Source organism: Pinus tabuliformis, chromosome 8 (assembly GCF_031772625.1).
Source record: "Pinus tabuliformis cultivar Carrire ecotype Pingquan chromosome 8, CPIR1, whole genome shotgun sequence".
Lineage (NCBI taxonomy): Eukaryota > Viridiplantae > Streptophyta > Pinopsida > Pinales > Pinaceae > Pinus > Pinus tabuliformis.
In genome coordinates, this window is record NC_142294.1 from 877,296,049 (window position 1) to 877,368,137 (window position 72,089).

Genomic DNA, 72,089 nt, shown 5'->3' on the forward strand with positions numbered 1-72,089 from the left:
TAACAATTTCTCAACTTCTGCCTTAATAGCAGCAACCTTTCAAGGATGCACAGGATGAAGTCATTGGCGAACAAGATTTGAACTAGGATAGGTAGGTATTTCATGCACCAAAATTGTTGGATCAATACCATGAATTTCCTCATATGACCATGCGAAGACATATCGAAATTATTTGAAAAGTTCAGTGTAAACTTTGATCTCATTGGGAGAACAGGAAACCCCAACATGAACGTTCTCGACAATTCCATGTTTAATGGAAATGTCAAGAGTCATGGTTGCAGTAATGTTTCCCATATTACCCCTAGACAGGACTTCATGCACCAAAACAAGTGTTTGAAGTGGATGCATTGGGTTATGAGAAACGAACGCTTCAAGACACAAAGACATCTCACTAAGGCTGGGAAGAAATGAAGAATCATGATGGAGATCGCTCCAAGGAGTTTCGTCCAGAGACATAACCTCAGATACTCTCGTCTATGGGTAATGTCTCGTTCAAAGGATCTGTATAATCCCATGAACCAAGCCAAGGAGATGGCACATAAGTATATGGGTTCATACTGAAAACAACATGACTTTCTGAAGCAACTATTGAAGCCAAGAGAATTTATTGATAATCTTGTTCTAATGGACTTAATGACATAGAATCACCAAATGAATCAATTTGATCTGAAGTAGGAATAATCCAAGGATCTGTAGAAACGAAGACCATATTGATCGAAGTGATATTCAAAGGTGGGAGAGAAAAAGTTCCCATTAAAGAAGAGTCTTTGAAAAGTCCTACCCCCACACACTCATAAGGAATTTATGTATTTCCCACATATGGGACATTGTCATTTGATGTATCGAAGAGAAATAAGACAGTTGGTCAACGATGAAAATATTTTCCTTCGTGAGGAAAAAAAAGCACCCAGAACAAATATGAAACCACACAAAACATAGCGTGGGTCCAACTTCGCTTGAGAATAAGGTTGTAATTGAGATTCATGTCTACAACTTCCACTTCTAGCTCAACGGTCTTTCCTTCCAATGTGATAGGAAAACTTGGGAGACTACCATATGGATGGAAGCCTCTGCCATCGAAGGCCTCCAAAGTGTTCGAGGACTGATTGAGAGGAGGAGAGTGAATGGCCTTCCAACACGAAACAGAAATGATGTAGGTGGAAGCACCTTCATCAATAACAGTCTGATGGATTGTCTTTCCTTTAATTATAACTTGAATAAAAAAACAATATGATGAGGAAGACGAGGAATGTGATTTTCACAATCAAAGGTAATTAGAGTCACATTTATGAATAGACATAATACAATCTTTAAAGATGAAAGGCCAGAAATAACTAGCGCAGAGGATTTTCTAAGCAGTGGCATAGCCTGACATATGACCACCACATGCCCCAAAGTGGCAGTCATTCAAGACCTATTCAGCCTCTTCAAACGTTAGACATTTGTGAATAATAGAGTCAACACCAACTCAGTACAATGTATCACCAAGAATCTGATAGGGTAGGGACTGATGTCGGATTTGGTGTCAGCTGGATCGAGACAACTCGAATTGCAAGGTTTGGATTTTAAGATAAATGATAATATCACCATACCATGGGTCAAGAGTGCTGATGAGAAACAAAGTTTCATTAGGAATATGCTCAGTAAAATAAGTAGAAGTGCTTGCAGACAGAAGGGCACATATCAACTCGGCAAAGACAAGTGATTTCTTTGATTTGGCGGTAGTAAACTCCAAATAAAACTCATGCGGGATAAAAATCCATTTGGAGTATTTACCCCCAAGTAATTGATGAGTCAAAATATAGGTCATGGTGTTGCAATCGGAAATCCCCATGGTTTTCCGTAAAAGGATATAATGATGAACTCTTTGGACAACATGGACTGCTACCAAGGCAAGTTTCTCGACATGCACATATCGAGATTCAGTGTCAAGGAGATTTCAGCTTAAATAATAAACCACATGTTCATTTCCATTGGCATCATCCTGAACCAACACAATAGCAATGGTACTGTCAGTTGCATCCAAGTATAGGAAATAATCGCGTCAATAATCAGGGGGATGTAGTAAAGGAGATTGATAAGTGTGTTTTTCAAGGCATCAAAGGATTTATGGGAAACTTCATCACAAAATGAAAGGGATTCCATTTTTAAGCGAGTAAAACCCTTGGCAAATTCAGCATAGTTAGGAATGAATCGAAGAAGAAATTTAGCCTTTCCTTGCAAAATTTACAATTGAAGCAATGGGGTGGGGGGGGGGGGGGGGGGGGGGTAAGTTTACAATAGCCTCAACTTTTAAAGGATCGATTCAGATACCTTCGCGAGACACAACAAAACCCAATTCGACCAGATTCAATGAAAAAACACACTTATGTAGATTGAGGTAGATGTTATAGTGTCGACATCACAAAAAGATGGATCTTAAGTGGTCGGGATGGTCATGACACTTAGCAGAATTAGCTAGTAAGTCGTCAAGGTAAGGTTGAACAATGTGTCAAATATTATGAAATGCATAATACATTTCTCTCTGAAAGGTAGTGCAAACATTTCTTAAGCCAAAAGGAAGCTACTTATAGGCAAAAGTGCCCCATGGATAGATAAAGGTCATCTTATGTTGATCAGTAGTTAAGATGTTCATCTAGTTGTAACCAGAAAATCCATCCATAAATGAGAAAATCTCGCTACTAACACACTTGTCGATGATATGATCGATAAACAGAGTGGGATAGTTGTATTTTGGACATGCTCAATTGATGTCACAGTAATCAACACATACGCAGATCGTGCCCTACTTTTTGGCAATAGGGACAATATTAGAGACCCAATCTATCAACGGGATCGGATAAATAAATCCAGCTTTTAAAAGTTTCCCAACTTCTGCCTTAATAGAAGTAGCCTTCCGAGGATGCACAGGATGAAGTCGTTGGTGAACAGGCTTTGCACTAGTATAGGTAGGTATTTCATGCACCAAAATTGTTGGATTAATACCAGGCATTTCCTCATATGACCACGTGAAGACATATCGAAATTCTTTGAAAAGTTCAGTGTAAACCCTGATCTCATTGGGAGAATATGCAACCCCAATATGAACGTTCTCAACAATTCCAAGTTTAATGGAAATGTCAAGAGGCATGGTTGCAGTAATGTTTCCCATATTACCCTCAGACAAGACTTCATCCTCCAAAATAGGTGTTCGAATTGGATGCGTTAGGCTATGAGAAATGAACACTTAAAGACATGAAGGCATCTAACTAAGGTTGGGAAGAAATGAAGAAAGATGATGGATATCGTTCCAAGGAGTTTTGTCCAGAGAAATAATCTCAACGATACTCTCGTCGTTGGGGAATGTCTCATTCAAAGGATCTGTATAATTCCATGAACCAAGCCAAGGATATGGCACATAAGTATCTAGGTTCATACTGAAAAAAAACATGACTTTCTGAAGCAGTCGTTGAAGCTAAGACAATTTCTTGATAACCTTGTTATAATGGGCTTAACAACATAGAATCACCAAATGAATCAATTTGATCTGGAGTAGGAATAATCCAAGGATCTATAGAAATAGAGATCATATTGATCGAAGTGATATTCAGAGGTGGGAGAGAAAAAGTACCCATTAAAGCAGAGTCTTTGAAAAGACCTTCCCCCACACTCTCATAAGGAATTTCAGTATTTCCCACATATGGGACATTTTCATTTGATGTATCGAAAGAGAAAAAAGCTAGTTGGTTGATGGTGACAATTTTTCCTTCGTGAGGAAAACGAAGCACCCGAAACAAAGAAGAAACCACACAAAACATAGCATGGGTCCAACTCCACCTGAAAAGAAGGTTGTAATTGAGATTCACACCTACAAATTCCACTTCTAGCTCAATGGTCTTTCCTTCCAACGTGATAGGCAAATTTGGGAGAATACCATATAGATGAAAGCCTCTGCCATCAAAAGCCTCCAAAGTGTTCAGGGACTGATTGAGAGGAGGAGAGCCAATGGCCTTCCAACACGAAACAAACATGATGCAGGTGGAAGCACCTTCATCAATAACAGTCTGATGGATTGTCTTTCATTTAATGATAACTTGAATCAGAAAAGCAATCTGATGAGGAAGACAAGGAATGTGGTTTTCAAGATCAAAGTTAATTAAACTCGAATTAATAGGATCAATGGTGCCTATAGTAGATAACAATGATTTCCATTGTGTTGGGCATGTTTGGGGAACTTCCAAAACAGACATCGTTGAAGGCGCTTGAGCTAAATCTTAACAATATTATAATGTTGTGAAGCTCTAGCATTCGAATTATAAGATGATTTATGAAGCACACCTTTGGGAGGTGATCGGATTACAGATTCATTGTTACGACGTGTAATATGGAGTAGACTAGAACTATATGGAGTGGAAGTAGAAGTTATATCAGTGACTTCTTTGTCCACCGTCTGCTTTGTGGGGTTTGATAGTCCTTTGTTCAAGTAGCGATTGAAATAGAGGATGAACCTTGCATCATGAAAACTTGGGAACCAGAGCAGGTAGAGGAGCAGTTGGTCTACCAAATGCATCTGCAAAGATTGAAATCGTTCTTTCAAAATAGTCGAAGTCCCTTTCAATAAATGGTTAACTTCAGCATGTTTGGGACAATCCTTGGTATAATGGTCTTCCTCACAGATGAGGCAATGATATTTCTGCTTTCTCTTGGAAGCATGATCATTAGATGATTTGGGTGGATCTGTAAGAATTTACAGGGTAAGTTCCACAGAAAGAATACCAAAAGGACACCGCTCACAACCAGATCTCAAATCAATACACCAGTATTTTTGACGTGGTTAAAACCCTCAGAGTGCAAGGAGGGAAACAGTCCACGGCCTATCCCAACGTGGGTACTACAGGCAATTTATTAATCAAAGAATGAAAATTTACATAAGCTTCTCTCATGCACGGATTACCCGAACAATGACCCTCCATGCGCTTTAAATAGAACTCATGGACCAATCGGGTGTCAAGCCACGGATCAAGTGTCGGTAATACCGAGGTGAGAGTGAACCGTCGGATCACTACATATCGTGACCGTCAGATTGTAAGTTACAAAATGTACAACGGTAAAGAAACACACTTTACCTAACTCTAACCTAACTCTATACTAGACCAAGTTGAACTTAACTATATCCTATGTGTCGGAATATCCTAACATCCCCCCTTAAGAACAACTTGGGATAGGATTGAAGGATTTACAAATATGACACAATAGGAGAAGGAAGGAGGCACTAGAGCCTATCCCCCCTTAGTGACAACTTCCTGAACTCCAAGCATATATCGAAGTTTAGTGAACTTCGCCTCTGTGAGAGCCTTTGTGAAGATGTCTGCAACCTGATCATCTGTTGGACACTATTGCACTTCAAGAACATGGTCATGAATGAGCTTTCTGATGAAGTGCATGTGTAGTTCAATGTGTTTGCTGCGCTGATGCTGGACTGGATCTTTGCATAGCTGAATGGCACTTTGATTATCACACCAAAGTGTGGTTGGACGCTGCTGCTCAAAGCCAAACTCTGATAGGATCTGACGAAGCCACAAGGCTTCCTTACTAGCTTCCACGGCACCACGATACTCTGCTTCTGCTGACGAAAGAGAGATGGTGGCCTGTTTCTTACAAGCCCATGTAATAGGTCCTGAACCAAGAGTGAAGACATAACCGGCAGTAGACTTCCGATCATCAGGGTCACCAGCCCAATCAGAATCAGTGAAACCAACTAACAGAGGAGCTACTTTGGCACTGTAATGAATCCCAAACTGTACTGTACCTCGAACATAATGAAGTATTCTTTTAGCTACTTTCCAATGACTTTCACGGGGGTTTTGCATAAAATGAGCAACAAGGCCAACAGCAAAGGAAAGATCAGGACGAGTATGGGTTAAATACAAGAGTTTTCCGACAAGTTGACGGTATAAGGTAGCATCAACTTCAGGAGAAGTACAAGAGACTGAAAGTTTGACTCCAGACTGAAAGGGAGAAGGGGCTGGCTTACAGTCTTCCATGTGAAAATGACGAAGAATATCACAAGCATACTTGGACTGGGAAAGGGAAATACCCTCCTTGGATTGCAAGACTTGAAGACCGAGAAAGTAGTGTAAGTGTCCTAAGTCTGTCATTTCAAATTTCCTTTTAAGGATAGACTTCACATGGTTTATAAGATTGGGATCACTACCAGTAAGGATAAGATCATCAACATAAAGAACAAGGATGATAAGAGAGTTGCCCACTTTCTTGGTGTAGACAGTATTGTCAGAATGACACCTAGAAAAGCCAGATTCTAGAAGAAAGCTATCCATTTTGGCATACCAAGCCCGAGGAGCTTGCTTGAGACCATAAAGGGATTTCTTAAGTCGACACACAAGGCTGGAGTCTGTTTGTATGAAGCCAAAGGGTTGTTCCATATAGATTTCTTCCTGCAAGTCCCCATGCAAGAAGGCAGATTTAACATCCATTTGATGGACTTCCCATTTTAAAGAGGCAGCAAGGGAAAGAACAAGGCGGATAGAGTTCATTTTGGCAACAGGGGCGAAGGATTCAGTGTAGTCAATGCCTTCAACCTGTGAAAAGCCCTTAGCAACAAGACGAGCTTTATGTTTATCAACTTTGCCATCTGGTCCATACTTAGTTCTGTAAACCCATTTACATCTTACAAGTTTTCGTCCCTTTGGTAGAGGAACAAGATCCCATGTATCATTTGTCATCAATGAATGATATTCTTCATTCATAGCTGCTTCCCAATGTGGATGGCCTGAAGCTTCTGCAAAAGTGTCAGGATCATGATTTACTGGAGCTTGAGCCAGTAAAGAAGAGGCTCTTTCAAACTGAGAACATGTACATCGCTGATCTGTAGGATCACCAGCAAGATCACCTGCTGCATCCCGAGTAGCACGGACCCATCTTGGAAGTTGAGGATCCTGAGAAGGCGGGGGAGGATTATCATCCTCGCTTTCATCATCTGAAGAAGAAATGTTTTCAAAAGTAGAAGAGATAGGAAGAGGTGGCACATCCGCCAGACTAGGCTCGCAGGCCGATTTATTTTCATCAAATTTTACATCTCTTCTAATGATAACATTTTTGGACTTAAATGGAATAAGTCTATAACCTTTTACATCTTCAGAATATCCAACAAAAGTACATTTCTCACTCTTAGGTTCTAAAGCTTTATGCTTTTCATCTGGAATATGGGCCCATGCTTCACTTCCAAACACACGAAAGTGACTTACATCTGGTTTAATGGAACTCCAAGCTTCTTCTGGAGTGATATTCTCTAGAACCTTAGTAGGAGTGCGATTGATTATATAATTTGCACAATTAATTGCTTCGGCCCAAAAACTAAGACTGAGTCCTTTAGATTGCAGCATACAATTAGCCATTTCCTTTAAGGTGCGATTTTTCCTTTCAGCTACACCATTTTGTTGTGGAGTGTATGGAACAGTATGTTGCATTTGAATTCCATTTTCGGTGCAAAAGTTGATGAATGTGTTTTTAACATATTCTCCACCATTATCAGTTCTTAGCTTAAGAATTTGATGTCCAGATTGTTTTTCAACAAAGGCTTTGAAGGCCAAAAATGTGTTAAATACTTCGCTCTTGAGTTTTAAGAAGTATACCCAAGTGCGTCTGGAGAAATCATCAATGAAAGTTAAGAAGTACTTGCAGCCAGAGAATGAAGCAACAGGAAGAGGACCACATAAATCACTGTGCACAAGCTGTAAAGGGGCTGAGGCGTGCCAAGAGGCACGTTTGTCAAAACTGTCCCGATGATGTTTTCCGAATACACATCCGGAATAAACACCATCTCTGCAAGATACCATAGGAAGACCTGTCACCATATTTTCTTTACATAGATGCTGAAGGGAGCGATAGTTTAAGTGACCAAATCGCTCATGCCAAAGCTTGCTCACTTCATCATTATGAGCAACAAATACTGAGGGAAGATGTGATGACCCAAAGTTGTGAAACTTATACAACCTTGTGGAATCATCAGCAAGACCAGTAGCTAGAATCTGTTTAGGATCTTTTAGATCCTTGATTACAACATCATGAGGTGAAAATTCAACAATTTTACCTTCACCTGAATGAGTTATCTGATAGACAGATAGAAGGTTGCAGGATAAGGTTGGAACACATAATACATCATTAAACCGACCATTGTCTAGATGAACAGTTCCAGTCCCTACAACATTAAGAGATCTATCATCACCAACATATATATTTTTGGTGTTACAATCATTTAAAGAAGAAAACATGGCTTGGTTTTTGGCCATGTGATAAGAGGCTCCAGAATCAATGAGCCACTCATGAGAATGAGAAGAAGAAGAAGATACATTTAATGCATAACCAGACTGAGATGATTGACACCGACATGCAGAAAGTGCCATTCCGGAAGTTGAAGTTGAAGTAGGCTCCACATGGATGTTATGTTTCTTCATTGCGGCTTCCAAGGCTTCCATCTTCTTAAAGCATTTAGATTCTAAGTGGCCATCTCGATTACAAAAGTTACAATGTCTATCAGTCTTCTTCCATTTGTTTTTATTGGTCTTATCATTTTGCTGAAATGGTTTAGGACCATTCTTTTGAGGATATGACTTCTTAGGATTCTTTGAATTTGGTTGCTGTTGGGCGGCTAATGCTTTCGTGGAAGAGTTTCCAAGATTAAGAAGACCAAGGTGTAAGAGTTTTTCTTGTTCTCTTATTAAGGAATCACAAAAGGAGTCAAAGGAAGGGGCCTTGTAGTCTTGTCCTTGACAAATGAAAGCTTCCCTTGTAGAATGGAAAGTGGAAACAAATACAGAGTAAGCTGGTCCCAACTTAGTAAGGATGGAATAAATAAGGTTACCATCTTCTTTCTTAACTTTAACACCTTCCAAGAGATATCTAAGGGTCTTGAATTTGGACAAGAAATCTTCAATGCAAGAAAAATTATTAGGATCCAAAGTAAGCAGCTCATTTTCAAGTTGATGGGCTCTAATTACATTTTTAATCCCAAAAACTTTAGCAAGTTTTTCTAATGCTTCATGAGGAGTCTCAAGTCCTGCAATGTGGAATCTAAGATCAGGAGAAATAGACATCCCTATCAAACCTCGTGCTTGATCTTGTCTATTTTCCCATTTTTCCACCTTGTCTTCATCTTTTGGTTTCTTCTCTTGGTCTGTGGCTATTCTGAAGAGACCTTTACTTCTAAGTAAATCTTCCATGTAGTCTACCCATTGGAAGTAGTTAGTGCTGTCAAGAATGACTTGGCATGGACTTTCCATTTTTTTTTAAAAAAACTGAAGCTGAAGATGCTGAAAGTAAGTGTTCCAACGGATAGATCTCGAAAAAATAGGCGGTTTTAAAAAAAACGGCTCTGAAAAAGGCTTCCGGATGGAGAAATTATGGCTTTTTGAAAAAAAATTGTTGACGTTGCCGGCAAAGTGCGCGAATGTGCGGGAATGAAAAAATCCGCCCCCACAAAATGGAGACTTGAACCCAAGACCTCTACTCTCTTAAAATAGCTTTGAACCAATTGATCTATACAAAAAATTTGAGAGAGAGAGAGAGAGTGGGGGGGGGGGGGGGGGGCCTTGGTTTGCGTGCTTGCCTTGAGAAAGCTCTTTTTCCCTACAAAACACAAAACACAAAACCCAACACGAACATGCAAAGAAAAACGAACCTTGCGGCTCGAAGTTAGCTTTAGCCAAAAAACTAGAAATTTTAAAAAAAAATCTCAAAGTTAGCTTTAGGCAAAAAACTAAATATTTTTCTCAATGTTTCTGATTTTCCGAGATCACACTAAGGTGCAGGGAAAAGAGCATACGCATGAGAAAAATCCTTCCTTTCTGTTTCTGATTTGCCCAGATCGCACAGAGTCGCAGGGCAAAGAGCATATGCAGAAATGAAAGGTATAGATCCAGTTAAAAAAAAAAAAGGCTAAATAAACTGAGACCGAAATAAGCAAAGAGAAAATAACAGTAAACTGCAAAAAAAAACACTGTATACCTCCCGATCTGAAAAATGACGCAACTAGGGCTACCGGAAACCTTTTCGCGTGAAACGAAAGGGGTTCCTCACTGGAACAGATGCTCCGAACGCAACAGAGCAGTCCTCTCGGCCCGAAAGCAGTCAGAAACAACAGATCTAGGAAACGACAGCCGCATGCAGTTCTACCGGCTTCAGATTTGGATCACCAACGGACGCGGCCCTCAAATAGCTCTGATACCATGTGAGAATTTACAGGGTAAGTTCCACAGAAAGAATACCAAAAGGACACCGCTCACAACCAGATCTCAAATCAATACACCAGTATTTTTGACGTGGTTAAAACCCTCAGAGTGCAAGGAGGGAAACAGTCCACGGCCTGTCCCAACGTGGGTACTACAGGCAATTTATTAATCAAAGAATGAAAATTTACATAAGCTTCTCTCATGCACGGATTACCCGAACAATGACCCTCCATGCGCTTTAAATAGAACTCATGGACCAATCGGGTGTCAAGCCACGGATCAAGTGTCGGTAATACCGAGGTGAGAGTGAACCGTCGGATCACTACATATCGTGACCGTCGGATTGTAAGTTACAAAATGTACAACGGTAAAGAAACACACTTTACCTAACTCTAACCTAACTCTATACTAGACCAAGTTGAAATTAACTATATCCTATGTGTCGGAATATCCTAACAGGATCCTATTTCAGGGTATCATTTTTGGCTTTACCTTTACCCTTTTTCTTACCTTTTGAGGCTTTATCTACTACAGTAGATTGAATAACATGAACCTCAAAGGTTTTACCAAGATTTGATGGTTTTTCCAAAGGATAGTTGGAACTAGTATCTGAAACAAATTTTTGCTTTGAAGAAGCCTTAGTGGAGGTCTAGGACATTGATCCAATTATATCATCAATAGGTGGTACATAAGGAGACTTTGAAGTTGCCAAATCCAAAGATGGTCTTGGTGCATCTTTAAACATCTCATATAATGTGCCAAATTGGGAATAGAATAAGTCTAGATACTGGGTACAAGCAATATCTTGGTCTCCTAGGTAACATAGCCACCCATTGTTATATCTATAGCAATATTGTTTACGAATAATTTTGTGAACCATTCGGTCAATAACTCATCAGGAATCTCGAATTTAATGAGGTGACACCTACGTCTCCATTCATGGATATCATCAGAAATGTGTGTCACGATATCTTACTGAGGAGATGTTCGCAAATGAGTGCCAGTTTCATAACGAACTAGAAACTGGAAGTGGGTGAGGAAAGCCATAGCTAAAGAGTTAAATTCAGTGGAGTCACCATTTTGTTGTCTAGGTAAATCCTCTCTACGAACATAGATGATCCCTCTAGCCCAACGAGTGGGACTAGCAACCTACCTGACAATCTACTAGACACTTTCCTAAGTTACAATTGAAAAGAGAAACGAAGAAGATGGCCAACCTCATCCTGATGCTATCAAGTCATCCTTTGTTGAAGATCTTGAATCACTTGTTTCACGAGATTTTTCCTACTTCTCACAACGTTTATGCACCTACACAAGAGATCAAGACATAAGGCATGCAAATACCAATAGCATATTAAAAAGAAACCTACTTAACTGATCAAGGAATGTTAAGATAGATGATACATAAGCATACACATCAATGGAAAATGAACCAGTAGTTGTATATTAATAGAAAATAAGGGGAAGCATACAACTAAGCCTTGATGTTGATAGGATCTCCTTGAATGAATGCCCAAGTCCAAGCTAAGCTCTCCAAGCGCTCCTTCTCCAAGCCAAATGAGTAGCATATAGGCACAATCTTAGCATAAGGGTGCAAATACACATAGAAAAACCCTTTGGAAATGGGAGAGGATGAATATATAGGCTGGGAAAGGGAGTTAGGATCTCTCCAAAGATAGGAGTAGGCCCTCATCTCAAGGAGGTAGCTCATAGGGATAAGACCAAGAGGCCAAGTTGGGAGAACTTGACCTCATCTACATCGAACAACCTCCATCTCGCCACTCTGGAAGCTTCTATATCATGAAGCTTCTCATCCTCTTTGGAAAAATTTCCTTTTTGGGATCATCACAGGTATACAAGTAAACAAAGCGATGCCATTGCGGGTCAAGTATAATACAATAGGCGACCATTGCGGTTTTTAGTCTCATAAGAGCGATGATTCTCAAATTAGGGTTTAAGAGCTATTTCCTTTAGGGGAAGCCAAGGAGTTTTCCAATCAATGTCTTAGGGAGGATCTGAGCTACATATATGAATGAGTACACTACATAATGGTCATGTTTCGAGAATGTTGGGGTATGTCACAGGGAAGTGCAAGAGGTGTGAAAAAATACTATGTAACATGGTCTTTGTCAAAGAACTACCTCGATGTGAAAATGGCTTGTTGACATTATTGGACGTCACCAACATGTAAGGGCACGTCCCTAATGTGATGTCCCAATTAGGCCTCACACCATTTGGTGTAGGAGTCCCATCCAACTGTATGATTTGACCACCATTGGAAAGGTTTCAAATATATGCCTTGGTTATAAAACACACACAAGAGATCACAACACCTCTTTCGGACAACAAGTGTGTAAGCTTTGTGAGACATCAAATGTAAGGTGCACAAGGAACTTCCACGGTTTGTAAAGGAGAACAAGCCTCTGATTAGGGAAGTAATAGTACTATCCTAAATGGGGGCCTAGGAATGAAGATAGAGGCTTATTGATTACCCATAGATTATTCCACATAATAAACAACAATCATGAAAACATAAAAACACTTATTCAACAATAACCATAGCTAAGCGATGAAATAGTTCTTTAAACTTGGTATGTAATTAAACCAACATATACCACATACATAATAACAATAGTCGTACTACATTTACGGTACATGTATGAAAAAGTTATGACTCATTGAGCTTCTGATTATCAATAAAATATCCCAAGTCCAATGTTACATAGATGAAACACTAGATCCAGTAGTGGAACATGAAGCCACAACTTGTTTCTTCAAAGAATGATCTATCTCCTATGTACTACAATATAAGCCAAGGCAAGACTCCTAGAATCCAAGCCCTTAGCATGAGTTATGAGGAGCTTTTTATAACAAGTGACAATGACCTTTGGGCTTCCTCATGTCTCTTCGACTCCTATGACTTTTCATATACATGACTGTTTACATTCCATTTGTGGCTTTTCACATTCCACATGTTTCCCTTGGACTACATTACATACAACTTATAACAAAAGACAAATTACATATGAGATGGTGGATATGTGAGACAAAATAGATAATAGGACAAAGTCTTATCAAATTGAAAAGTCATTTTATTCCTCATGGAGCTCATTGGTGATGTATATGTACCATGCTATGAACTATGTATAGATGACTTTGACCCGAACCGACAAATCTGCTGCATATCACATATTCACCTTTCGTGCCTCTGTCAATATGATTTTGGAGCTTGATTGTACATTAATCCACAACCATGATAATTTCATGAGGGCTTTGTCTGACATGATGGCATATTGTTGAATTGAGGCTTCTGTGATCCATAGCAATTTTATGAGAAATTTTTTGGCGTAAATCACATGAAATTTCATTTGTCGACGCGTTTCGTATCAACTTGTCCTGATGATGAACCACACTTGTTGGTTCGAAATGTGTCAACAAATGAAATTTCATGTGATTTACGATGGCATATTGTAGAATAATTTCTTTGGTGATCTTCAAGCCATCCTATTATGATGCTTTCTTGATATGTTCTATGTATTGCATCCTCTCCTGGAATATGATTTCCCTATGTATTCTTTATTTAAGTGATCCTACTAAAGGAATCCCATTTTTCTATGCTAGAGACTCAAAACCATTGTGCAGATGACCATAAGAAAAAATGGTGTTAGTCGCTTGTTCTCCAAGATGGTTGTAATTCTGATGATGGAGTCTCAATTGCATTCAGCCCATTTTAGCAGAAATCCTATCCTTTCTAACCAACTGTGATAAAGCATTCGGGTCTTTGGAAACCCATTCATAATGTTGATCAACCACTCTGATTTCCACTTTTAGGGGCTTAAACGATTCATGTTCTTTCCTCTAAATTCCAACGAGAGGATCCACTACCTACTATAGAAGTATCATCTCAGCATATAATCATGCCATGGTGTATGCTATTGGCCCAATTCCTCCTGCATGGCTGACTTCCATTCTACTATATTAAATGTATGTGAAGATAATCGTTGATTTTCTGTATCAAGGTGTTCCATCTATTGATTCACTGCAACTAGCTCTCTCCTTAATCATGCACTCTCATTCAATAGATATTCAAAGTTGTCTTGCATTGTTGTAGCGAAAGCAACATTTTATGCCATGGTTTCCTTGGGATTCCTTTTGGTATTAGCAGTTATCACCTTCTTTGTAGATACTTAGACTAGGTTTTAAGGATCATTTGGGAAGTATCTCCACATTTGTTGCATGATCCTCTTCTTGAGCTGCTCAACTGTGACATTGCACTCATCCATGACTTTGTATTCAGGTGGAGGTGTGATTCTGATTTCACCAAATGGGATATGACCACCCATTAGAGGATTTTCTTCTTGAGAACTTGGTTCATCATATATGGGCTAGATGCTATCCTCTTCCTCCATCTCTTCCTATATCTCTAGAGTTAAACCATTCTTCCTCCAATCTCTATGCTAATTATTCCTCTTGGGACTTCCTTTGTTATTCCTCTTCTTGTCTCCTTCTTTCCTCTTCTTCTTCATGTTGCTTCCTGAGAAACTCATATTTCTCCCTCTTCTCCTCTTCTTCTACTTTTATCCTTTCTTGTTGAGCTTGAATAAATCCTCTGTTCAAAGGATCAAATTTTCATTTCCTGTTACTTTCTATCATTGAATCATGTTTGATCCTACTCCTAGCAACTACACTCTTTGTGTGAGGGGTTATCTGTGTCTCCTCCTGTATCTGCACATCTTAAGATGTTGGATCTTGGTGTGAACAGACCTCCATTTTTGGGTGTTTATTTCTAACCACATTATACCTATTCTTCACTTTCTCATCTTCTACACTAGACACTAATGAATATCCCTAATTAAAACCCATCCTTTCACAATGTCTCCTACACACTATCCTAGGATCATATCCATGAAAGTCCTTAGCTGTGAAGTGAAAGCGATATAACTCTTATATTTCAGTACTTTCTACCTCATGGTTCTTCAGCTCAGCTAATATGATCCTTAAAGGGAAAGGGGCCCAAGGGGATTTCTTCCTTCTATGAAGAACTCCTAATAGCCCCTTTTCCAACTAATATGATACTTCTTGCAAGAACACCTTATTGGTCACATATCTTGACATGAGGTGAGGGGAGATCTGACATCCAAAGCATATGATATATGTACACTCAAGCATTAGAAACCAATCCATGATATCATGTAGTGACTCCTTCACTTGATTGGTCATGCAAGGAGGATAAATCTCATATATCATATGGAATATGACTGCAAAGAAGATCTCTACCAACCTATTGTATGTGCCTCTGAATCTTGATTCTAACAACACCATGCAGTGGAAGTAGACTGTAAAATTATTATGAGGGGTCCAATTCCAATACATTCCTCAGAAAGCATATCGTGCATAGATTCCATCTAACAGAAATGAAGACATATAGAAATTCGATGTCTGGTTTTCCCTCAAAGATGCCTTTGCCTACCCCACATGACATTGCAACTCATATGACAATGTATCTGCCCAATTGTATATCTTACACCAGGTAACTACCATGTTGAGCATGTATATCTAGTTTTATTCAAACACCTCAATGTTCTTTCTCCCATGCAGTCGAAAACACATAGCAATGAGATATTTATATACATAATTAAGAATCTTGTTTGGTTAAACTACAGACGGGCAATGATGAAACTTAGTAGGCTATCGATACCAAGATTTAATTATGTCACTTGTGTCGAGATCGACCCATTTGGTGTAAAATCTATGATTGGAATATTATATGGGCCTAAGAATATTATAGTATGTTTTCATCTATTCTCCATAATAAATGGTGACATAACCACCACTTTCACTATGAAGCATGAGATGAGAACCATCCATGTGTGTAAGAATCCACTCAATCACTTCTACACAAGGGATAACTGGGAATCTGCATGCAATCCTATGTGCCCTAGACCTCTTGATATTGATATATACTTCTAGATCCTCCAAGTTTTTTGCGAATTGTTTTTGCATGAATGTGTCTTTTATGTCATTCCATGTGACCTCATTAGACTTATCTATGAAGCATTGTGTATCTACATAAATGGGAATGGTAGGATGTGTAAATTCAAATACTTCCTTAGCACTCACCTTTGAAGCTTCTTTGTAGGCCACTTTACATGTAACGAGAGGCATGGTTCCAACAAATGATGAAAGAGTAACATTAATTGTGGCTTAAGCACCTGTTTCTGGAAGAACACTCATGGTGACAATTATTATCTTTGTAAAATATCTTATCTATTACAAGCAAAACCTCATCAAATCATATACAAAGAACCATTAAATGTAACTGAGAATGCTATCCTATCAATGACGGCACATAGTTACGTGCATGGGTAATAATTATGCATGCAAACAAGGATGAAACACTTCCAAAGCCCGAAGGGAGTTCAAAGGTTATTTAGGGATTTGGAGTGCACTTGTGCACTCAAGAAAGAGAGGGAAAACATCAAGGGCATAGGGTGCACTAACAAAGCATGAAGGAGAAAAATTCAGGCCTTCAAGGTCTGCTCATGCACTTAAGGAGGCTAAGAGGGCACAAGGGAACACTCTGAAGAGACGAAGGAGTGAAGCTTTGAGCCTTCAGGCCTTCAAGGTGTGTGTTGGTGCACTAAGATGACTATTAAAAGCAACCTTAATACCTACATTAATTATCAAACCAAGGTAAGTGTTGGGTGTGGTTTTTGACCTATTTTCTACACATTCTTTCCCTAGTTTTGATCCTTCTTTTATCTAGGCCTATGACTTTACATGATCAATTTCCTTGTTTTCTCACCTTTATAACATATTCTACTATCATGTTACTTTTCCATACTTCACTGAATAATATGATGCTTTATTCTTTTTTGTGGCTAACTGGGAGAGTATTGAAGAAGTATTTTGGGAAGATCTTCTTCCTTTCAGGTGTTACGCGCGAGAACAAAGCTATGGAGAAAATAGGCAGCGTGGATTAAATACAGATAAGGGAAGAACAATTCATTGTTACACCCTGGATGCTATCACAGGTTGTTGTTACAGTCTATTGTTACAAATTGGATGCTGTTACAAGATGTTGTTACACTAGGCTAATAAAAAAGTTCGTTGTTACACCAAGGGTGTTGTCGCCAGTGATGCTGTAACATCCTGAACCACTATTCACTTGTAGGATGTTGTTGCACTGAAGCTGGAAATTGTGGGTACTATTCCACATAACAATTGTCGGCAGTAGGAATTGTATATTTTGGAAGAAAAAGACCCAAGCGGTTGCAATCCTAACTAATGTATATTTGTATTTAGAAATAGGTTGTAACTATTTTTATTTTTAATCAGCATGAGAATCGTGAGATTCTCATGACTGATCTATTTCTAATTTCGAGTATGTAATAACTATAAAGGAACTCGATTTTTCATGTACAAGGACACAACATATAGAAAGTACTGTTACTCTGCTTTTGTAACTTTGAGTTTATTTTTAATATTTATCATCATGGTGATGTTGTTACTGCTCTTCAGCTTATTCGTTAATTACTTTTTTGTTTTTCCTACACCCTGCTGAGGAGGAAGGGCCCTCCTCTTTGGTAGGGACTGTAGTGATAGAGGTAGTGTACATTCTAGTTTAGCTAATTGATTTATGGTTTCTTGCTATTGATGTACAAATTGTGGGTTACACTCGCTGCTATTTCAATTTAAATTATGTCGTTACACTGAGTTAATCAAAAGAATGGTGGTAACTAGCTAGAGTAGATATTAGTTCCTGTGTGGTGCACATTTACTTTGATAGTTGTGAAGCATGATTTAATTTTGTAGAGTGTTTTTTTATGTCAACATGAATGGTTTGATTCAACAATTTGTTTCAGCGACATCTTTTACTATTTTCTGCATTTTCTCATTCTTGGTTGTAGTGTATCGACACAGAAAATGCGAACTCCATTGAAACAGCAAGACCTACCCTAGGTTGAGAATTAAATGTTGTACTTTCGGTCAATTAGGATTGATTAAAACAACACTACATTTTGGCAATGTTGTCGAGGATGGAAGTTAATGATATAGTCAGCCAAGTGGTTTGTTTGATGTAGAGTGTTCCTAATCCACAATTGTTGGGTGGTAAGACAAAAGGTAAGAACCTACGCATCGCTCTAACATACCTAGGCGAGCTCACCATTGTGATCACTAGGGCACTTCGGGAATTTTGGTGTTTTTCTTAGCATGTCTTCAGCTCTTCAGTCACTGGGCAGTAAGATGAGAGATAAGAACCTGTGCATCGCTCTAACATACCTGGGCAAACTCACCATTGTGATCACTAGGGCACTTAGGGAATTTTGGTGTTTTGCTTAATGTGTCTTTAGCTCTTTAGTTGCTGGGTGGTAAGATGAGAGGTATGAACCTGCGCATCACTCTAACACACTTGGGCGGGCTCACCACTGTTAAATATTGAGACACTTAGGGTTTGAATTAATACACGTAGGGTCCATGTGTGCAACTATAGGAATTATAGAGATACCAAAACTACCCCCACTCTAATTAGTCACAGGAAAAACGGGTCATAAAAAGGAAAGGAAGAGTGTAGATTTGGGAAGGAAAACATTTATGCAAGAACTAATCTCTAAGGCAGAAAAAGAACAGTCCAGCTCTCAAATGGATGTAAGGAAAATAGGGCCGCAGAAATTTGTTACTCCCATAGCAAAAGTAGAAACCCCTGATTCCTCTATCTCGGGACCATATCATTCTAAAGCTAGCACCCATACCCCGAAGACCAAGAATCTAATTCAGGGCAGGAGGGGGAAGCTAACAGCCAGAAATTGAGGACTGAGAGGCAAGGGGAAACTGAGGGGGAACATTGAACACCTATTGGTTTATCAATACCTAGATACAGGTAGTGCGATGAAACAACCAGCCCCAAGGACATCTGAGCCACTAATAACACCTACAATATCATTAAAAGACCATTTTTAAGGATGCCTAATACAACAAGGATTAGAAGGATTAGTCATGGGGGAAAAAATAACAACAATGCTAAAACGGATGCTACTATCACCACTTTTGAGTTCTCAATCAGGGATATTAGAGGTGAAGCTCCTATGAAACAGATTCCTTTATCATCCTTACCATCCTTCCAGGGGATGACTATGGAAGATCTAGATACCTTTCTATTTGAGTTCGATGTCTTATGTAGAAGTTATGATTATACCTCAGTTTCACAGAAATTAAAATTATTTCCTACTAATTTAAAAGGGGCAGCCTTGAGATGGCTCATGGGATTGGGCTTCACTTCTATTCGAATATGGAATGATATGAAGGAGACGTTCTTATCAAAGTACCAAGACTATTGCATAACCAAGGACTTAAGGGATGAGATGTTTAGAATGACAGAGAAGGAGGATGAAAGCCTAGAAGATTATGTGGAGAGATTCCACTATAATCTGCAGAGGTCTAAACATAGCGATTTAGACTAGGAAATCTTGAAGACCATATTTATTAGAGGAATGAGGGATGACTACCTTGACACCCTAAACCTATTAGGGAAGGGGGATATATTGCAAGAATCATTTGCTAAGATTGTAAAGCTCTGTCTAATATGCTCCAGAGGATTGTCTAAGGGGAGGAGCACAGTTCGAGATGCCTCTGCCTGGATACAAAAATCCGTAGGAGGGGGTGTAACCAGAGCAAAGATTAGGAATTTGTTTGAAAATCTCAAGACTGATATCCTCAGTACTCTCTCTGCCCAGATAATGACAACATAGATCAAGAAGACACAAGTTGAAACTGACACACCTTTGGTTTTGTTCTATCCGAATTGCCGGAAGAAACATCCTTTGAGGGAATGCGAATTCAACAACATCAGCTTGTGTAATATTTGTGAACTAGAAAAATTGATAGGGAAATGTCCGAAGCTTCCTAGACTGAAGGAAGTACTTAGAGAATCAAGTGAGGAAGTACAGTCCTCTTATTTCATCGCACCAAGGAGACCATGGAAACCACAACCTCCAGGTACGTGTCAAGATTTTCCTCTTTCAATTCATGGAAAAATGCATATAATACTCAGCAATATCCATGGCAATATCCTACTCCTCCTTTAGCATAGTTTCCTTCACCCTGGAACCAGTGGTCTCCATCTTCCTCTGTCTAATATCCTCAATCTCAACCATATCCTTGGAACTAGAATTGGAGGGGAAATGCCATAATTCAACTTTACCTGGATTACCCATGCAACAACAACTGCAATTACCTCCTTTCCAAACTCCTGCTCCTCCGTTGCCTGTGCGACCCCAACTACCTGTGCAACCTAACCCAAACCCAAACAATAAAGTAGATCAGGGCATAGAGGTTCTGACTACCTTCTAGACCTACCTTATTACCCCCGTGGGGCTTAATGTATAAGAATTGTGATCAGGCAAGGTAATTAAATCAAGTCACTACCCTATCATTATAGAGGATGAATGTGAACCATCTAGAAGATATATCGGAGGATCTAAGGCAGCTATTTTTCCTACAACAACCAATATAGAGGAAGTTATTACATATGTAATAGCCAACCCATGAAGGACTGTTACTACTGTAACAACCAACTCGGGAAAGGATGATACACCTATAACAACCGATTCGATTGTCGTAACTCACGACCCTATATATCCTTAGAGATTAGCTGAACCTGGGATGACCTCACAACCCGAATCTAATTTTCTTAGGGAGTTGAAAAATCCGCATGTATGAATTCCTGTGCTGCAAGCCCTTACGGAAGTACCTACTTATGCTAAAGCAGTGAGATATTTGTACATCAAGAAACGTGGGAGGAATCCTAAAGACCCTGCCACCATACATGTGATGGGGAAATTATCCAAATTAATGTCTGCTCAGCCTCTCCTAACTAAATATAATGATCCAGGAAATCCTACGGTCACTATCTACATTAATGATCAGCCCATAGCTAACACGTTGACCAATCTCGGGGCTGCCATTAATGTAATGAGAAAGGGCCTCTTTACCTCTCTTGGGCTATAGGGACTTAGATATACTCCTACTTTACTTGAATTGGTGGACAGGTCCTGTGTCAAACTAAGCGGGTGTTAGAGGAAATTGTGATTACAATAGCTTCCTGGAGGTATCTGGCTGACTTTCTTATCTTGTAGCCCAAATCCAATTTAGGGGGACATACTTTGATCCTAGGGAAATTTTGGCTGGCCACTGCAGATGCATTTATAGGCTACAGATTTGGATCTATGGTGATATCGGATGGCCAGGAAACAAAGAACCTTAGCCCTTACCCCCCAAAACAAAATCTGGATGTATACAACCCTTGGTGGGATGTGTTTGAGCCTAAGTTAGATATTTCCCTGCCACTCTTCACTCTATGGAAAGCCCAGTATTTCAAGGATGAGACAGAAGATGATGTCATTAATGGTTTTACTAGTAACTCTCTTTCTGTCACTTCTGTACAAAATGCGAATGAGGAAGAAGAGGTGGAAGATATAGATTTTGAACAAATGAGAACTGCTCTGAATATAAAAAGCAGTCTAATTGAGATAGAACCTAGAAAGTTTTTGAATATTAACCCCAATTTGACTGTTGAGAAAAACCAACTGCTATTACAGCTATTACAAAATACAAAAAGGCATTTGCATGGGAATATACAGATATGAAAGGGATCCATCCTAACCTATACACACACTAGATTTATTTGAAGGATGGTTGCAAACTAGTCAGACAACCACAACGTTGCATGAGCCCTGCAATGAAGGAGGTGGTAAAGGAAGAACTATAGAAACTCCTCAGTGCTAATTTTATTTATCCGATATCTGACAGTCAGTGGGTGTCACTGCTTTGCATCATTCCTAAACAGAATGACAGGTGGAGATTCTATGTAGATTACAGTGAACTCAATAAATCCACTCAAAAGGACCATTTTCCCCTACCATTTATAGATCAGGTCCTTGATACCCTTTCCAGAAAGAAATTATTTTCATTCTTCAATGGATTCAATGGCTACAATTGAATACAGATTACACTGGAGGATCAGGATAAACAACCTTCACTTGCCCTTGGGGAACCTTCACATATAGAGTGCTCCCTTTTGGACTCTGTAATGTGCCAACAACCTTTCAAAGGGAAATCCTAGGAATTGTTTTTGACTTGTTGAATGACTACCTTGAAATCTTCATGGACAATTTTACACCTTATGGAGATGCTTTTGAAACAACATTAGTTAATCTGGAAAAAATTCTGGAACACTATGTTAGTGTCAGTGTCTTCACACTACCATCAGTGATCAAAATTTAATCTTTTTCATTCATGTTAGGAGTCCCACTTTCAATCAAATGCATTCCATTAGGTCATGGATCAACTGATGGTAGATGTTAGTCCAGTTTTTACTCCTCATCACATGATATCTGCTGACCTCTTTCAGTCATCATTCAGTCAAATGGTTTAAGTTAATTTTCATCTTTGCTCCATTTGATTTAAAGAAGTCTTAGGTCTTAGGGTTTTCAAGGACATTAGGTATTAGGGTTTCATTGAAGTCAAATTTTCAGAAAATAAGGGTCATGCAGACATGTGAAGGATATATGAATCTTCAGATAACTTTGAATTTTCACCATATGTAAATTTAATAAGTTTTTCACCTCAAACTCAGTTTGAGGTGAAAATAGAGTATTGTTCTATTTTGGTAAATTTCATGTAATTTAATTCTTTCTATATGTAATAAGCACTCAGCAGCTGTTCCTAGTCACCTTGCCAACTCTTGCCACTGCTAAAGCAAAAGCATCAAGACATTAGTCCATCAAATTGCCTAGAAAAAAGCTCAAACTTCAAACTAAAAAACAAAGTTTTTGAAAAAGTTACCAAGAATTTAGAAAATTGATTTTGAAATGAAGAAAAATCAAAGTGTAAGCTATATAAAGAAAAATCATGATAGAAAGCCATTATATTGTGAAAAAAGTCAAGTGGAGAGCTAAAATCACGTTTTGAAGGAAGAGTGAGCAAAAACGGAAGAAAAATCCAAATTTGGTGCAAGTTTGCCTGGCATTGCGCATTGGGAGCTCGGTGCTGCACTTCAGAAGGGCGTTGTACATCAGACCTAGTTCTCCTTCATTAATTTACACTGGCGCTGCGCATCAGAGAGGCGTTGCGCATTGGGATCAGCGTGCTTTGCATTGGCCAGTGAGGCTTCAAAACCATCAAACTTCACCTCAAATCATTCTAATTGTTTTGTTTCTCTTCTAATCAAGTAAGTAAACTCACTTTTCATCTCAGATAAGGTTTTATGCTTAAATTATGGTTTTAGCCTCCTAAAACTCAAAACCCTAGTTTTCTTCTACCTAAATTTCTCACCATTGCAAGCTCTTGTCACTTGTCTCCATTTTTGCATTATCATTTGCCCTAAATTTACCTTTAAATTCCATCTCACTTAACCCATATTACCTTCCCCTATTTCCCTAAGAGGCTAATCCCCTTTATCAAACCCTAATTCCCTCATCCATCAAAACCCTAGCTCCCCAATCCTTCCCTTCATTCCCTTACCTCATCTCATTACTATTGTTCCATTTACAAAATCTCTTCATACTCATCTTTTTGTTCCCACCTATTATCCATTATTCACCATATCATCACCACATTATCTCATAGAGACAAGCATGGAAAGAGGCAGTGAATCAGATTTTGAAGAGGACACTCTTAGTGATAGCTCAAGAGAAAGAAATTTGCAGCAAAGGAAGCCTCACAAAGGTGGCAGAATTATCAGGGAGGAACCTATCAGCATGAGTGAACTTCTTGCTTGCCCACTAGCCACCACATGTTTTAGATATCAATCCTTTTTTGAGTTTTGTGAGATGGTTGAGAGGCTTAAATTTCACCATGAACTAGCAAGATAGTTTGTGACAAACATGGATAACAATATGGTACATCTTGTTGGGGTAAACTTCACTCTTTCACCCACTATCATTGCAGAGGCCATAGGAATTCTAGATGTATGGGAAAAATGGAACAAAAGGCAAAATATCAGCAAGCAGCATTATGAGCCTTACATCAAGGCTAAGTACCATGGCAAACTTAGTAGGGTATTTCCTTTTAGATTCCTGGAGGACAGGTATGTTCCACTCATGAAACTTATCAACAAATACTTTACATGTGACAGTAGGTTTTCCAGAATTTATGCCTACCACATTAGATTGCTCATGCACTTCTCTAGGGTCAGAATGATGAGCATCCCTTATTTCATATGCAAAAACATAGAGAGGATGACATTGATTTCAAAGAGAAAACCATATCCACAGCAACTCAATAGTATTTACCATTTCTCTGTCATCAAAATTATTGTTTTGCATTAGCTTACTCAGTTGGGAATGTCATGGGAAACTTTCATTGCCCATGAGAGCTTCAAGGGGCCTCAAATATTTTCATCAGATCCCCAAGAGGAAGGTGAGCCTTCTAGACAACAAAAGGTGCTTGAAACTAAAACAGAGGAGGTTCCTGTATTTTTCACCTATGAAAGAGGCACTAGATTGATTTTTGCAGCTGCCAAGCGAGTACTATCTCCACAAGGAGTGGAAGGGGTCTCACCTTCATCTACAGATCATAGGCAAATGTTATCTCCACCTAGAGTGGAAGGGGCTTTGCCTTCTTCTCCAGCTAAGCAGGTACAGGTTGGTCAGCAACAGAAGGGCAGAGATAAAGGAAAGAAAAAGGTGCATGAGGATGATCCTAGTGAGGGGCAAGAGAGAGATTTTGTCCTAGTGGACCATGAGGTGGCTCAAGAGGAGAATGTCATGGACTTGGATGCTCAAAATCCAAGGAGTGTCAAGGATTTGATCATCAAGGAAAAAGAGGCTGACATTCAAGCCCTATCAGTCAATTTAGAAAGAGAAAAGTGGATAATCAAATACCTTGAGTAGGAAAATAAGCAATTAACTAATAAACAAGCTATTATGGAATTGCAAATGATTAGGGAATTGAGGCAAAAGGCAAAGAAGTCAAAGGTCAAGATGACCTCCATTGAGAAAGAAATTGAGAATGACCGACAAGCTTGGTTAGAGAGGGTGAACATTCACCTTGAGAAGCTGCTTGAGAAGGCCAATAAAGAGAAGAAAATTCTTCTCCACATGGCTTATCACTATTTGACCCGGAACAAGATATGCAATATGAGAATGAGAAAGCTTAAGGCAAGACTAAGGAGGGCCTTAAAAGGAAAAAAGAAGGATGAAAAGCTCAAAATTTTGGCTGATGTTACTTTAGCCCAAAAAAGTAACCCATGATGCAGCTTTGAGCCAAAATTGGGAAAATTTTGAGACAATTTTGTCATTTTCCAAATTTTGAATTAGAAACACAGAAAATTATGGCTGATGCGCAACGCCACCGGAACTGCACATTGAATTGGTACATCCTCTTGAAAAATGGTTTATAGATTTGGATTTAGCATAAAAAAATAAGTAAACCCAAAACGTTTCATCAATTTTGGAGAATATCTTTGCCACCAAAAGGGAAAAAACACTCAAAAAATGCCCTCTCTGCCACTTTTTAGACCCACAGGAAGCAGTCTTGGGAGAATTGATTTTTGAAGGGGAAAATAAACTCCAAATCAGAAAATTCAAAGTGTTCCAAAAACTAGATAGGTAGAGCTTTCCAACAAGCTATCTTGGGCCTAATTGGGATGAGTGGAAGGCCTCCAAAATCAGCCTTGAAGCGGCACTGCGCATCAGGCAAATTTTTGTCAATTTTGCCTAAAAGTCAAATTTCACCTAGTTTCTTCAGCAGTTGACTTCTTCTTCTTGTCTTGGTAAATTTTTGCATGGTAAATTATGTAACATGATGTAAATGTTGATGTAAAACACTTGATGGGGTAGATACATCAAAGCAAAGGTGATTTTAAACTGAATGTATCAGTTTCCTTAGTTTTAGAGGCAAGCTGTTCCACTGCCTATTTTCTTGTTCCTAGTTTAGATGTTGTTCAAACAGTTCCTTGACTCATGGATTCGACCCCTGATGGATAGCTCAGATGGTTTTGAGGTATATATGATGTCTTTTCTTAGTCATTTGTAAGGGTTGGACTCTTGTGGAAGTGGTAGCACTCATCGTACATTTGTATCTGCAGCTTGGGAAGGAATAAAACCAGGTTTTACAGCTATTTTTGTGGGATTCTTGTGACATTGAGTTTATGTATTTTTTCTTCTTTGTAATGAGTTTTTCTTATGTTTTATATGTATCCAAATCTCTCTTTCTCTTCTCAACTAAATGAATCAAGGTGCATAGGCAAAATACACTAAGTTACAGTGCTTTGTCTTGGGAATGCATTTGGTTTTCTATGTTTTAAACAATTTGAAGAGGATTCATGGTTTCTACATGCCCTCCTCAACTCCTCAACAGTCTTAAATCTACCATCTCATCCCATTTCTAGTACATAAACCCTTGTCTACCTCGCCCCACAGAACATGTCTGCATCCTTGATATGATTTCCTGGACCCAAAGCTGCCTACTCCATTTGATCCAGCAACCAATTATCAAAATCAACCAAAAACCCTTGAGCTACTATACCTAGCCTAAAATATAATTTCAATTCAGTGATCTCAAGCTGTAAATGCAATCATCTTAATTGAGATTGACAAGGAGAGAGCCCTCTCCCGACCTAGTAGGGCTAGCTACCAGGTTAAGCGTGGTTTGTGGTTATCCTAAGATTGCCTCCCTTCAGCCTGAGGTTGATCTAGGCTCTAGACACTGTGTATAGACTAATGTTGCTTTGAGTACTGAAAAATGTCACATGATGATGACTGAAGGGATTGTGCTTGGAAACTACATTTCTGTTGAAGGAATCAAGGTAGACCCTACAAAAATAGAGGTAATTTTGAAAATCCCAACCCCAAAAATGCAAAAAGAGGTACATAGTTTCTTGGGTCATGTAGGGTATTACAGGAGATTTATAGAAATATTTTCAAAAATTGCATCGCCATTATTTTCCTTACTCATGAAGGATGTTGAATTTTTGTGGATAGGGAAGTGTGAGCAGGCCTTTTTAAAATTGAAATATTGTCTATCAGTAGCTCCGGTCGTGCGAGGACCTAATTGGGAACTGTTGTTTCACATAGCTACAAATGCATCTGACATTGTTGTAGGTGATGTTTTGGGCCAACTGGAGGATAATAAATTTTATGCTATTTACTACATAAGCAAAAATCTAACCCCGGATGAGCTCAAATACACAGTGACTGAGAAGGAGTTCTTAGCAGTCATGCACACCATCAATAAATTCCAACATTATATCACTAGGTATCAAGTATTTGTACACATTGACCATTTTTCCATTCATTTTTTAATGAATAAGCCGATTACCAATGGTAGGATTACACGCTGGTTATTGCGGTTACAAGAATTTGATATCACAATTGTAGTAGCTGATTTTATTTCTAGGTTAACTATTGATGATAATTGCATTCCTGCTGAGGATTATTTCCTAGACAAATATCTTTTGCTATTTCTACTTGCTCACCTTGGTATGCAGATATAACCAATTATCTTGTTGTAGGGAAGTTTCCACAGTATTTGTCCTCCAAGGAGAAAAGAAAGATCATACAACAAAGTGCTACATATACTTGGATAGATGGGAATCTCTATCACAATAGACCATATTTCTAGATCATACGTTGTGTTAGAGAAGATGAGGTCTTTGACATCTTAAGGACTGTCACAAAGAACCTTGTGGAGGGCACTTCGCAGACAAACGAATAGGATAAAAAGTCCTTTCAATAGGGTATTATTGGCCAACAATATTTCAGGATGCCAAGAAGTTTGTGAAGGTATGTGATAGTTGTCAAAGGATGGGCCAACCACTGTAATCAAATGATATGTCATTACAACCCCAAATCGTCTTAGAACATTTTGAGAAATGGGCCATAGATATTGTGGGACCAATTAATCCATCATCTAGACATAAGTCTTACATCTTGGTCTATACTGACTATGTCACAAAATTGTTTGAGGCAAAGGCACTAACCAGAGCCACGAAGTAGGCTGTCTCAAACTTTCTGTTTGAAGACATCTTTGTCCGGTTTGGCATACCCAGGGAGATAGTCACAGATGGAGGGCCTCAGTTCACATCTCATAAGATCCAGGAGTTGGTTGAAAAATATAAAATCCATCATAGAATCACAACACCTTATCATCCACAAGAAAATGGCCAAGTGGAAAGCACTAACAAGGTCATTGAGGGGATCCTTACTAAGACTATGGCCAGTCACCAAAGAAATTGGGCTAATAAACTTCCAAAAGTGTTGTGGGCATACAGGACTACATGGAGGAATACCACTGGATTCTCACGATATGAACTTATGTATGGTAAAAACCCTTTATTTTCCATTGAATTTGAAATAAAGACACTAAGAGCAACATTGCAGGTCAATTTGGATTTGGCTACAGCACAAAATCAGAGATTGAACCAACTCAATGAATTGGATGAGAAACAGTTAGCTGTTATCCAACAAACAGAGTTATCCAATAGCAGAGAGCTAAATGGCATGACAGTTTCATCAAGAAGAATAAGTTCCAGAAAGGAGATTGGGCTCTCTTATATGACTCAAGATTTAAAGTCTTCAAGGGTAATCTCTGCACCAGATGGCTAGGTCCCTATGAGGTAGATGCAGTCTTTGACAATGGGACTATAAATTTGGTAACCATTGACAATGTGAGTACACCATTACTTGCAAATGGGCACCGTCTTCGGTTATATCACAAACTTGGTTTAAGGGATTCATTTGTTAACATTGTCACAAATTCAGATCTTCAGATTACAGAAACAAGGGAAAGCCCCCCTATGCTGAAAAAATTCTAATTTTTCCAATAAGTGTAATAGCTGAAAATCAACTACAGTTGGTGGCTGTTACACCCTCCAAAAAATAATAATAATAATAACAATCTAGCTGTGAAAACCTTTCCCGGGCATAGGAAAACACTTTTTGTAGCAGTTGAAAACCACCTTGTGACGTTTGTTACACACTCTATAACAACATCTGTTATTTCAAAGAATACCTTACGATAAGTGTTGTTACATGATCTTTTCTTCTTTGTAAAAATCAAAGTAATATATAATAGTCGTCTTGGTTGTTACACCTGTAATAGCTGACGACTTTTAAGAAATAAATGAGATATTTTATTGTAATAAATAGCAGGCATCATCATGATCGTTGTCATTAGAATTAAGTTCGTGTGTCTTGCCACCGGAGCTTGGTTCGCGCATCATGCCACCCACGAATTCTCCCCACGTCACCTAGGTAAGTCATCGAAAAGGTAATATTGTATTCGCTTTATTTGGTAATTATGGAAATTAACATGACTTTTGATGGCCAAGGACGGCTGTCACATTTAAGCCAGGGGGGAATGAATCATATTGCAACATGACCGTCACATGACTTGTTATTATTCAAAAAACCCTGTAATTAAGCAATGGTGACCTAGTAGTTATTGTTACTTAATGCGCGATAATACCAAAAAGGGGAAGTGTACCATCGATGAGACCTCCCATAACCCAGCATTAATAAGGCAAATTTTCTGTGTGGTATGAACCATGATTGAAAAATCCTAATTCGAAATCCTCACCTACGCCACCCTACCACCCTACCATTTACCCCTGCTGGAGCACTGCATCCCCATTCAGAGTGCTCAGAGAAGTGGGAATATAATAGTGTAGGCTGAAACAACTAAGTTGTGTGCTGACTACCCAAAAGCGTCTAAAGGAAAGGAGGAGGAGAAACAACATTGAATTTGCATAAGAAATGGGTGGAGCAGCAATTCAGCATGAGATAGGGTCCACAAAAGCCTTGGCGAATTACCCCAAAGCATGCCATATTTTCAAGGACGTGAGCTGGTTTGAATTCTTCCAAAGGTTGGAGGGATCAGATGATGGTGTTGCCATGGAATTTGCAAAGAATTTGGAGAGAAACTAGATGAAGGTCAGAGGGTTGAAGCTGGAGGTCACGGAAGAGATGATTGCTAGAGTGATGGGATTACTATTGGAAGGAAAGAGGTGGTTTAACAGGAAGGTTAATGACCCCTTCCTGAAGGGGGATTTCCTCCAAGAAGAAGAGTTGCTGGTAAAGAAAGGAAGTGGAATTGACAAATTGTCACTCCCCCAACTATGGGATGATGTTTCCCTCTTCCTCATCAATTACCACTTTCCATTTCTAAACCACCTCCGACATCAGTAGCTAATCAATCTTACCTACTTATTGCTAGGAAACATTAGGCATATGGCTGCAGCCGTGAAAACAGTTGCGCATCCATAAACATGTGTCACAAATGATGGACTTATCAAGCTCATTGTGATGGACGCCTTGATCCGCCAGGGAAGGAATTAGGAGGAATTCATGAAAAATTCATGAGGAAGCTCCAATGGTGACAAAGGAGCAACCCCAACCTTTGACAGTAAGGGTTGGTGAGAGTCTAGTTGACAAACCAATTGGTGACAGGCAGCTAAAGTAGAGGATAAGGGTTAACAGGCACCCAGAGTCCCCATCCATGTCAAGGAAGAAAAAAGAAGCAGTAGAGCAGAAGGACGAGGAGTAGGCTCAGCGAGAGGAACCTTCTTCACTTGGTAAGAGCAAAATTCAATTCTCGTTGTTAAGAGTTGAAAATTTATAAAAAGAAAATAGAGATCTAAGGGAACAACTAGCAGAGGGAAAGGCATAGACAAGAGCCTGAGGGCTAGATACTTTGGATGAGGCCATGTAAAGGGCCAAAAGGGGAGATGCCCCGGGCACTGTGTGCACGACCTGTGATGAGAAGCTAGTGGCAATAGGGTTTAGAGTCTATGCAGAATACACCACCTCGAGGGAAACACAAACTAAAATCTAGGAAGCTAACACACAAGAACCCATTGAAGACATTGTTTTTACATAAGAACTAGCAACTGAGACAACATAGTCCACAGGAAGTGATCGGGTAGCAGATATAGAGGAGCCCTTGGTTGACACTATTGTTTCACCAAAAACAATAGTAGAGGCAGAAGTTAGCCAAGGAAAGGAAGGAGAAGCTAACATCCATGAACCCGTGGTCGACACTGCTGTTACACAAGAACTAGCAGTGAAGACAGAAGCCTACGTGGGGAAAAACGATACACAGAAGTCTACGGATGACACTGTTGTTACACAAGAACCAGCAGTGGGGATGGAAGTTGATTAGGGAGAAAAGGAAACTGTAACAAAATCCATTGACAAAGTTGTTGTTACACAAGAACCAATAGTTGAGGTGGAGCAGTTTCACCCTCAAGAGGCTGTTACACCCTCAATTGATAGTGCATGTGGGAGAACACCAGGTTCTAATGAAGGATGGTATTATGAAAAGATGTTTTTGTTACTAGAGCTATAGAAATGGAAACATCAGGTGCTCTCTCTATAAGAGGGGGTGATCTCGCTTAAGGCACACAAGGAAATGATGGATTCCCTTAGGGAGAAATGGCTAAAGGAAGAATGGGAAACACGGAGGCATAAGGAAGCTATGAAGAAGAAGGATGAATAGTTGTATCAGCTAAATTGATAGGTCTTGGACCTAACAGATGATAAGACAAAGCTCTGTGACCTTGCCCTAAACTTGCTAGCATGCAGGCATCCGCCCCCGTCATATCCAGTGTTCCTTTGGGAACGTTATTATTTATTTCAATTAAAAGTAGTTTTTGAAAATAGGTCCTATTTGGGTTCCTCAAACCGTACTTTTCTTGGGATTTTTTGCTCCTGCAACTTTGATGACTAGAGCTTGATGTGCGAGCTATTTTTTCATAATATCATGTGTGAATATGTTAGCACGAAGATGGTAGCAAGTGTCTTCTCCTATATGGGAGATTTTTGGTTGTGGGCCTTCCTTTCATTTATGAGGAATCAGATTGAGTGGCATCTGGCCATGAAATTAGAAGAAGCTAACGAGGAGAGAACAACATTGTGGGTCAGAGCCGAACCAAGGATGGTTTATGAACTCGGGTGTGAGTTTAAGATGTTCCTAAGCACTCCAGAGATCAAGGAACAATCGACCATCTATAGGAAAAGGATTGTGAGGATCTGCCTCAACCTGTATGCACAAATGAAAAGTTGAGTGCTAACAGGATGTATTAAGCGCACTGTTACACAGTAATTTGTCACTGTCTCCATGTCAGTCTCCCTACTATGTCATGAGTTCAAATTAATCATGCTCATGCTCTCTAATGTTGCCAAATGACCCACTTTGCCAAAGTTTTTCCCATCATCGCGACTGTTATTAAAATAACCGCGCTGACTCGTGCCTCATAATACAACGAATGCGCTGCCAGCGCGGAAGCACACGTGTTTCCCGCGCTGGTCGAATTTCATGAACCAGCGCATCTTCTATTCATATTGGGTCACGCTGACATAACCTTCCCTGTTATTCAGATGCGATGTCAGCGCTCCAGTGCAGTTATACACCCACGCTGATCTTGTTTGGGCGAGTTTGTTCTAACAGCCGGCCTTCCAGATGACTCCAGACCTGGTTGTTGGCCTTGTAAATGTCGCCCTCCCTTCTCTGGCATGTCTGTTTCGTCATTTGAGCCACCTTCCTTTGAGATAAGCTCATCCTCCCACCATTCATGGAGACTCCTTCTCCTATTTAAGCCTCTACCATTGCCATGAGCAGCTAGTTTTGGATAGTGTGGAGTTGATAGTGCGTAGAGTACTGCTGCTAGTAGGTAGTTGGTGTGACAAGTGTGGGATTGCTATAGTTTAAGGAAGGTTGTGAAGTGTTTCTTGTGTGAGAGAGAGTTCTTGCCTTGGGAGATCTACCCCCAAGGGTGAATGCTTAAGAGACTTGCTGGCTGGACCCTCTTGGGAAGGATTCGACGTCAGAACATTTGGTTGTACTCTTCTCTGTTATTTGATTAATAATAGATGACTACTATTATGGTTCCACTCTCATTTGTCTTTGCAATGGTCAATGTGAGTTACGTCCTTTCTGACTGATGTATAATTGCTTTTATTAGATTTCACATTTGTGTTTGTCTTTCTCTTCGTGTGTGCAGGTATCTATTCACAGAGATCGTGGAGGATCATGACCGGCCAAAGCGAAGGAGTGAAAGTGGCATCTCTTCATCAAATGACAGCGTTGGAATCCAAGTAGGTGTTCATTGCCTACCTTTATTTGCAATTAGGAACTTGCATAGTAGCATTGACTGATTGTTGCTAGACCCGTTCTGGGCTAGTAGGGATCGCCTCTATCCATAGAGGGGATTTACCTCTCCAACACGCACCAAGGCCTATAGTGCTGAGTTACAAGAAGGGGATCCTTTTGAGTACAGGAACTTTTTGGCTGCTGCTACATGAGTTCCTGAGTATGCCCAGATCATGCAGACATTGGGGGCATTCTGTATTGGGCTCATATTCAAATTTCCTTTGATTTGGTTGCCAGTAGAGGAGTATCAACCGAACTACCACCTATGTGACTATGAAGAGGAATATTGGCCACGTCAGTTGATGGACATTCAAGGGTATAGAGCTTTGGGTGAAGACACTATTGGCGCCTATAATTTCACAGACATGCATCGGGGGTAAAGTAGGAGGAGCTGAGATTCTGCATGGGGACATGCAGTTGCTTCAGTCGGGGGGAGATGTTGGGTGTGGTTTTTTACCTATTTTCTTAATATTTTTTCCCCAATTTTGATCCTTCTATCCTCCAAGCCTATGACTTTACATGATCAATTTCCCTATTTTCTTGCCTTTATAACCTAGTCTATTGTCATGTTACTTTGTCGTATTTTACTGAATACTATGATGCTTTATTCCTTTTTGTGGCTAACTGGGAGAGTATTGAAGAATTATTTTGGGAATCTCTTCTTCTTCTCAAGTGTTTCTCACAAGAACAAAGCTATGGAGCAGATAGGCAGCATGGATTAACTACAGAGAAGGGCAGAACAGTTCATTGTTATGCCCTAGATGATGTCACAGGTTGTTGTTACACATTGGATGTTGTTACATTCTGCTGTTGCACATTGGATGCTATTACAGGATGTTGTTACACTACACGCTGATACAAAAGTCTATTGTTACACCAAGGGTATTGTCGCCAGTGATGTCATAACATCCTGAACCTCTATTCACTCGCAGGATGTTGTTGCACTGGAGCTGGAAAATGTGGGTACTATTCCACATAAGAGTTGTCGCCAGTAGGAATTGTTTATTTTGGAAGAAACAAACCCAAGCAGTTGCAATCCTAACTAATGTATATTTATATTTAGAAATAGGTCGTAACTACTTTTATTTTTTATCAACATGACAATCATGAGATTCTCATGACTGATCTGTTTCTCGGGTATGTAATAACTATAAAGGAACTCAATTTTTCATGTACAAGGACACGTCATATAGAAAAGCATTGTTACTCTGCTTTTGTAAACTTGAGCTTATTTCTAATATTAATCAGCACGGTGATGTTGTTACTGCTCTTCAGTTGATTCATTAATTACTTTTGTGTTATTCCTGCGCCCTGCTAAGGAGGAAGGGCCCTCCTCTTTGGTAGGGACTGCAATGCTAGAGGTAGTGTACATTCTAGTTTAGCTCATTTATTTATGGTTTCTTGTTGTTGTTGTACAAATTGTGGGTTACATTTGCTACCATTTCAAATTACATTATGATGTTACGCTGAGTTAATCAACAGAATTCTAGTAACCAGCTGGAGTAGATATTAGTTCTTGTGTGGCGCTCCTTTACTTTCATATTTGTGAAGCGTGATTTAATTTTTTATAGTGTTTTTTTATGTCTACATGAATGGTTTGATTCATCAATTTTGTTCAATGACATCTTTTATTGTTTTCTGAATTTTCTCATTCTTGGCTGTAGTGTATCGGCATAGATAGTGAGAACTCCATTGAAACAACAAGACCTACCATGGGTTGACAATTAAATGTTGCAGTCTTGGTCAATTAGGAATTATTTAAACAACACTACAGGAAGTCTATTTATTTCAAGAGTGTTCAACATTGTCTATGCAAGTGAATTCAGAATAAAATGATTTAGACTCATTGCAATAATTAATATCTAATTCTCGAAGTTCAATCCAAAAAAAACCTGAAAACAAACCTTAAAGCATTTGTAAATATATTTTAATCTATTGTGTGAAAAACTTAATCTGAATGCAAGTAAGAGGAATCACTCTTAGTAGATTGATTAACTAACATCAACAATAACTCATTCAACAAGAAAGGGAAACTACAACAAATGAACAACAAGTAATTATTCCAACATTTAACTAAAGGCAATCAACTGTAAACTTGATATTTATGATAACACTACTTCAGAATGAACAACAATCGAATACTTAAACTAATCTAATGAATTCATTAAATATTAACATACAGAGGTAAACACAACAAGATCTAGAGTCTAGTTTGAATGGCAATGGTAAATTGTAACAATCAATACTCACAACAATTAGAATAATTCTAATTTAATGATAACATGAATAACAATTTCTAGAGTAAACAGAAATGAGTATAGCACAATTGAAGCAGTAAATATCCCATCAACTAGACCCAGAGTCTCCAAAAGTCACTGTTGAAAGACACTCAGAATATGATTACATGTAAAACACAGTCTTCTTCATTAAACTCAATAAATATACATCATCACAGTAGTGAGAATACTTTGTGTGAAAAATGAATAGTTACAATCTCCAAATTTCTAGCTAGTTGTTCTATTTTGCCTGTCGAATTTATATAACTTATGAAGGAAAAACAGATAGAAGCGAATCCTTGGGATCAGGAGATCCTAAGGATTTCGAAACCAACAATTTGATTTCATTGCAAAATAAACTTGATTCTCTTGGTCTTCTGCTAATCTTCATAATCAAGACGTTGTCCTTTTTCCTTTTCTCAGTAGCTGTTGTCCCATTGTTTGAACAACAATCATCCAATTCATATTCTTGCATATAAAAATAGCAAAAGTTAGCTTTAACGCCCAAAATTACCCAATTCATTAATGATCAATTTTATCCATCTTCTACAATCGTTCCTTCTAAATTATTTTCTAAAATGTAGATAAAATGAATGATTCATTAAGCTAAGATGAGGTTAAAACATTCCTTTTCCATGGCCAAACATACTCCCCTGCTTACCTTTTTGCATGTCCTCATGCAATCAAATGATTCAAGTGCAGTTGTGTCAAAGAATAGGGAGGATAAACTTCTTCCTTATATAGCCTAAAACCATTTTTTTGTTTAAGTATTGCAAAATCCTGGTTTACACGGTAATCTGGTAGATCATAATCAATGTAATACCTATCAGGGGTGTACCAGATTATAGGACATCTGTAACGAAATCTTATCCAATCAGGACCCATGCTTAGGACCATATTGTTGTACTTGTGTAGGTGAGTAGCAACAACTTTAAAGTTTTTGTACCCAAATGGCTCCCTGTTCTTGACATTGTTAGTGGAAGCTTCCCATCTTTTCCTTGCTGCCAACAAAGCTTCCTCCTTAATTTCATGAAAGTATTATTTTCCTACCTATATGATATTTGTATGGAGTGGTCCTAATTGAGCCACAACTCATTTTCATTGCATGAACTATTTATGTTGGATAGAAAGATGTAAGGGTTTTGTGAGTTCTCCTCTAATCCATAAATCTATACCATATTCCCTTTTCTGAAAAGTGTTATAGGCTTTAGCCCATTTAACTTGATTGGTAGCAAAAGAGAGGAAAGCTTGAAATTGAATGTCCCCAATGAAGGGGCCAGGATTACTATTTAGTTCATCCTCCAAGAAGAAGTTGTGCATGTATAATTCGCATAGAAGGCATTGTACCTACTCATTTTGTTCCTTAAAACATTTGACAATGTCTGGAGTGGTCTTGAATTATATTGACTTACCAGCCCTGACAACTTTAACTTTCTGTTGCCATTATGGCACAGGATTGGAGCTATGGCACAGGTGTTGTCCTTGATGGCAACTCTCTTTGGTAACAGATCTCAGTTCAGGCTTTCAGAATGAAAGAAAAGTCATATACGCAGGTTCATCTAGATGAAGGCGCGTATACACGCGGGTTATAAGTTTCAAAGGCGCGTATGCGTATACACGCACTTTCATGCAAGGAAAAGCACGTATATGTTGGAGAACTTACCTTTGGTCTGTGGTAGTTAGTCCTTGGTATTTGAACCTATGGTTTTGGACCATGGTACCTCGTCAGACGTGTTGATCCCAAGTATTGGGTCCATGGTATTAGTTTATTATGGTTTTGGACCGTGGTATTGTGGAAGGCCTAAAACTATAAAAGAGGAAGGAGATCATGTGGCAAGGGATCATCTGAATTATTATTGAATATCTAATAAAGTACGAGATCTGAAACATTGGTGATTAGCGTTGTGGAGCAGATTTGGATCTGAATGAAGGAGGAACCTTAGCGAAAAGAAGGATAAGTTCTATTGATGGGTCATAATCTCTTAGCTTGAATGATATTATCTTTGCATGATTTTGATCTGTTATATATGGCACATGCGTGATCTATAAATCTGATAATCTGGGTTAATCAGTGCCTAAATATTTGAAAGAGTGAATTATCTTTTGTAGATCTGTACACAGGTTCAGTTCAGCTAAGGCGCATATATACGTAGGTTCAGTGAAGGCAAACAGCGTATACGCAGGTTGTTCCATACGCAGAAGCGTATGCACACAGGTTTCAGGCTATTAAAGTAGCGTATATATTTTGAGTTGTGATCTTACTGCTTCTGTTTATTGTTGCAGTGTTCTGGGTTCAGATTTGGTGTGTGGTACTGTTACTGTGATCTGGGTACAGTCATCAGAGAAGTGTTTATGTTGATTCAGTTTTGATTGGTGAAAAGTTGATTAGTTGCTGCAGAAATTCTTGATGTTTGATTGATGTTATTTTTGGATCCAGTCTGAAAATTTATGAAACATGGTCCCTGAAAGAAAGAGAAGGTTGTAGCCTTCTGTAGGCCAGCACCTACGTATTAGTATCTTGGCTAGTGCAAGAGCTAAGGGGGTTGTAGCTCCCTTCCAGGAGAAGCTGGAAAACGAGAGAGGGTTGTAGCTCTTTGCAGGTTGCAGCTTGCGTACTGGTAAAGGACTACACCAGTACAATTGTAAAAAGAAGTTTCTAATTAAAGAGAAGATAGAGACGAATTGCAGCAGGTGGTTTTCACCCACATTGGGTTTCCACCTTATATCTTGTGTTCTTGTGTGTGATTGTCTTTCTACTCTGTTTTACTGGTTCTGGTTATTGGTTATTTGCTTCTGAATCACAGATTAACAATCAACATCAGAAAGATAAAGTAAATTACAAAGTTTGCATTATATACGCGGGTTTTCTTCTGCATAGTTGCGTATATACGCGGGTTTAATTAACTGAAGTAGCGTATATCATTTGATTTTGAAAAAGGAATATTTGACTTGATAATACTGATTCACCCCCCCTCTCAGTATTATTTCCAACAATTGGTATCAGAGCAGGTTCTTCAGAAGAAGCTTGATTGCTTGAAGAAAGATCTTGCATCATGAGCAACTACGAGAGGGAAGCATCAATCAGGCCACCGATTTTTGATGGGACAAACTTCGTTTATTGGAAGGTAAGAGTTACTGCCTATCTTCAATCTCTTGGTACAAAAGTCTGGGATATCATAGATACAGGGTATACTTTTCCATCAGCAACTCCTACAGATCCGGATGAGAAGAAGAAGTATGAAACAAATGCAAAGGCGGTCAATACTCTATTAGGGTGCCTATCTCAATCAAAATTTGTCAAGGTAATGCAATTTAAATCTGCAAAAGAGATATGGGACAAGATTGTTCTAAGCTATGAAGGAGATGATCAGGTAAAACGAGCAAAACTTCAAACCCTTAGGATTCAGTATGAAAATCTCAGGATGTATAATGATGAAGTGTGGCTAACTATTTTCTTCGTGTAGATGAGATTGTTAATTGTATGAAAAATTTGGGTGAAGAAATAAAAGAGGCTGTTGTGGTTGAAAAAGTTCTAAGATCTTTGTCCCCTAGGTTTGAATCTAAAGTTTCTGCAATAGAAGAACAAAAGAATCTACAAAGCCTTAAAATGTCACAGCTGCACGGAATTCTAACTGCTTATGAAATGAGGAAAGGAGGTCCATCAGATAGGAGAGAAGCTGCCTTCAAGGCTTCAGGCAAAGGCGAGTACTACGAGTCAGGACACATGTCAGAAGAAGAAGAAGAATCAAATTTTGTCAGAAATCTTCAACGGGGTACTGGATGGTTCCGAGGTAAGTTACCTTTCAAATGCTTTGCTTGTGGAAGAGTCGGTCACTATGCTGCCAAATGTCCTCACAAGGATAAGATTGACAAAGGGAAGGAACCTGTTAGATGGAACAAGAAACAGAATGCAACTAAGAAAAGTTACTACACTCATGAAGACAGTGATGGCCTATCAAATAGTGACGAAGATGAACGAGGTAATGATTATAAACTTTTAATGGCTTTTGAAGATGATGATTACATGGATGCTATAGATGTGGATGAATTTTATGAAGAGATTTCTAGACTCAAGACATGTTTAGAAGAAAAGAATGTGATCATTGATACTCTGCAATTTCAACTTGATGAAAAAGAAAAATCTCTTGAGAAGTTAGAATGTGAAATTGTTGGCCTTAGAAAAGAAATTGAGAAAACAAAGGTTCTTAATCTTAAGTTTGTTAAAGGATCTGAAACTCTAGATGAGATTATCAATGTACAATGTTCTCCACTAATCAAGACAGGTCTTGGTTATAATGGAGAAACATCTCAAGAATCTACCTCAATGAGTTATCTTGATGCAGCAAGGAGGAATGAGCAAAAGCCCAATGGAGATCATCAGGTAAAGTAGGGATGAATTACATCAAGAACAAACAGAGACTACCAGGTAAAACAGGGGCAATCCATCTTAAGGATGAACAAAAGCTACAACCAGCCATAGGTAAAAACTTCTCAATTTACTTCAAGAATGGATGACAATAGAAATTACAATCATTTGGCTGGTAGATTTGATAATCGCAGAATTTTCTTCAATGGCCAATGTTTCTCTTGCCATAACTTTGGTCACAAAGCAGCTCAATGTGTTGCCTATAAGACTATCATGACTAGAGAAGCTCAAAAACAAAGAAGTATGACCGGGATTACGAAAAGGACCTATAACAACTTTTCGGCCCTTGAAAATGAAATTGCATGTTCTATTTGTAATAACTTCGGTCATGAAGATTCTGAATGCAGGAGCAGGTTTTGGTAGACAAAGGAACAAGCCTCAAGCACCCGAACATGGAGAATAAAGGAACCACAACCAGAAAGATGTGGGATAGCTTTTTATGCAGAAGGACAAGAAAATCTATGGTACATCGACAGCAGATGTTCGAAGCATATGACAGGTGATAAAGAAAAACTTGAATCTTATACTGCTTTAGAAAAGGGAAAGAAAGTTTCTTTTGGAAATGATACTCCTGCAGCCATAAAAGGAAAAGGCATTGCTCAGTTGAAAGAAAAGGTCAAAGCTGGAAATGTTTTGTATGTTGATGGCTTGAAGCATAATCTACTAAGTGTCAGTCATATGTGCGATCAAGGAACAGAGGTAATATTTCGATCAAATGGATGTAATGTTCGTGATCTTGATACAGGAAAAACAATGATCAAAGGCAGAAGAACTCCAAATAATCTATACATATTTGAAGAAGGACAACAACAATGCTATTTGAGCAAGGATGATGAACATTGGTTATGGCACCAGAGGTTGGGGCATCTAAGCTTTTCATAAATAAGGAAAGCATGCAAATACCAGGTAGTTCGTGGTCTTCCAGATATCAAAATTCCAGACAACACCATATGTAAATCATCTCAGTTTGGTAAGGAAACCAAAACTAACTTCCCTAAAAAGGAAGGATCAACCAACAGGCCTCTTGAACTAGTCCATACAGATGTATGTGGTCCATTTAGGACAAGGTCACCTCGAGGAGAAGAATACTTTATATTATTCATTGACGACTTCTCCAAGATGGTTTGGTTGGGACTTATGAAACACAAGGACGAAGCATTCAAAAAGTTCAAATCTTTCAAAGCCTTGGTTGAAAACAAATCAGATCACAAAATTAAGTGCCTCAGATCCGACAAAGGTGGGGAGTTTACCTCAAACAATTTTTTTGATCTCTGTGAAGAACATGGAATAAGAAGGGAATTCTATACAGCTAGGACTCCTCAGCAAAATGGAGTGGTGGAAAGGATGAACAGAATGGTCCAACAAATGGCTTGTGCTATGCTTGATTAGTCTTGGACTCTCGCAACCTTCTGGGATGGTGCTGCATTTGCTGCGGTTGTTATTCTCAACAAAACAAATGTCCGAGTGAACAACACTCAAACTCCTCATGAGCTCTGGTATGGTGAGACTCCTTCGGTAAAGCATTTCAAAATTTTTGGGAGCAAATGCTATATTAAGAATACTGATGAACAGCTTGGCAAACTTGAACCTAGAGAAGATGAAGGCATTCTCCTTGGTTACTCTCCCCACAACAAAGCACATAAGTGTTACAACAAAAGACTTGGAAGAATTGTTGACAGTATTGATGTAGTGGTTGATGAAAAAGGATACATCCCTAGGCAAGTAAATCATGAAAATATCGAAGAGGATGAAGACTACTCTCCAAATCAGATAGATGATGAAGAATAACCTCAAGAGGCACCTGAGGAGCAAACAAGGATAGAAAAGAAGACTCCATCCAAATACGTTCAAAAGAATCATCCAGAATCTCAGATTTTGGGGCAGAAAGAAGCAGGTGTACAAACAAGAAGAACAATTGCAGAAGCCTCAAGCTATTTGACATTTCTCTCCTCCACTGAACCAAAAAATGTAAGAGAGGCATGCAAAGATGAATGATGGGTCAAGGCGATGGATGAAGAACTTGAGCAGATCTAAAAGAACAACACTTGGGAGTTGGTTCCTAGACCAAAAGATAAGAATGTCATAGGGACAAAATGGATCTTCAAAAATAAGTTGAATGAAAATGGGGAAGTAATTAGAAACAAGGCCAGACTTGTGTGTAAAGGGTATGCTCAACAAGAAGGAATAGACTTTGAAGAAACTTTTGCTCCCGTTGCTAGACTTGAGGCCATCCGAATGTTCCTTGCTCTCTCAAGCTTTCAAAAGTTCAAAGTTTTTCAAATGGACGTGAAATCAGCCTTTCTGAATGGGGACTTAGAAGAAGAAGTGTACATTGAGCAACCAGATGGTTTCATCCTTGGGAATGATCCAAATCTTGTATGTAGACTAAAAAAGGCTCTCTATGGTCTTAAACAGGCTCCAAGGGCTTGGTACTACCGTTCGGACAAATATCTTCATCAACAAGGTTTTTCAAAGGGATCAACAGATAGCAATCTTTACATAAAAATTGAAAATGACAAATTGCTAATACTTGTTGTGTATGTAGATGATATTATCTTTGGCAGCAATGAAGAAGCTATGAGTCAAAGCTTTTCCTTGGTGATGCAGAAAGAATTCGAAATGTCCTTGCTTGGAGAACTGACATATTTTCTTGGTTTGCAAATCCAACAAAAGGAAGGCGGTATCTTCTTGTCTCAAACCAAGTATCTCAAGCATATTTTGAAGAAATATGGCATGGATGATGCAAAACCGGTATGTACCCCCATGGTCACAGGATGCAGCCTCAGTGCAAATGATGAATCAGCAGCAGTGCATCAACCAACCTACAGATCTATGATTGGAAGTCTACTTTATTTGACAGGTACTTGACCAGACATCATGCATGCAGTGCGAATAGTTGGAAGATTTCAGGCAAATCCAAAGGAAACTCATCTTCAGGCAGTCAAGAGAATCTTCAAGTACCTTCAAGGAACTCAAAACTATGGCTTATGGTATCCTAGAGATACAGATCTCACACTTCATGCTTACACAAATGCAGATTGGGCCAGAAGCGTGGATGACAGGAAGAGCACAAGTGGTGGTGCATTCTTTATGGGTTCCAGATTAGTATCTTGGTTCAGCAAGAAACAGAGTTCGATTACTTTATCTACAACTGAAGCGGATTATGTGGCTGCTGCATCTTGCTGCACTCAACTTCTTTGGATGATGCAAACCTTGTAGGATTTTCAAATCACTTGTACACCACCTATCTCCATCTTATGTGATAATACAAGTGCAATCAGCATTTCAAAGAACCCAGTCATGCATTCAAAGACCAAGCACATACCGATCAAGTATCACTTCCTCCGGGAACAAGTGTTGGAACAAAAGGTCAAATTGGAGTATGTTCCTTCTAAGGAACAAGTTGCTGATATTCTCACCAAACCACTGCCCAGGGAGACATTTGAATACCTCAGACAGAAGCTGGGAGTAGTTGATGCATCATCTTGCTGTTAAATCATGTCCGTTTCAGAGAAAAATGGGTGTACGCGAGTTGAATGAGGAAGATACGCGTACATACGTCGATTTATGCAGGTGCAGTCGCATATAAGGAGTTCTGAAGGAGATCAGCAAGGACTGACTCTAGTTGAAGAGAGTCTGATATGGGTCTGACAGAGACCATCTGGCACATGTTCATGGGGAGCAGATAATCTTCTAATAATGCATTGTTGGCATTATCTTAGAAGCTTTTGGTTCTAGTTCACAGCTGTTGTTGGTTTTAGGTGGAACAGAGGCAGAGGGAGAGCAGAAGGAAATCTTGGTTGCTGATCTGAATAATGATGGACAGATGCTGCTGCTATCAGTTATTTGTGACTTTCATAAGTCTTGTTCTAGATAATTCATCTCTATGTCATGTATCTCATTTTGTGGTATCTCTTTTATTGTGTCAAGGTCATGTAACGGCCTATTTTGGTTTCCTCACTATGCCTGGGATGAACATGTAATGAACTTGGTTGTCATATGTAAATTTCTGATGTATCCCCACTTGGTTGGGTGATGGATGTATGTATTGAGTCTTTTGGTGATAGGAAGGTCTTTTATGATGTATAAGTCATGGTTCTTCTTAAAGAACATCTTTTTCAGATCTTGCCTACAGCCAGGGGGAGCATGGTCAGCACAACAGGGCGTTTTTTTAGCATGTACTCAGGGGGAGCACAACCCTTTGCCCTTGATGTCAAAGGGGGAGAATGACTTTGAGGATTTTAGGTTGCCATCAAGTCCAAAGGGGGGGATTGTTGGCATTATGGCACAGGATTGGAGCTATGGCACAGGTGTTGTCCTTGATGGCAACTCTCTTTGGTAACAGATCTCAGTTTAGGCTTTCAGAATGAAAGAAAAGTCATATACGCAGGTTCATCTAGACGAAGGCATGTATACACGCGGGTTATACATTTCAAAGCCGCGTATGCGTATACACGCACTTTCATGCAAGAAAAAGTGCGTATATGTTGGAGAACTTACCTTTGGTCCGTGGTAGTTAGTCCTTGGTATTTGAACCTATGGATTTGGACCATGGTACCTTGTCAGACTTGTTGATCCCAAGTATTGGGTCCGTGGTATTGGTTTATTATGGTTTTGGACCATGGTATTGTGGAAGGCCTAAAACTATAGAAGAGGAAGGAGATCATGTGGAAAGGGATCATCTAAATTATTATTGAATATCTGATAAAGTACGAGATCTGAAACATTGGTGATTAGCGTTGTGGAGCAGATCTGGATCTGAATGAAGGAGGAACCTTAGCGAAAAGAAGGATAAGTTCTATTGATGGGTCATAATCTCTTGGCCTGAATGATAATATCTTTGCATGATTTTGATCTGTTATATATGGTGCATGTGTGATCTATAAATTTGATAATCTGGGTTAATCAGTGCCTGAATATTTGAAAGAGTGAATTATCTTTTGTAGATCTGTACGCAGGTTCAGTTCAGCTAAGGCGCGTATATACGTAGGTTCAGTGAAGGCAAACAACGTATACACAGGTTGTTCCATACGCAAAAGCGTATGCACGCAGGTTTCAGGCTATTAAAGTAGCGTATATATTTTGAGTTGTGATCTTGCTGCTTCTGTTTATTGCTGCAGTGTTATGGGTTCAGATTTGGTGTGTGGTACTATTACTGTGATCTGGGTACAGTCGTCAAAGAAGTGTTTATGTTGATTTAGTTTTGATTGGTGAAAAGGTGATTAGTTGATGCAGAAATTCTTGATGTTTGATTGATGTTATTTGTGGATCCAGTCTGAAAATTTATGAAACGTGGTCCCTGAAAGAAAGAGAAGGTTGTAGCCTTCTGTAGGCCAGCACCTACATACTAGTATCTTGGCTAGTGCAAGAGCTAAGGGGGTTGTAGCTCCCTTCCAGGAGAAGCTGGAAAACGAGAGAGGGTTGTAGTTCTCTGCAGGTTGCAGTCTACGTACTGGTAAAGGACTGCACCAGTACAATTGTAAAAAGAAGTTTCTAATTAAAGAGAAGATAGAGACGAATTGCAGCAGGTGGTTTTCACTCACATTGGGTTTCCACCTTATATCTTGTGTTCTTGTGTGCGATTGTCTTTCTGCTTTGTTTTACTAGTTCTGGTTACTGGTTATTTGCTTCTAAATCACAAATTAACAATCAACATCAGAAAGATAAAGTAAATTACAAAGTTTGCATTATATACGCGGGTTTTCTTCTGCATAGTTGCGTATATACACGGGTTTAATTAACTGAAGTAGCGTATATTAATTTGATTTTGAAAAAGGAATATTTGACTTGATAATACTGATTCACCCCCCCTCCCAATATTATTTCCAACACTTTCAGCAAGAGGTACCTTTCTAACAAGAATAGTGCATAATTAGTGGCAAGTGACCAACAAGACAAAACATCAGAGTAAAGAGAACAAATAGTTTCAATTTGTTCCTTGGCCTTCTGAAGCTTGGCTTGTGCTTTTTCTAAATTCTTTTGTTCATCTTTGAAGCTAGAAAAAGTCTCGTCTTCTATTACAGTACATTCCTCGATTTTTTTCTACACCTCCTGGTGTACTTGTAATGGTACTACTTCTTCCTTATGTTGCGCCAACTCTCGTTAGATCTTGATCAATTCATTTTGAAATTTCATGATAACGCCTTCCCTTACCAAAGCAACATAGTGAGGTGTTTCCTCTATCTAAGTTTCATCATCATGTGTTATCACTGAATCGGTTTGAACAGAAGCTTCAGTCATTTCTTGAGAGATACATCAATCTTCCTCGGCATTCCCTTCAAAATTGGTTTGAATAGCAACTTTGATTGTTTCTTTGGGAATACAGTAGTCTGCCTAGGCATTCTCCTTAGAATTAGTTTGGACAACAACATATGTGGTGGGAAAGTTCATTTGGGTCTCCATCGAGAAAACACAAGGAACTTTAGTCTGAGTCTCAACATTCTCCAAAGGACATTGCTCTGTTTGGGTCCCTATTATTTTCAATTCTACTTTCAGTTTTTGATCCCTAACTGCTTCTTTTAACCACTCTTTCAATTGTTTGATTGTTTCCTGTATTTCTTAAGTAGCTTCCTCAATCTATCCTTTTACGATTTATTATTCATGGGGTTTCTAATCGGAGGTGGCACAACTGTGTTTATTTCGGGTTTAGGAGGAGTTCTACCAATATCAGGGTTATGTTCTAATGGAACAGTATCTCCCGTTTGATTCTCATCTTCGAGGTCTTCTTCTACCTAGGCTTCTCTCTCAAGGGACTCCAATGGAACAATATCTCCTGATTGATTTTCATCTTTAGGGTCTTCTTCTACATGGGCCTTTTCGTCTGCATACTCCATTAAAACAGTATCCCCTAGTTGATTTTCATCCTCCAGGGTTTCTTCTGTAGGGGCTTCCTCCTGAAGGGTTTTGCCTGCATGGGCCTCCTTCTCTAGGGACTCCAATAGAATAGTAATCTTTGGTTGATTTTCATCCCCAAGGGTTTCCTCTGCATGGGACTCCTTCTCTGGGGACTCCAATGGAACAATAACCTCTGGTTTATTTTCATCCCCAAGGGTTTCTTCTACATGGGCCTATTCCTCTAGGGACTCATTCATAGAGGGAACTGATTCCCTCTGACCCTCCAAATTATCAGCAGATGGAAAAGTTTCAGCATGGCCAGAACTGCCAGTAGAGGCAGACTGGTTAAGGGAATGATTTTTCCCTTCAGAGTTTCCAGATGGATCCCTTTCTTCACAGTATGTCCCCATATTCTCCAATACTCGAGCCATTTCTTCCTCATATTCCTACAGAAAATCATCTTGCGGGCTTGGAGAGGGCATATGAGACAGCCCTACTTCTTCTGTTGGAATTGGGGTGCACTGCTGTGATTTTATCCTTGCAGAGCGCCTACGTTTTGCTGGGCTCGAGGCCAAAGAAGGATTCCTTCTTTTTCTTTCCCTTTTTGGACCTATTACCTTTACTCTCTGCTATTCAGTCTCTGTGTCATCCATGTTTCTATCATCTATCCCTACCTGCGCATCTGGGTTTTCTTCCAGTGGGTTTAAGGCAAGGATTTACAAGGTTATCCCAAATTAATTGTTGTTAGGCTAATCCATGAATGATGATTAACTTAATCAAACCATGATGGCTGATGACAAAATGTGGGTCCTTAGCTTTCCTAACTTGACTAGCAATATTGTCATGCAATAAGGAATTTAAATAAAATGGCAAATCAACTATAATTTTCTGCTTCAGAATAGCTAACAGTTTGAGTTGTCGAGGTTTTACCACATCTTGACATTCGTCACAAGTGATGTACCTCTAAACAATGGTCACCAATTCCTTCCATGGTTTCTTTAAATATGTGGGCTGAATCCCTTTTCCTTTGCGTACCGCAACTGCGTCCTATAGGAGAACATGCTTATCAGTCCATCTTGTTCCTTCTACTGGAAGTCTAGATACTTCAACTATAAATTCTTCAGAAACTGTTATATTTATGCCCTTCACTGTTGTGTGTCCATTCTGTAGATTTTGCAAGATTTCAAGTGTTATTTCCTCATGGAATCCCTGTAATTTGGCCATCTATTGAAGCCGGCTGGTGCACTCAAGAATTTCGCAAGCCTGTTCTAATACTCGGATTACTTTAGGTTCACTATGGATGGCTTTTCCTCCCATGGTTTTTGTTTCTCAGTAGCTGGTTCACTTTCACTTTTTCATTCGCTTTTCTCACAATTTCACAGTTTGGAACAACACCATAAACCGTATACTAAACGTTAAATTTATTAATAGAGCAGTGATGTTGTTTTAGAGTTGTTATTAAAGCCAATTGTGTTGTTTGTCGCATCAGCAATTTTTGGCACAACTTAATAATTAATTCGCATGCTATCCATAATGATTACCTTCCCCCCTCCAATCAAAAAATAGTTTAATAGTTATTACACACACTTATTCACAATGCAGTCCTTCCCCACTCAAATCAAAAAATAGTTTAATAATTATTACGCACGCTATTCATAATGCAAGCCTTCCTCCCTCCAATCAAAAAAGGGCGTCCATGACCATAAAGCATGGGAAAGAGGTAAAGGGCATCAAGAATTCATAAATGTAGCTGGACGACAATCAAAGTGATGTAAATACAGAAAAAAGGATCAGAGTAGTATAGGTCGCAAAGATTTGAAATGCCCGTAAAAGGAATAAAACAGAGAATGGATCATTATGTGAAGAGATATTTGCCTTAGGTGGAAAAATGTGACGAACGCATGACCAACGATAAGTGATAATGACTGTTGGTATCGATTGATTGGACAATAGTGATATAATGCATATAAAAATATAGTTTACCATGCATGTTGGTTAATTTAGTTATAAACATTGTTCAAATGGTAAATTCACCTTTAGAAATGAATCAATAGGAAGTAATGGGATAAAGAATATTTGGCGATGTAACATAGCACTTCAATACCACAAACAAAGCGACTACTACCAACAGGCATTCATAGCCTTGACAGGGCTTATTTTTAACCCAAAAATGAGCCAAAATCCTCCATTTAGTATTTAGATGATTTTCTTTCTCATTGTTATAAAGAGACCACTACGCTGGCATGGTAACCAGATAATCATAGTGCCATTCACCAGGATATAAAAAAGTGATCAGGCCAACTCATGATGAGATCTCATGTCCTTCCGACAATATTGACTATCAAGAAGGTCATTACCCTTGTGTGGTGGCCATAATGGAATGTCACTTGTTACACCCTTATGATCAAGGTAGGTTGGTTTGTGATGAGACCCCCTATCCTCTTTAAGAATATTTGTGTTGCATTTTCATATTTTCATATTTCCATATTTTCATATTTTTATTGTAAAGGGAGGGAGGCTCATTTACTCCTTAAGAGTTAGGGATGGTGTGAGAAGTAAAAAAATTCCAATGAAAGTTATGCTTTTATCCATATATCATCATACCAAAGGGAATTATCAATTGAAAGTGTGAAAGATGAAACGACATGATATTAAGATAGTGAATCATTTTATGATATGTCCAAAGAGAATATATTCACCCAGTGATTATATAGATGAACCAGGTCAGTTTTGAAATAAAGATACCCATCAAAGGTTTTACAAGTCATAATGGTATTAGTATTACTGTGTTTCCTTTATCTTGGGTACACATTCCAAATCCAAAAAGATGGTTTCGATAAGGGAACATGGGAGAGAAAAATGGAAATTTTATTAAAAATGAATGGAAATGGAACATCAATTATTGGTCTTAAGAAAAAGAAATCACGGTTGTTCATTCTATAGAACAACAACTGTTCAATTGATTGAACAACAAACACATCAAAAAATTGGAGCTGTTCAATTGACTGAACATTAGTTTTTCAATTGAGTAAACAGAAAAATACACAAAAAAAGAATCAAAGCTGTTCAATTGACTGAAAAACATTTGTTCAATTGATTGAACAGAAAAATACACAAAAAAAAAGATTTTTAGTTGTTCAATTGAGTGAACAGCAGTTGTTCAATTGATTGAACAACAAAACACACAGAAAAAAAAAAAATCAGAGTTGTTTAATTGATTGAACAGCAATTGTTCAATTGATTGAACAACAAAACACACAAAAAGGAACTTGGAGTTGTTCAATTGATTAAATATCAAAACACACAAAAAGGAAATTGGAGTTGTTCAATGTTGAACAACAATTATTAAACACAAAAAAAACAAGAGAAATCCCTGTATTTACATAGTGATGTATAAAATAAATTACAACCAACCGTAAGAAAAATATATACATTATTTACAACTGAAGAGAGATAAATTTTTATGAAAGTAAAGTTGCCAGGTCATCACTCCCTGCAGCTAAAATTTGCATAGTGGGGTCATTGTGTACCTGTAGACAAAAAGACTCTTTGGTGAGTGCTTTATGATAAAGACGTACTCGATGTCCATTCACCCAGAGAGAATGGCCAGCCTCATCAATGGTGGTCAGAGTGAGAGTGAGAGTGCACCTCTTGAATTTCATATGGGCCAAGCTACCTTGTCTGTAACTTACCCAGAAAGTTTTGAAATCTGAAATCATAGAGGAGTGCCCAGTCTCCTTTCTGAAATGTCTTCTTTTCAATAAGACTATCGTGCTAATTAGCCCTTTACTGCTGAATAATTGCGGTACATCATAGAGCAAATAGTCGATCATCATCCAATTCATTTATTTGTTGAAGTCATTTAGTTTGGGCCTCCATCAGATCCAATCCCACTTCCTGGGCTGTTCTGAGAGTCTTTATTTCAAATTCAATAGGAAAGATAGGTTCTTTACCAAATACAAGTTGGTACAGAGAATATCCAATAGTATTTTTCCAAGTTGTGTGATATTCCCATAAGGCCTCTGGAAGTCTAGCATCCCAATCCCGTCGATGCGTCGAAATTGTCTTGGTTAAAATTGCTTCGATGACCTTATTAGTTCTTTCAGCCTGCTCGTTCACCTACTGGTGATACGAGAAAGTGACTCTATGCATGATGTGGTGGTTCCGTAGAGTGGTTGTAATATTTTGTCCTACAAATTGACCCCCTCCATCTGTTATCACTTCCCTAGGTAACCCATACCACATAAATAACCTGAAAAGGAAATTAATTACGGATTCTTCCATAGCTCTTGGCGAATCTACTATTTCTACCCACTTTCTTACATAGTCAGTAGCAACCAGTATGTAGGCCTTTTGGTTTGATGATGCATGAAATGGGCCAAAAAATTTCAATGCCCATCGTTCAAAAGGTTCTATTACCAATTGGGGTTGTAGTGGCGTTTCGCTAGATTGACCAGGACAGCCCATCCTTTGGTAGCTATCAAAAACTTGCACATATTTCTTAGCGTATTTGAAAATGGTGGGAAAATAATAGCCCATCTGTAGTACCTTGTGCCCATTTTTGCGATCTATGGAGTGTCCTCTGCAAGACTCATCATGGCAGGCCTTCAAGATGTTGTAGATTTCATCTTCATGAATGCATATATGTATGTACATATCAGACCCTGTATGAAAAAGGTATCCACCAATCTAAGAAAAAAATGCATTGTGTTGGGTGATCTGTTTCCTTTTCCTTGCTTTCAAGTGTCTCGGAAGCTTTCCCACCACTAGATAGTTTGCTACATCTGCATACCATGGCATTCTAACTGCTACGGAAAATAAGTGTTCGTCTGGAAACTAATCATCCTTTGCCAGCGGATTGTTTATCTTTGGAACCCGAGACAAGAAACCCCGACTGGGTTTCCCTTCCCTAGATGGTCTTTAATGGTGATATCAAACTCCTGCAAAAGTAACAGCCAACGAGTCACTCGACCATTTGTAATTGGTTTGTTAGCTAAATATATAATGGCTCAATGATCAATATACAGAAAAACTTGATAGTAGTTATATAATGTATGGATTTGTTTATGGAATAAATGACAGCTAGAAATTCTTTTTTTGTTACTGTATAATTAAGTTCAGCAGCAGTAAGATTTTTGTTGATATAGTAAATAGCGTAAGGCTTTCTGTCCTCCTCTTGGATGAGAACAATGCCTATTGTTGCATCTGACATATCTGTGGAGATATGAAAGGGTAGCTCCCAGTTGGGTCCAAACAATACTGGTGCCGTCAAAACTAATTTCTTCAAACCTATAAAAGGTGTGTCACATTTATTAGACCACTTAAAGTCAACATTTCCTGTTAAAGAATACACAGGTACAAAAAATTGTGAATTTTTTTATGAACATGTGATAATAACCTGCATATCCAAGGAAACTACGTACCTTCGTCTGAGTATAGGGTGTAGCTAGTAGGAGAATTACCTCTATCTTGGCTGCATCTACCTATATCCCAGCTGCAGAAATGTAGTGTCCTAGGATTACGCCTTCTTCCATCATCATGTGACACTTGAAGTTACTTAAACAAAGCCTGGTGGCAATGCATCGTTCCAACACCTTTTCTAATTTATGTAGTGCTTGGTCAAAGTCATCCCCATACGAGTGAAAGTCATCCATATAAACTTCAAGTCCTTCATTTATCAGATCAGAAAAAATACTAAGTATGGCCCTCTGAAATGTAGTTGCTGCATTGCATGAGCCAAACAGTAACACTGTGTAAGAAAACGTACTGCATGGGCAAGTAAAGGTGGTTTTGTCTTGGTCTTCGGGGGTGATTTGGATATGATTATAGCCACTGAAGTCATCCATAAAGGAAAATAATTTCTTCCATACCAGTGTATCAAGGAATTGATTAATAAATGGAAGAGAGAAGTGATATTTCTACGTGGCTTTGTTCAATTCCCGATAATCCACACAGATACGCCACTTCCCATTTTTCTTAGGAACAACCACCAGCAGAGAGACCCACTTACTGTCTGAAATGGGATAAATAAAATTCATGTCCAGCAATTTCTGTAGCTCTTCTTTTACAATATTTTTGAGATGCATATTTAATCTCTGTTGAGGTTGCCGGATAGGATGAGCATCCTTTTCAGTGTAGATATGATGTGTACATAATTGTGGGTCTATGCCCTTCATGTCTAGATAGTCCCAAGAAAAATCCCCCTTATATTTTTGCAGAACTTGGATGAGCTTCTGTTGTTGGTCACTGTCCAGACTATCATTGATATTTAAAACCTTTCCTGGTTCAATTTCAATAGGCTTACTATTATGAATGGCAGTTGTCGAAATATGTGTCTAGTCAATTTAACGTCTTAAATTTCTCTACATAAATTATCAATCCGGGTATCGTAAACTGATGAAGTGTGGTGCACCATATGTGCTTAGTTAACCTTTTTCTTACTTCGTTGTTTTATAGTTTTTTTTTGTTATGGGGTTTTGTTCTTATTGATCTCCTCTTGTTGATCTCCTAAAGTGTCTAATGCAAATGGAAATCCTATTCCTAAGTCTCTAGAAGGCAAGTATGGATACAAATTTTAAGGAAATTATGTCCTCTATAATGATTTCCAGAACTTAACACTTCAAAAGGTCTTAGAATGTACTAGTGATGACATTAATGCTTGAACAAGAATGGAAAATGTGTTGCTATTTAAACAAGTAAATAATGAACTACTGATCATGAAACTATTATCTCTGCTACTGTCTAAATACAGAAAAGCGATTTAAGCTACTGCACTCAAAGAAATAAAAAATTGCAAGGAAAGTAAAACTAAAATCAAATTACACATTCATAATTCGATCCCTCGCCAGTGGTCCAGCTATGGCTTTCGGAGGTAATCATCAATGTCATGAGCAATCTGATATCTAATTGCATAAAAGTAAAACTAAAATCAAACTACACATTCATAATTCAATCCCTCGCCAGTAGTCCAGCGATGGCTTTCGGAGGTAACCGACAATGATATGAGAAATTTAATATCTAATTGTAGAAAAGTGAAACTAAAATCAAATTACACGTTCATAATTCGATCCCTCGCCAGTAGTCTAGCTATGGCTTTCGAAGGTAACCGTCAATGATATGAGCAATTTAATATCTAATTGCAGAAAAGTAAAACTAAAATCAAATCACACATTCATAATTCGATCCCTCGCCAGTAGTCTAGCTATGGCTTTCATAGGTAACCATCAATGATATGAGCAAGTTGAATTCTAGACTAACTAACAAAGCAAGTAAAGAAGGCTGAAATCAAAACAGAACTGGAATTAAAAAAAACTAAGAAAAGAAAAGTCAGCAGAGAGGTTAATCTCATGTCACTAGTTGTTGCAAAACATATAAAGAAAAACTAATCTACAATCAACCGGTTGAACACACTTGCATGAATTAAAATTGCATGAATGAAAAATATAATCTATCAAACTTGAAAGCAATCAAATGACATAATGAAATCAAAGCAAAATTACAAAATGAAATCTACTCTACCTTACATTCTAATATGCTCCATGACATCTACTTTACATCTCCTTCCATGTTGAGAACGTCAAAGCTTTATTAAAATTTTTCAAAATTACAAAGTACAACAAAGCTCTCCAAAGCTTTCAAAAGGCATCAAGGAAGAACTACAAACTCCAAGCTAAGCTAAGACTCACAAGCTAAAAAAAACTAACTAATGAAGGAGAGAGATCTCCTATTTATTAAAAAGATGAGAAGCCATCTCATTAATGAGAGTCCATGAATCTCTCCCTCTACCTCTAGAGTCCTAATTAAAATATGAACTGATAAGACACGTCTTCTTAGAGTTTCAATACAATTAGGAGATGTGACACATATCCTCATGATCCCATGATTCTTTCCACTCAAATTCGAATTTGGCTTTAGAGTGCCATATAAGGGTCTTCTAGAAGTCTCCTTTTGACCTACACATGTCAACAATCTCAACCCACTTGTTAGGTATAAGCATATGCACATTATTTTCTAATTTTTAACCACAAATTCACTTAAAAAGACTAAGAATTAATAAATACTGGAAAAACATAAATGTGGCCCAATGATAATGAAAGTGGGATGAATGTGGTGACATAGTAGTGAAATGGAGGTGATATAATGGACATAATAGTGAAAATGTAATGGAAATGAATGACATTTTCAAGACTCAACATACCCCCCAACTGAAGCTATTGCATGTCCTCATGCAATATATATTGCATTAACTCTTTTGATCCTTGAGCTTTGGCTTAACTTTGCATGATATTACTTGAATTGCAACATAGTTGGTTCTTGTGTTACAACTAATTTTTTTATTTATTTTTTTTGCATTCTATTTTGATCTTTGAACTTTGCATAATGATATTTTGATTATTTTTTCAAAGTATATCTTTATTGGATTGCATGATGGTTGGTTCTTGTGTGACAACCATGATTTTGTTTGTATCCAATTTATCCTTTAAGCATTTTTTTTTGAAAATCCATTGTATGCTCATAATAACAATGTAATAGTTAATATATGTTGGAAGTATGTGGGCTCCTGAGTATGATATGGACATGGCAAGATATGAATATGAATATATCCCCCCCCCCCCCCCCCAACTGATGGTATTGACAATTTTATGAAATGAGGAAGAGAAATGTTTTTCCAACAATTATCATTCTAGCTTTTTATGGAATTCTATGGTCAAAAGTTAGAAAATGACGTACCTTAACTTACTCTTTGGAATGGATGAGTTGTATGTGTGGTGGCTGGAAAATTCTGATCATATTCTTCTTCAAGTGGTTGAACAAGAGGAGTCATGGATGAAGAGATAAGATGACTTTTTATTGCTTCTACTAAAACTTGTTGAATCTGCTCCAAAATGCTGAAAATAATAGTCTTCGTGTCTTCAAAACTCATTGGCACAATTCCTACTATGTGAAAAGATGTTTTGATGTCGAACATAGTAGGAAATTGTTGACTTAGTGCCATTAATGGATTCCACTAGTCAACACGAGAACTCTCACCATTGATGACAATGAGAGTCAAGATGCCCAAACACATCTTACTAGATACGAATGATTTTGCTGATATCGAGTCACCCAGAAGATCTGACGAACAAGGGACATTAATGTATTCCTATTGTTTGTCAGCATGAGGACTTGCCATTAAGGCATGCAATCCTCAAGATGTTTTTACAAAGAACTTAGACTCAAAGGACTATGGACTCAATAATTTTCATTGAAGCAGGGCTTATTTGCAAAATGAAAATGACAAGAAATGGAAAATGAAAATGGAAGATGGCAATGGAGAGTAGAAATGGCAATGGGCAATAAGCATGTGAATGAGCCTCTTTCTTTTATTTGTGGGTTATGAATGGACAAAAAGAGATGGAAAGTGTATGTGAATGTAAATGGAAAATATGGAGGAAAATGAGATGAATGGTTTATTATGAGGTATGGATGTAATGGATGGATGTGATGGAGACAATAGTATTTGAAAGTTTTTCAAGTGTTCAGATCTTATTTTGCATCAGCATATTTCCTCTTTGTTGTTGATCATCCTCTTATGAAACAAATTGGTCTCTTAGAGAGACATCATTCTCTTGTAGTCATTGGTCCTTCCTCCTGGAACTTACAAAAAAAAACTAATACTTCTATTGTAATGGAATGTAAGATTATCAAAGGAGTGAGGTGATCAATCTCTCTAGTTATGATATTTACACACAAAACTAAGAATTTGTATTAATGAAACAATTTCTCAAAGGAAAAATCAAAAGAATTTATACCTGCTTTGAAATTAGACTTTAGCTGCAGAATGTCGACGGTTTCTGTAGCTAAAAATCTTGAATAAAAAGTTAGCCATTCATCTTTCATCATCAGTCCAAAATTAATCAATACATTCAGAAAAGTGGGCAAATAACTTATTCATTTCATTGATTCAAAATTTTTTTTTTTCTTGACATGTGGTGACTTAATGATAACACACAACTAGACTTCCCTTTGACCGGGGTCTTTTTCATCGAATTGGATCAAATGAATAGGACACCATCCATGTACTGACATTCTCCCAGCTACCCATGTGGCTTGTTTTGCTTGATGACACCTGCAACCTAGAGTTTAACAAAAACAGTTGTGGAAAGTTGAATCAGCTGCAGAATCAGGCTGCTTTCCATAGCTAAAAGACAATCAATCATCAGTTTTGAAATTCATCACACAATCCTCCTACTTTTGTATGATCAATAGCAAGATTCGTTTGTTCCAAGGCATAGTTCTCAAGGCTGCTGATTAAAGGAATTCTAGAAATTGGATTCAACCATATGCTAATTATTGATTTACTCAAATTACTTAAAACCAAAGCATATAATCCACCCTCGCTATAAATGCAGTTTGATAAATATGAAGTGGAAAATAGTTATGAGCTTCATCAGCACTTTTCATGGGATTACGGGTTGATAGAGATCATTGTATTGCAGAGTTTTTGGCTGAAAATATGGTCAAACTGCCAAGCATATCATAATAAAGTTAAACACGTACACAAAACTTGTCAATGAAGACAAGATCCATGAGTACCAACACCTGTGCCGATCAAGTAAAACGCCGAGTCATAGGAATAGCTGTTAGATGGGTGCTTGGAGAAGTGCCATATTTGATCATCTTACTGTCAAATAGGAAGTAGTGGAACAAGCGCAGACGGTGGCAGCAACTTCACGGGTTTTAATGACAGAGAGTCGTGTTTCTTCAAACAACTACAGCGTGCCGTGTTCAAACTATTCCTTGTTCATTTAATAGAAATCATTTTTTCTCATGCATTCAGAGACACAGTGGATGACCTGGCAGCCAAGAAAATCGGATTTGGGCATATTTCTCAAAGAAATTGGAATATAGTCGCAACTGTTCAGAAAAACAACTGTTTTTCCACACGCGGGATGCAAAAAGAGGCCTCAAAGAATGAAGAAATTCTCTTAGACCACCACGAATTTCCTAAAATGGTTTATGGGTTATCTAATTGACCCTACTGGTGAAAAAACCCATGTTTTCTTTTTGTCAAATTCATCTCTGTTTGGCCAAATCGTGCATCTGAAGTTTGACATTTTTCTCTATTTACGTTTTTCTAAGTTGCTGCATTCGACTGTAAAATTTCGAATCAGAGGTAGAATAATACACCTTTGTGCATTCTCCGCATTTACCATACATGTTAATAAGGTGGTTTTGTAAGAAAAGTTCTTGCTTCAATCCAATTTTTACAACGCGGGTGTGGACAATTTTTCCTTCTGGTAATGCCTCTATCTTGGCGCATCCCTGCAATAGTGATGAATAAGCTTTGGAGTCAACACACATGAAGTGGTTGTTTATTATTGGATGCCTAATGTTTGGTTTTTCTCCCAAATTATCTTCTTTTTCAGAATCCTTCTTCTTGATGTACTCGAAATTTCGTTTACAGAATGAAACGTAGTTATTGATGGCAGGATAATTTTGTGTGTGATCAGAGAGGTGGGCAAGAATATAATGCGAATGCTATTTTACACTGAAATGGGGAAAAAAAAGACGCTTCATCGTATAGCATTGTAAATGTTGAAACACATAATTTTGTTGATCACAGCTCAAATTGTTTATATTGTAGGGTTTTATTTATTTATTTATTTATTATATATATATATATATATATATATATATATATATATATATATATATATATATATATATATATATATATATATATATATGATTTTTGCAAGTTTGTTTTAGGGTCAAGGCTTCAAACAAGAATGCAAATTTTTCTACTGAGGCTGCAGTGAAAGCTAGGATTGAAGATAGCTATAGATTTTTTTTTCCTTTTTTTTCTTCCTTGAAATTGTAAAATTTTATAAAAAGGATTAATGATTTTCAATTTCAGGCAGCAAAGTCTTCAAAGAAAACATGCTAAAAATAGGACTTTGATTAAGGTCTTAGGCTGGTTTTTTATCAATCTGAGCTGGATGACTAGGATAGGATCCATGTCGGGACAATTCTAGAGATGCCCATGTGGTTGGTTTCTTTATTGGATGCCTATAACCTGCTAAACCTTGAAATTAGCTGTGGAATTCTCAACTAGCTGCGGAATCAGGCTACATTCCGCAGCTAAGTTGCAAAACCTTATTAAAACAGGATACAGTGTTTTGAGGACCACTACAGACCATAACCAGTCAATCTTGGACAGCTGAACCTATCAAAGCAGTTGGGTTTCATTTTTTTTTTGTTTTTTTTTGTTTTTATTATTAAATCAATTGAAATGATGAAATTTATTTTGTCTCCCTTTTTTTTTTTCTTTTTTCTTTTTTACATAACAATTATTTTTCTGATCCTCCAGATCACACAAAGTGCAAGAGAGCATACTCAAGAATTATTAATTTTTTTTTTAGATGTAAGAAATAAGGTTTCCTAATTACACTTCCCCGACAACGGCGCCAAAATGTCTAGTCAATTTAACACCTTAAATTTCTCTACATAAATTATCAATCTAGGTATCGTAAACTAATGAAGTGTGGTGCACCATATGTGCTTAGTTAACCTTTTTCTTACTTTGTTGTTTTATAGTTTTTGTTGATCTCCTAAAGTGTCTAATGCAAATGGAAATCCTATTCCTAAGTCTCTAGAAGGCAAGTATGGATACAGATTTTAAGGCAATTATGTTCTCTATAATGATTTCCAGAACCTAACACTTCAGAAGGTCTTAGAATGTACTAGTGATGACAGTAATGCTTGAACAAGAATGGAAAATGTGCTGCTATTTAAACAAGTAAATAATGAACTACTGATCATGAAACTATTATCTCTACTGTTGTCTAAATACAGAAAAGTGATTTAAGCTACTGCACTGAAAGAAATAAAAAATTGCAAGGAAAGTAAAACTAAAATCAAATTATACATTCATAATTCGATCCCTTGCCAGTAGTCCAGCTATGACTTTCGAAGGTAATCATCAATGTCATAAGCAATCTGATATCTAATTGCAGAAAAGTAAAACTAAAGTCAAACTACACATTCATAATTCGATCCCTCGCCAGTAGTCCAACTATGGCTTTCGGAGGTAACCGACAATGATATGAGCAATTTAATATCTAATTACAGAAAAGTAAAACGAAAATCAAATTACACATTCATAATTCGATCCCTCACTAGTAGTCTAGCTATGGCTTTCAGAGGTAACCGTCAATGATATGATCAATTTAATATCTAATTGCAGAAAAGTGAAACTAAAATCAAATCACGCATTCATAATTCGATCCCTCGCCAGTAGTCTAGCTATGGCTTTCGGAGGTAACCGTCAATGATATGAGCAAGTTGATTTCTAAACTAACTAACAAAGCAAGTAAAGAAGACTGAAATCAAAACAGAACTGGAATTAAAAAAAACTAAGAAAAGCAAAGTCAGCAGAGAGGTTAATCTCATGTCACTAGTTGATGCAAAAACATATAAAGAAAAACTAATCTACAATCAACCGGTTGAACACACTTGCATGAATTAAAATTGCATGAATGAAAAATCTAATCTATCAAACTTGAAAGCAATCAAATGACATAATGAAATCAAAGAAAAATTACAAAATGAAATCTACTCTACCTTACATTTTAATATGCTCCATGACATCTACTTCACATCTCCTTCCATGTTGAGAACATCAAAGCTTTATTCAAATTCTTCAAAATTACAAAGTACAACAAAGCTCTCCAAAGCTTTCAAAAGCCATCAAGGAAGAACTACAAACTCCAAGCTAAGCTAAGACTCACAAGCTAAAAAAAAACTAACTAATAAAGGAGAGAGATCTTCTATTTATACAAAAAGATGAGAAGCCATCTCATTAATGAGAGTCCATGAATCTCTCCCTCTACCTCTAGAGTCCTAATCAAAATAGGAACTGATAAGACATGTCTTCTTAGAGTTTCAATACAATTAGGAGATGTGACACATATCCTCATGATCCCATGATTCTTTCCACTCAAATTCGAATTTGGCCTTATAGTGCCACATAAGGGTCTTCTAGAAGTCTACTTTTGACCTACAGATGTCAACAATCTCAACCCACTTGTTAGGTATAAGCATATGCACATTATTTTCTAATTTTTAACCACAAATTCAATTAAAAAGACTAAGAATTAATAAAGATTGGAAAAACATAAATGCGGCCCAATGATAATGAAAGTGGGATGAATGTGGTGACATAGTAGTGAAATGGAGGTGAAATGGAGGTGATATAATGGACATAATAGTGAAAGTGTAATGGAAATGAATGACATTTTCAAGACTCAACAATATGATGATCATCAGTATCTTTCAAAGGGTCTTCCAAGGCTTCATTGTCAAGGATTGCTTTTAAAATTTGACATTATTCACAATGGTTGGCTAATTAATAAAGTTATTGATCACGTCGTCTTCAGTTTGATCCTTGAATTCCAGCGCTTCTGCTACTACAAGCGGTGAACGAATACTTTCTTCCAAGTATGTGGGTGGTTGTTTATGTATTTTCATAATGGGTGGACTTGTTTTTGCATGAGGATATAGAACTAGATTATTTACAACATCTCCCTTAGCAATGGTCATGCTACCCACACGGAAACCTATATAAGCATCAGTTATTGCCAACCAAGGTCAACCCAAAATTAATGGGCACCCATCTAATCGCCTTTTTCGGTTTATAACTAGAAAATCCACTGGGTACTCCCATGAATCAATAGAAATCTTAATGTCATGTAAAGTTACCTCTAGTCTTACCACCGAACGATTAGCGAGCTCTAGTAGGGTGGTGGTTGGTTCCAGAGCTGTGATACCAGGTGTCTCACAAGTTTCTGCGGTTAATATGTTAATGGTTGCACCGAAGTCAACTAATGTGTTTGGAAAGGAGCGGCCATATATTTGGATTGTAACTATTGGATTCCCAGGACCTTCATATTTTATCAGTGTTTCCCCGCCCAAAAGTAAATCAAACAAGGTCCCTATGACACAGATAGTTGGTGGAGCTTTTATTTTCCTCATAGGCTTTTTCACACATAGTTGTTTGATTGTTTTAACATAAATAGGAATATCTTGGATGGTCTGGAGGAGAGGAATTTTAATGCAAATATTTTTCAGTTCCCCTATGAGATCAAATTATGGATAAATAATTGGTTTAGGTATTGTTAATATTTTAGGGAATAGGTGGAGAAGTAATTATGAGTTTTTCAAGATCTTTCTATTCAACTGTGTCTTCTCCTTGTCTTATTTTTTTGTCAGTCATAGTTGATGGTGTATGTACAAGTGATGTTTCTAACTAAAATGGTGGCTTATCTCTATCTTCCTTGGGAGTGATAACACATCCCGACCTCAGCCTAAGTTCATTGCATTCTTTTTGTTCGGTCTCAAGGTCTGAGTTTTCAATGATTTGTATCAGCTAAACCGGTCTATTATTGGGGTTTGGATTTGGTTGAGATGGTAGTTGGGGATGTAGAAGGGCCTAAGGATTTTGATATAATGGATATGGGGCTGATGACATAGGTTGAGCTTGAGGACCTATCCCCATAGGTGAATTGGTTATCCCTAGAGGTCGCTAACAATTCAGAGAGCAATTCAAATTTTTCAAAGTAGAGGCAGGCCATTGGGATGCGTATGGATTATTTTTCCAAAAAGGACTAAAAGGAGAATTTGGCCAACCATTACCTGGAAAGGATTGAGTTGGATAAGGTGGCATAGGAAATGGTTGGGACTGCTAATTCAATAAAGGTGATTGACCTTGCCACGATGTTCCAGAATTCTGTTGTTGATTAAATGACGAAGAAGGAAAGAACTGAGATGTGTCTTGTGACATACCTGTAGGTCAGCCTTGCCACTATTGAAACTGGTTCATTAGGTATATTGGTTCTTGTTGAAGTTTCTAAGTCTACCAGTTACAAACCCTCCATGCACTTTACTAATTTATTCCTACCTACTTGTTCTGTTACATAACAAGTTATTTACAATGTAGATACTGAAAATAAACACTAGTGCATGCTCAACATATTATAGATCATAAACTAAAGGAAACATAAACAAGCAGACAGAATGACACCATTATTTTTGGACCAATGTCCCCGGGAAAACCAAATGCAGGAAAACCAATGCCACTATTTGAGGGTTTTCATATTAAGCAATTTCAGAGTACAATATGGGTTCCAAATATGGCTTACCCAACAGAGAATTTCCTTGGTAGTAGTACCTCTCAGTCTGAGACAAATGTCCCGGATAAATCCTTCGGCAACTCGTCAGCTCCAATCCTCCCCAGAAACCCCAGCGTTTGCCTCTCTGGACTGCATCAACCTCTCTCTGCCCAGTGTTGGCCCTATGTCACCCTGAATGGGCTTGCGTTAGCCTCAGGAGGCCCTGTGTGATCCGGATTTAAACAAGAACACAAAAAATTACAAAGATAACCATAAGCATAGAGATGCAATGGAAATAATACTTCATTTCATTAATGTAAAATACTGAAATATGCTTACAAACAGAAATGGAAATACACCAGCTAGGGTGATGGTAGCTTATCTATGAGAAGAGATGTGGCGGCTACATGCCTCTAAAATCCACTACAATGAGGCTCAAGGGCCTTTTTATTATTTAACAATAAGAGCAAACCCTAAACAACCAAAACCCTAACCCGAGGTGATGTGACACCAAGCATTTATGGTCCCCGTTAGGGTGAGTTGGACAACCAACTTCTCGGGGTCGTGACTTGGTCATATTATCTCCATTTGATGCGCATGATAGCCTATTGGAAATATATCTCCGAGGAATATGACAGAAAATATGATTTTAGAGAAAAAAAAATTGGCGGTAGATTTTCCAAAAAAACGTCGTTTAGGGCGTTAAAACGGCTCCGAAAGTTTACGACCCGAAAAACTGCTAAAAATAGTAAACTGTGCTACAATTAAGGAAACTAAAAAATTGAAAGAAGTAATGGTGGGGGTCCAAGTGGAATTAGTGCGTGGCCACCAATATCCACCTAGATCATTCCTACCACCTTAGGAAGCAATGGTCCCCATTGCGTTCAGTTCCTCCATGAGATGAGGAAACTTCTGCTGAAATTGTTCCCTGGTGAGCCACTTGCCCTGGTGAAGGAGTTGGCCTACTTTGACAACTCGATACAGTTGGATATTCTGCTAGCGACTGAGTTTGATTTTTGTGTCCATGATTCGATTGGTTGCATCTTGTTCCATGCAATCTGGATTTAACTCTGTGGGTGTGCGTTGTTCTACAATGTCGGATGTGTCTAGTAATGGTGGAAAGTATGGTCGAAGGTGGTCCACATTGAACACTGGGTGTAGGCCAAGGAATGGGGGAATGTTGAGCTCAAATGCATTGTCTCTTATAGCCTTGGTAATGGTGTAAGGACCATATCAAAGTGGTATGAGTTTACGATAGGCTCCGGTAAGGCATTTCTTTTGCAAATGCAACCAAACTTTGTCGTCCATTTGAAACTTGTGTGGCACCCGATGTTGATCATGTCATTGCTTGTACTTAGCATTTGATTTATCTAGAATGTCATGGACCTATTGGTGAATATGTTGGATGTGCTCAATGAAGCTATTTTCCTTATCTATTTTAGACTGAACATGAGCCAAATCTACGTGAGTAGCTACAAATGGCATGGCCACATCAATGGGACATAGTGGCTAGAATCCCAAGCCCACCTGAAAAGGACTATGTCCAGTCAAGCTGTGGAGAGCTCGGTTGTAGCTGTGTTGAACATAAGGGAGGCTCTTGTCCCATGTGCATGGATGCTTTGAGTTGTACATGCACAGAATGTGTACGATCATCCTATTCACAACCTCTATCTGGCCATCAATTTGAGGATGGAACGTTGTGGACTTAGTGAGTTTGGTGTCCAGCATCGACCATAGACTAGACCAAAATGTACTGAGGAACCTGCTATCCCGTTCTGAGATGATAGACTGTGGGATCCCAAAGTGTACCCACACTTGTTCAAAGAAGAGTTTAGCAGTGGCTTTGGCTGTGATATTCTTCTTGCAGGCTGCCATAATGGCCATCTTCGAGAACCTATCGATGACCACAAAAACACAGTCATTTCCATGCTTAGTGGAAGGAAGGCCTGACATGTAATCCATGGAGATGGATTCCCAAGGTCGACTAGGGGTAGGCAGCGAGGTATAGAGGCCTTGATTCTCGATGGTCGGTTTGGAAATGGCGCAGGCAGTGCATGATCTGATGTACTTCCCGACATCCTGTCGAAGATTTGGCCAATAGAAATACTTCTGTAGTACTACCACCGTTTTCTCGACCCCGAAATTCCCAGTAGCCCAACTGTGGTGTGCTTCCCAAATCATCTTGTAATGCTCGCTTGAAGGAACACAAAGGTGACCCAGGTGGCATAATAAGGAATCCTTGAGGTGAAAATCTGGAACATGTTGATCCTCTAATAGTGTCTGGTATGTGTGGCCAAATTCTGGGTCGCTTTTGTAGAGAAGTGGGCATTCAGAAGTCTCGTGCCCACAAACGTTGAGCACAGTGGTTAATGCCATGATCGATGGTCAGTTGAGGCAGTCTGAAACATTATTGGTGCTGCCCTTCTTATACTTGATATTCAAATGGAACTGTTGCAGTTATGTGGACCACTTTTGATGGCAATCATTCTGCAATTTCCCTTGGCTCTGTATGAACTGCAAGGGTCGGTGGTCTGTGTGGATGACCTTTTCCTTCCCCAAAATGTAATGCTTCCATTATCAGTAGGCCTGCACAATGGAATACATCTCTTTGTCATAAGTGGGATACTTCTAGACTGTGTCTGAAAGTGTCTCACTGTGATATGCCACTGGATGCCTGTGTTGAGTAAGAACTGTCCCAATAGCATAATCAGAGGCATCTGTCTTGACCTCAAATGGTTGTTGCAATTCTGGTAATGTAAGCACTAGTGTCGAGCAGAGGCGATCTTTCAACTCTATGAATTCCTTCTGTTGAGATTCATACCAAAAGAATTTTTCTTTTGCTCCTCCCTTGGTGACTTGACTTAAGGGCCAAGCGATATGAGAAAATCCCAACATGAACTTGCGGTAGAAGTTGGCAAGACCTAGAAAGTTGTTGAGCTCTGTCAGAGTGGTTGGAGATGGCCAATCCCGAATGACTTGGATCTTGGCTGGATCCACATGCACCCATGTTCATCAATAATTTATCCCAGATACTGAACCTGGGTCATGCCAAAAGTGCATTTCTCCAAATTGGCACATAACTTGTGTTGCCGCAATGTTTGGAGAACCTATCGGATGTGGTGGAGGTGCTTTTCCCAACTCTGGCTGAAGATCAAGATGTCATCCAAGTATACCACTACAAATGAGTTGGTGAATGGCCATAAGATGTAATCCATTAGCCTCATGAAGGTTGCAGGAGCATTTGTCAATCCGAAAGGCATAACCAACCATTCGAAAAGGCCCTCCTTGGCTTTAAAGGCAGTCTTCCACACATCGGAGGGTTCGATTGGTACCTGGTGATATCTTGACTTCAAATCAATCTTGTTGAAATATTTTTCCCCCTTCAGTTGTTCCAGGAGTCATCAATCTGTGGGATTGGGTACCTATTATGGACAGTGATCTTGTTTAGCGCCCGATATTCAATACAGAGTCTCCGAGTCCCATCCTTATTCTGTACCAACACGATCGGGCTCGCATAGGATGATGAACTCGGACAAATGTGACCTTTCTGTAGTAGCTCTTGAATCTGCCTCTTGATTTCATCATTATCCATAATGAAACACCAATAGATTGGTCCATTGGGCAGTGGTGCACTTGCGATCAGATCGATGGGGCACTTGACTTGATAGTGCATAGGAACCCCTGTGAGGGAGGTGAAGATGTCTTCATACTCCTCCACAACCTTGTCCATCTGTAGTTGTCATGTAGAGGGACCCTATCTGGAGGTCGTGGTCACCATCTTCTTCTTTCGTTGAGGGTGTCTTATCAGGAAAACAAATTTCACGGTTTTTGAAATGAGCTTACTGCATTATTTTGCAGTAACCAAAGAGATGGCGGTAGGTGGTGCTACCTCTAGTATCCTGTACAATTTATTTCTCAAAGTAACAATAACAACACGGGGCCTTGATTCATACACGGCATGTCACTTCCAAAAGTATGGTTGTCCTAATAATACATCACAAATTTCAAGGGGAGCAATGTCACTACAATACCTCATCTTTGAATGGCTTGATGTTGTATGGAAGGTGACACTGTTGGCTCACGCGAAGATCTCGTCCTTGGTGAAGCCACCCGATGGTGTAAATCTATGGATGTGCTATGGTTGGTAAGCCCAGCCGCTTCATGACCTCTGCTAAAATTAGGTTCTTTTGGCTCCCGCTGTCGACAATGAACTGTAGCGAGGAGCCCTTTATTCGCATCTGGGAGTGGAAGAGACGCTCCTCCTCCTCTGGATCTTTGGGTTCCTCCTTCTAGATATTCTGGTGGCAATGGTGGCGTTGGGCTCTGCATCGATAATCTACTTCCCTTTGTCATTCCCCTTGTCGAGTTCTGACTCATAGTTAGAACCTGCATCTGATTCTGAAACCTTTAGCTCGGCCACTAGTGACGGCTCAGCCTGACACTCACTTGTGTTGTGAGTGGAGCTCTTATGGAACTTACACCACTTTCCCGTGTCCCTTTTTGGCTTCGTGGCATTGTTCTTTGCTTACAACTTTGGCGGCTTGTCTTGGGTCGTCTTGCCTTGGCTTTTTCCTTTGTTCTGCAGTTTGGGGGCACCTTTCCCTTTCTTCAAATTCGCAGATCCAAAGTCTCGTTTCTTCTGTTTAGACTTTTGTTCAACCTTGATGGCATATCGGTATACCGTGCCAAGCAAGGAGATGTTCAGGAATTCTATTTCTTCCTGTATGTACTTATGCATGTAGCCGCGGTATTTGAGTATGAAATGCTACTTCAAATCCTTGATACCTAACTTTGTGCGAAGGGTATGGAAAATATTGGTAAACTTTGGCATGTCTTGGTCCCTTCCCTGTCGCAGCGTGGTCCACTTTATGTATTGATCCTCATAGCTTCTGACAGGGTAGTACTACCCCTTGGTGGTATCTCGAAATGAATTTCAAGTGGGTGCAGTTGAAAATAGTGAGCCTGTACTTTCATCCTTCTGCTCGCAGTAGGTTTCCCACCAGTCCTTGACGTGGGGGGCTGCTTTGAGAAGAGAAAAAATAATCTTTTCCCTACTGGAAAAATCATGAATAGAAAAATAACCCTCTAGCAGATTTAACCATTTATCAACAGCATCTACGTCTATTTGACCCTCAAATATGGGGATTTCAAAATTAAATTGTACCTTAAATGGTGTGGCGTTTCTAGAGTAGCTGTTGGAAGCCGATGCATCGCCCCTGGGTAGCCGCTGAAGGATTTGGGCAAAGTTGTCCATCATCGCATTCCTTTTTTGCTTGAGGGCTTCTTCGAGCAACATTTTGATAGGATCTCCTACCGCCTCGTCTTTTTTTTCATCCGCCAAGGGAGGCCATCGGGATTTGCAAGGCTAGTCTTGCAAAGGTTTGACCAGTTCAAGCCCTAACTCCTTATATCCCAACCTCGTTGGGGACATGCAAAGAAAGACAGAGAAAAAAAGCAGACCGCTCTAATACCATTGATCTGGATTTAAACATGAATGCAACAAATTACAGAGATAACCATAAACACAAAGACGTAGAAGAAATAATACTTCATTTCATTAATGTAAAATACTGAAATATGCTTACAAACAGAAATGGAAATACACCAGCTAGGGCGATGGTAGCTTATCTCTGAGAAGAGATTTGGTGGCTACATGCCTTTGAACTCCACTACAATGAGGCTCAAGGGCATTTTTGTTATTGAATAATAAGAGCAAACCCTAAACAACCAAAACCCTAACCCGAGGAGATGTAACACCAAGAGTTTATGGGCCCCGTTGGGGTGAGTTGGATAGCCAACTTCCCAGGGTCGTGACTTGGTCATATTATCTCCGTTTGATGTGCATGATAGCCCGTTGGAAGGATCTCTTTGAGGAATACAATGGAAAATATTATTTTAAATAAAAAACCTTTGGCGATATATTTCCAAAAAAATGTTGTTTAGGGCCTCAAAACAGCTCCGGAAGTTTAGGACCCGAAAAATAGCTAAAAATAGTAAACTGTGCTACAACTAAGGAAACTTAAAAATTGAAAGAAGCAATGGTGGGAGTCTAAGTGGAACTGGCGGGTGGCCACCAATATCCACCTTGATCACTGCGTTAGCCTTTTGGCCCTTTGCATCAGCAACACTAGCCTCTCTAAAGCAGTATGTAGCTCCTGGCTGTCTCTACATGGCCCTGCATGAGCCCTGGTTGCTACTACGTCACTCTCTTTGGCACCTGCACTGATCTCCCGACATTATCTCTACCTCTCTGTCTCTCTGTACTCAATTCCCCTTAACTGCAACTCGGATAACTGATTCTATCTCTCTTAGCAAACCCCGCTCTAGAGAATAGAATGATTGATCATCTAGTGTACCCTCCAAGTGACCCTCAAGCCTCCTCTTATACTTTTCTCGTTGACATATCAACGGTCGAGATTAAGTCCCTAATCAATGGCTAAGATTAGATCTGGCTTGATCAATGTATTTTGGACCATTCTAACACAGTTTTATAGTAATCCACAATAATATTTTAATTTCCCTAAGTTTAGACTTAGGGACTCCATTAAAAATATTAATTATTTTAATATCTCTCAAACTGTTTAGAATCTGCCCAAACTCATTCTGGGTATTGGAGATCTCATGTGCCCCAACATCTCCACCAAATTTCGTTGCTAGAGAACATCTGATGCTACCCCAAATCAACACTCCCTCTTAGCGAGGATTGTGCTCTAGCAATACTCCTCACTGAATATCACCCTGATCATTCGAGATTGGTCCCTGTGTTGATGTTAGGCTTGTTACTCATCATCCTCTACACTGCTACATCCTGTATTGCTCCTCATGGCCCTGTCATTGCCACTACTGCATTTGTACTGCAACTCCCTCTACATCCATGTTGCTATTGGTCCTTTCTCCCAACACTACAACTCCTCTCATCATGCTGCATCGTGTTGCCGACTGCTGCACTACAACTCAGTTACTAAGAAGTAAGTAACTAATCTCCCAAATCTAACCTCTCTGTTGGGATAGAGACCCTCCTGATGTTGAAGCTCCCTCTGCCGCTGACAAGTGCTCCCTCTCTAACGTCTGCACTTCTGCAACAACTCCCTGCATCTCGCATCGTTGCACACTTTTTTGTTCCATCCTGCACTGGTGCAATACACCTATGTCTCTCGCACTGCTGCAGCCTAGTAGCCTCACATTGTCATGGGACTCCTTCACTGTAGCTCTATCTGCTACTCCATCCGCATCCATCTCTACCCACATCAGCTAGTCCTGCTACTCCTCTTCGGGGCTCCCATAGCAAGGTCTAATCCAAGAGGCTGGGTACCTCGAGGATCATGCCCCTCATCGCTTTTAATCCACTTGACTATAGCTCGATGTCTCCCCACTTCCACTCAAGTGGTGCATGTTCACTCATGGCACTGTCGTCGTCTATCTTTGCTTCCTTCTTTTCCCTTGCTGGCACTACCATAGTCTCGAAACACTCTCCCTTACTCTTCTTCCTTGGACACTGGGTCACATAATGACCCATATCCCCACAATGGAAGCACTTGATCTTGGAGAGATCCTTCTTCTTCCGCTTTTCTTGCTTTCCCTTAGATGCTAGGGCAACATCTTCCTCCTCTTTGACTCTGATCCCCTTACTGCTACTTCCTACCTTTGACTGTTGTCTGATCCCTTCTTGGCAAAGAGCCGCCCACATCTCATCTCAAGGTGGAAGTATCCCTCTGCCTAGTATACTCTCAATAAATACATCCCAGTCTTCTGAGACTACATTTGGGGTTGTCCTCACCATCAATTCGTGAACCGGCGTGGCTTCTATGGCAGTCAACTGATCTCGGATCTCATTCAGTCCTCTGAGGAAGTGTTAATCGGTTCTCCCTTCTTCATATGATAGGACCTCAACTAATTTTCTAGTAACATTCTTCTCTACATAGAATTATGCTGATACAATTTCTTTAGGGCATCCCACATCTCATTTGTCATTTCCTTCTCGATAATGTGTGGTACTACATGGTCCTTGACTCCGTCAAGGATGATGCTCTTGGCCCTCGCCATTTCCTCCTCCTACTTGTCGTTCTCAGCTGGGTCAACTGGGATAGCTATTGCCTTCAAGGTGAAGCACTTGACACGATTTCTGTCAAGTACAAATAAGATTCTAGCATTCCAGCCTGTGAAGTTTGACACTCCATCCAGCCTGTCCTGGTCTCTTACTCTATGTAGTGCCATGATGCTCTTCTACTTCCCTCTTGGAATTTCTCGATGTGACTCCCTCTGAGTCTCAATTTCCCTCCTGTAAATCCTTTTTCCGATGTCAAGATTCCCCCTACTCTAATTGTCTATGCAACCGCACCACTGATCCAGATTTCTTAGCTAGAAACCCTTGATAACATCTCCCTCCTCTTGGCCTTACCTTGTCAAGTATTGTTCTGACTACAGTACCTCACCAACTCCACTCTGCAACTTTCCAACAACCTCGTCAACCCCAACAACCTGAAAATGAGAGCTCCTAGGCTCTGTGCAATCCCAGCACCAGCAACCCAGCCTCCTCAGCCAACTGCATCAGCCTTCCTAGCTTCTATGTGAGTCTCCCTTTGCCTCCCTTAGCCTCTGTGTTGCCTCTTCCTGGCTCACCCTTCTCTTGTTGCTGCTCTGTTAGAAACAACTTTTGTCACTCGAGACAACTGTTTTTTGCTACTATTTCTTCACTCAGTTGATGTCCTCAGTTCTCCTGTGATCTGCAACCACGCTCTGATACCATGTTGAAGTTTCTAAGTCTACTAGTTAGAAACCCTCCATGCACTTTACTGATTTATTCCTACCTACTTGTTTCGATACTTAACAAGTTATTTACAATGTAAATACTGAAAATAAGCACTAGTTCATGTTCAACATATTACAGATCATTAACTGAAGGAAACAGAAATAAGTACACACAATGAAACTGTTATTTTTGGACCAATGTCCTCAGAAAACCCAATGCGGGAAAACCGGTGCAACTATCTGAGGGTTTTCCTATTAACCAATTCCAGAGTACAATCTG